This window comes from Acomys minous, assembly GCF_964271855.1.
Source record: "Acomys minous genome assembly, chromosome: 1".
NCBI lineage: Eukaryota > Metazoa > Chordata > Mammalia > Rodentia > Muridae > Acomys > Acomys minous.
In genome coordinates, this window is record NC_140483.1 from 53,840,320 (window position 1) to 53,910,839 (window position 70,520).

The following is a 70,520-nucleotide window of genomic DNA, read 5'->3' on the forward strand; positions in this document are numbered from 1 at the left end:
CCCTCTGGGTCTTGTGACTCACTCTCAAGGTTTGTTGACTGTTTGGTACCACTATGGGATACAGTTATCAAAAGGACAGCGGCTTTATGTATCAGTGTGACTTACTATGTCAAGGGTCCCAAGGGATGAGCTTAACTGAAAAAGCAGCAAGGCTCAGCATGATGAGAACACCCCCACTCAGAAAAGATCAGATAAATGAGACATCTTGGAGCAACCGTACCCTCAGCTGATCGGGCAAAGAGCTTAAGACACTGCAAAAACATGAGCTGGACCAGTAGATGCCACAGGACTCTTCCATATCTGGCCTCCTCCCCGACTGGTCCTTTAACCCTGGGGGCCTCAGCCTGCCAAGCCTGGACCAGAGGAGGAGGAGGAGGAAGAGAAGGAGGAGGTGGGGTAAGTGGGAGGGGCAGAGAGAGCAAGCAAAGCAAGGCGCCCGCCAGCCTGCCCACAGTGACCTACATCTGTTCCAGCTCGGCCTGTCCACAGACAGACAGCTCAGAGCCCCTGGCAGCCAGCAGCAGCTGGAAACAGGGAGGGAGGAGTGTGAGAAGGCTGCAGGATGGTGGGCCATGCAGGTGAGTGACCACGGTGTACCTGGATGTCCACCTGGTCTGGGAAGGGCAGGGAGAGAGGTGCTGGGCTGGGCTCCAGCTTCCCTGCATAGGGAAAGAGCAGACAGTGGCCATCAGATGAGCCCCACAGATATTCTGATGGCTGACCACAGGCTGGGGTGAATTTCTGACTGCTCTAGGGGACCCCAGTACCCCTGGAGGAGGGAATTTCAATAAGTCCTGCCTGAGTGGTTCTGCCCTGGCTCTGCTTTTCCAGGCACTGCCTGATGGAGAATATAATATGGCAACTAAGTTAAAAAAAATCTTACTAGCAGTTCAGAATAGCACCTCAAGGCCAAAGCAATTGAGAGGAATCCCATTTGTTCTTCCTTTCTGCTGAGAGGCTGGAGGTAGCATGGACCCTGGCTGGCAGAACGGCTTCTGGGGTGGCTGGTGAGAACTGTGGATCCTGGGAAAAGTTAAGGGAAACACAGCTTGGGGTCCCAAACTCAGAGCCTAGCTGAGGAAGGCTGAAATGAGTGCTCTTGTTGAGAAGAGTTAGGTTAGAACATTTCTTAATTGTGAGAATAAATCACAAGGGAAAGAATTAATCCCCTTTCTTATCCCATCTGTTTGTTTATTTATTGTTTTTTCGAGAGAGGGTCTCTCTGTGCAGCCTTGGCTGTCCTAGAATCGATTTGTAGACCAGGCTGGCCTGGAAACTCACAGAGATCCACCTGCCTCTGCCTCCCCTAGTGCTGGGATTACAGGAGTGCGCCACCACGCTCCTTTCTTCCTTTCTAATTAAGCTTAAATCCCTCTGTTCTATAGCTAGACACACCTCTCACTCATTAGTCTTTGGGCTTGTACTTGTTCTAGATTATTCCTAAAGTAGCATGATGCTGGACCCTTGAGCACTACAGGCTCCTACTTCTTTGCTTCTTTACTGGCCCTGCAGGAGGCAAAGGTAAGGGGCTGGTTTCTGGATCATACTTAATGTGTGGCAAATAGCTACACAACCTACTGGTGATAGTGGTAAGAACAGTGACTACGCTGTGTCAAACTCAACCTCCAATGTGGTTGGGTGCCAGTGTGCTTCCTTCTACCAGATGCTAACCTGAGAGGGGGAAAGAGTGGAGCTCTTAGGGGCACCTATGCCCACTTAGTAGCCAGCTGAGCCTTGCTCACTGGAGTTGTCCTCTCTCCTGTCCACCCTTGTGACTCCCTTCAGTGCAGCGGCTGTGTCTCCTGTGGTGCTTGTGACCGCCCCAGAACGCGGTTGGCACACTGTGGCATTCCAGCACACAGGGGGGCCATGACTAGGCTGTAGAGGGGGCCAGAAGTGCCAATGAATAGGCAGTTGTGCAAGAAAACGTATCAGTTGGAGGATAGAATTAGCTCTGCTGTGTGATTCTATATTGATGGCTGACTTCTTTGGGCAGCAAGTACAGCACCACCCCCCTCCCCAAGCGCCGGCCAATGAAACCACTTGGCCACGTGTCAACCTCTCAGGGGGTAGGCAGGATTGCTGAGGCATTCTTACAAGTCTCCCTTTAACTCACTCACGCCTCTCATGCAGTCTCAGAGGCAATACTATTCCTTCTTGTATGGGCAGTGACAGATGGACGCAGCGAAAGGAAATTGTGGGGGTGGGAGATGGTGGTGGAAGGGCTTGGAAGAAGCTGGGATACACCCCTGTTTACCTCATACTGTAGTTCATAAGCTCAGAGGGCAGCTGGGTGGGTTTCTAGTGATCTTATTGGCTTAGAGAGAGAAAAGCTTTAGAGTCAATAAGCCAGGGTCTCATCCCCATAGACCTTGAGATCTGAAGGATTCCACATTGGCTGATGATAGGAAGCAGAAGGCTCCAGGGCTCCAGTAGAAAATCTAAGAGATTGCTGGCGAATTTGCATTCCAAGCCAAGACATCACTGCTGTTGAGCAAGACTCCCGAATGAGTTTGGTCTTACTCTCTGAATGGTGATGAGCTTGGGTCCCATCAGGAGGCCCATCAGTAGAGTATATAGTCCCAACACCATGGTTTCCTTTCCTCAGGAATGAGGCAGGATCTACTTCTACCCTGAAATTTTCCCTGGGAAATTGGTCTAGTGCAGCCATTTTAGGGAATGGTGGGGAACTAATCATTTTCATTTTAGGGGTTAGACAAGCTCTTAGGGACATCACCTGCCCCCAACACCCACCTTAGATCCTGACTGGTGCCCCTGGCAGTATAGAAGCGGTAGACCAATATTAACATGGGCCTCTCACAAGCAATTCATCATCTGTCATTCTCAGGAGATCAATTTCCACTCAGAGGAGCAGGAAGAAACTGGGATGATGGCAGGTAAGAGAGCTAACTGCCTCTTCTCCACCCCTCGCTGTGGCTCCTCACATGGGCAGAAGGCAGGGAGGAGATCCCAGCTCTCTTTAGGAACACACCATCTCTGATTTTTCAATGGGGGCTTTAGAGTTTTGGTCAGCTTTACTGAGCCTCCACATGAACTGAACTTCTGCTTCCTGAGAAGCGGCCCTTTCCTACTGTCCCTAACCTGATTTTTCTCTAGTGACACATCCGGAGTCTTCCTGGGGCACACAATCAGAGAGGAACCACCAGATTCCCACTAGATCTTAAAGGCATCGTTTACAGACAGAGGGTGGGCGGGGCGGGCGTGCCTTGACAGCTGGAGAAACTAGGGACCTGGTTCTCTGCCTGAGCTGGTGGAATCTCCAGACATATTCCTCCTACCTTCTCCAGCAAAGCCCCCTAAGAAGTCCTCCATCCCGGGAGTGAGCATCAGGCAGCTGGTGGAGGAGATCCCTGAAGGCTGCAGCACACCAGACTTCAAGCAGAAACCCGTCACCTTGGCTCTCCCGGAGGGTGAGGCACTAGTGGATACTGCTGAGGGAGTCATGGCTCCTGTTCTCCCACTCCCCAGAAAGCACAAAGGAATAGGCTTGGCCACCTAACCACTCTGGGTACCCAGTCCCTCCTATGTCCATCAGCTATATCTATCCATTCTATGTTCAAGTGGTTTCTGTCTGCCTGGATCCCTGGGAGGGCAGGGGCCTAAGGAGACCACGGGGGAAAGGGGATGAAGAGTCCACGCTGTGCTGATGTGAGGGGACAAGGGCTGGTCAATACTAAACTGGAAAGCAGGTCCCCACGTTCTTTTCCCTCCTCTCCCTGCCTCAAAATTGTCTACAGGAACAGACTAAAACCTTCCCTTCTCAGCTGGGTGTGGTGGCGCCCACCTTTAATCCCAGCACTCGGGAGGCAGAGGCAGGCGGATTGCTGTGAGTTCATGGCCAGCCTGGTCTACAAAGCGAGTTCAGGACAGCCAAGGCTACACAGAGAAACCCTGTCTCAAAAAACCAAACACACACACACACACACACACACACACACACACACACACACACACACACAAACCAAACAAAAAACCAACCAAACAACAAAAAATCCCTCCCTTTTCCCAGGCTGTCAGTAAAATGCCTGTTCTCCAAGCACGAGGATTTAGGCTTGGGTTCCCAGTGTCCACGTGAAAAGCTGGACACTGGGCCACACACACAAGTGTGCCTGTAGTCCCCACACTGGGAAGGAGGGGTTAGCAGGATTCCAGGGGCTTGCTGGACAGCCTGTCTAGCCAGTTGATGAGGTTCAGGTCTTAAGACCTTGCCTCAAAAAATTAGATGGAGGGACTGGAAAGATGGCTCAGAGGCTAAGCACTGGCTGCTCTGCCAGGGGTCTAGGGTTTGGTTCCTGGCCCCCACATGGCAGCTCATACCATCTGTAACTCCAGCTCCAGGGGGATCCAACACCCTCTTCAGGCCGCAGAAGGCATCTCACACAAGTGGTATACAGACAAACATGAAGGCAAGACACTCATACACATAAAATAAAAGTGAAGGAAAACAATGTTTTTTTAAAAGTGGAGTGTGAACAAAGAAGACACTTGACCTCTGGGCTTGCTGTCTCTGTCTCTGCCTCTCTGTCTCTCTGTCTCTCTCTGTCTCTCTGTCTCTCTCTGTCTCTCTGTCTCTCTGTCTCTCTCTGTCTCTCTCTGTCTCTGTCTCTGTCTCTGTCTCTGTCTCTCTCTCTCTCTCTCTCTCTCTCTCTCTCTCTCTCTCTCTCTCTCCACATACACACACACACACACACACACACACACACACACACACACACACACACACACACACACCCCTACCTTTTCTCCCAGCCTTGCCCTAAAGAGCCACATGTCTGGCGGCTCACAGGCCAGCCTAGACTCACAAGCACCATCGCTAGCAAGGATCCCTGCTGTAAATTTTAGTTAAGAGCATTCTAGTATATGAAAAAAATGATAAAACCATTCTAAATCTGAAACAAGATCATGGGACACAAGGGCTGGCCCTGGGACCATCCAGACTCTTCTGCTGAGATGCTCCTGGCAGGAGGCAGCCTGGCTCTGAAAGTTGGGATGCCCACAACAGGGCAGATGATGTAAGTTTAAATCTAAATAATGTACATTGTCACTGTACCCCCAAGTTGTTTCTCCCTGCCACAGGAAAAAATGCCATCTTTCGGGCGGTGGTCTGTGGGGAGCCCAGCCCTGAAGTGCACTGGCAGAGTACCAGAGGGGACCTCAGCAACTCCAGCAAGTACCAGATCTCCTCTGCTCCTGGCAGCAAGGAGCACGTGCTGCAGGTGAGCCCTGAGACACACAGTGCATGAGGTCTCTTCCTAGTCCCTTAAATTCTTAACGGCATCCTGTTCCCAGGTGAGGGAGAGAGATTCCCACTGTTGGGTCTATACAATGTCAAGGGTGATGATGGTTCAAGACCTCCTGAGCCAGGAGAAGCCGTGGTGGGTTTGCTGATACCTCTCTAACACACAGGAGGCCACCTGGGTCATACTGGGTCATGCTGGGGCGGTCTCAGGGTCACCACCTTGCCTTTGGAAAGTTATTTACCTGCTCCTTTTCTATTTTCTCATCTATAGAATAGAATCATTACAGTACATACTTTACGAAGTTATAAAGATTAAAAGTTCATATAAACTATCTTGCCCCAGTGGGTTGCCACCCTTGGGGGGTTGAAGGACCCTTTCCCAGGGGTCGCATGTCAGATATCAGACATTTACATTACTATTTGTTAACAGTAGCAAAAGTACCGTTATGAAGTAGCAATTTTGCAGTTGGGGGGGTCACCATGACACGAGGAACTGTATTAAAGGGTCACAGTAGTAGGGAGGTTAGAAATATGTAGGTGCGAGCCACTCTAAGCAGTGGCAACAACCCACTGCCTCCGTCAGTTGTAGATAGGACAACTGTATCTATAGCACATTATGTCCACCAAATCACACGAGGTATTTAACTCGCTTTTATAAAATGGACTTAATCATCTTGTCCAAACACAGGCTCGAGGAAGTGCTAATTCACTTTTAAGGCAAGCAAGGCTAGGGCAAACTTTGTTAGGTTAGCTGTACTAACTGCATTTTTGACTGATAATATTTTCGGCTTACAGAAGGTGCACTGGAATGTATCCTAGCATCAGTCAAGTAGCATCTGCACTCTTAATTATCTGCACACACACACACACACACACACACACACACACATTTCAAGACAGGGTTTCTCTGTGTATCCTTGGCTAGACTCGCTTCGTAGACCAGGCTGACCTCAAACTCATAGAGATCCACCTGCCTCTTGCTAGAACTAAAGGCATGCGCCACCACCACCGCCTGGCAATCTTAGTAATATTTTAGACACTAACCGTGGAATGTTCACAAGTGTTAACCTTGGACCAAACATTTATTACAGAGGACGTGAGTTCATCCTGACTATTGACTACTTTTTGAGATGTTATCCCCATCTTTCAAGTGTAGAAATTTGAATTCAGAGGCCAGGGAACTTGCCCAAGGTCCCATAGCTAGTAATACATGACAGACACGGTCTTCAGTGTGGAATGTGCCTGATACCCAGAGCAAGCTCTTCCTGTGGCTCATATTGCCTCTGATGGCAAGAACCCTCTGCCCTCTGTCTGGATCAAAAATATGTTTTGACGTCTGCATTTCTTGATAAAGACCAAGCTTCCGGCGGGGGGGGGGGGTAGTGGGAGAGGGGAGGAAGAGACATGTCTGCACATCTTCGTACTTCCAACACACAGCGGTGTATAGTGCCCGGAGGAAGGTAAGTGTTAGCCCTGTTCTCCTGCCCCTGGCCTCCCCACAGATCACCAAGCTGACCGGAGAGGACTCCGATCTGTACTGCTGCACTGCGGTGAACGCCTACGGAGAAGCCACATGCTCAGTGAGACTTACCGTCATCGAAGGTGGGCTTGGTCCCATGAGCCCATTAGCACACAGGCACTGGCTTTCTCCTGAGAACACTCTCAGAGGAACCAGAGGGTGGCAGGAAGGGAGAGAACACCCAGAGGCTGCTGCCATTTCCCCATCTCCCGCAGGGGCCCTGGCTCCACCCAGTGGCACTCAGTTTGCATGCACCTAAAAGGCACACCTTTAGTCACACCGTGGCAGATGCTCCAAATGGGGCCAAGACCCAGAAGTTATCTGTTTCTAGTTCTGCATCTTCTACAAAGTCACTTTCTTTTCCACTTGGGTCTCAGTTTTCCCACTACTTTACAACAGCTATTTTGTGTAGGTCTACATCAGAGGGACAAACAGGCCACACAGAGACTAAATCCTGTTTCAGACATGCTCTGTTCGGTTTACACGGTGTTGGAGGATTCTTAAAGTTTTGGATCATAATAATTGGAAGGTTGATTACCTCTTGAGAGAGGAAACCTAGACTCTCAGGTTAGCTGACACTCATCTACTTACTAGAAAAATCCTAAAGAGTGGTCCAAGAAATAAAGGTACCAAATTACTTCTCATACTAAGCCATTCCAAGATTGGAGTCCAGGGATCAACGTACAGCTCTGGGCTGTCCTAGGAGATCACTGCTCTGCCATCCTTAGCAGGGCGACTGGCCGCTACAGATCCCAACTGAATCCACACTCAAGCAGGAAGAAAGGAAAAGGGAAGGGCCCAAGTACACCTGCTTTTTTCATCAAGGAAGCAAAAGCTTAGAACTCAAAACAAAACAAACTAAACAAAAACAAAAACAAAAAAACTGGGAGCTTTTGTTTACCTGCCATTGGCTAGAACCGTGTCACGTGATAGCTGTTCTTTGCAAGGGGAAAGTGTGTATTGAGTTCCCGTAGACCCTCCATTGGCAGCCGATGACGAAGAAGACGATTGTGAATGGCTGTGGGAATAGCCAAAAGGCAGAGTCTGGTGTACTTAGCAGTTTGGCTCTCATCCTCTGAACCTGCAACTCTCAGACGCTCTTTGGATGCTGCTGAGTTTGCTGTGGTTGTCAGTGGCTGCTTTTCCTCCTTATTCCTGACACTTCCCTGTAGACGTGTGAGTGAGTCCCCGACCCCCTCGTGAAGTGATGTTCACGGTGAAGCTTTGAGGTACCAAAGCTCATGGGAGACCCTCACCCTCCTGTATTCCTTTTGCTGGGATGTTGTTGCTCTTTGGAAAAGGTGGGAGGCAAGGGCTCAGGGGCTCGGTCCATTTCCCTGGAGGACCATCCAAGTGTCTCGCTTTTCTCCCTGCCTGTCTGCACCACCTCGCTCCTCTCTTCCTTGGATGGTCCAGTGGGTTTTCGGAAGAACCGAAAAAGGCAAAAGGAACCTCAGGAGGGTAGGTAGAGTGGTCGGAACACCCCTCTGGGGCCTTTGCATCTTGCTTCCCATCTGGTATAACCACACACACACACACACACACACACACACACACACACACACACACACACACACACTTTGTGGGTTACCAGAAAAATAAAAAATAAAAACACTGGTCATTAACCCTGGATCATCTAGCCTTTGTTTGGACCCTATGCATCCCACCTGGGATTCAAGACTTATTCTTTATCTCCTAGACCTCAGGAAGGAACTGATGGACTTTCGGAAGATGCTGAAAAAGAGGTGGGTCTGGGTACCTTCCATAAGCAAGCTGGGCTCACTCTCCACGTCTGATACAAGGAAGGAGCTGTGTTGCCACTAGTGCAAGGGAGGACTACAGAGCTCAGAACTGAGCATTCTGCATCTGGCCACTTTAAAGCTCTGTACCCTTTCCCCCTCAGTCCCATTTGCAAAATGGAAGGGCCCACTCGAGCAGTAATTAAGAAATACATTTTAAAGTAACAGAACAATTCAATTCTAACCCCCCTTCTACTCAGACACCTTACTCAGAAATCAACACCGCCAGTCGTTAGGAGCCCACAGTCTCCTGCAAGCTGAAGCCACAAGGGTAAGGCTCATCCAATCTCTGAGTCCTTTCACTTGACATAGTGGTCCGCCCCAGAGATTTCAGTCTCCGTGCCTGCCACTCAAACACACATAGCTCAGCCTCCACAGACCACTCAGATTGCCAGGGCCAGCTGATCAATACCTGGGACTCCTCCAGCTTCTGACCCTCCTGCCTTGATCCCCAGGGCCCCACCTCCAGCCCCTGATAAAAAGACAGAGTCTGAGCAGGTGTGGCAGCTGTTGATGGCTGCAGACCGTAAGGACTACGAGAAGATCTGTATGCAGTATGGCATCGTCGACTTCCGAGGCATGCTGCGCAAACTGCAGGAGATGAAGAAGGAACAGGAGGACAGAATGGCACAGGTATTTTGGCCCTGCCCCGATCCCCACCACCACCCCCTGGAGCGCAAGGTCTGGAGGGGCCGCAGAGCCAGAGCCAGCTTTGGAAAACCTAATATGATAGACAGTCTACTTCCGTCTAACTGCACCGTGAGGTCCTGCTACAGACTCCTAAGCTTACTCTGGATTGTGACAGATAGGCCTGATACTTATTGAACTCTGGACTTTAGAAAAGCTAGGACTTTGGTGTCTTGATTTCCTTATATGTAGAACAGGGATTGTAGAACAATTTAACATATAGGGTTGAGACAGTAAGTAAGAGAAGGTATTTACAGCAATTAGCTTAATGCCTAACACACAGTAAGGGTCTGATGAATGTCCCTGTAATTGCTGTCACCACGGTTATCATTGCCAGTCTTGGGGCCTTATTTCTCGGGGATTCTGGTACTCTGAGTCCAGCATCTTATAAACTACATAGGAACTTCCTCCTTGTGTCTAACTTGTCACAGGTCTATTTCTCTGGCTTTCATTATTCTGAAAGTAGCTTTTTTTTATCATTTTGAAGATGGCTTCTCCAGCCTCCCAGTGAGGGACTCAGCTTTTCTTTCAGTCATTCTTTCCTGTATCAACACAGGGCTGAGCACACAGCTTTGCCTAGTGATGCTTACCTAATGTTTACCAGCAGGAGGAGCAGACGAATCAACACCCTGAGCCCTCTTTTGGTTTCCTTCCTCACCTGATGTCTTATCTTTAAACTATGCACCCTCATTTGAGATGGCCCCACCCCCATCACACACACACACACAAATTGCTGCTCCTCAGGGACACTGTGGGCCAAGGCTGAGACCAGATTCTGGAACGATTTGGAGTGTCCCAAAGAAACTGCTTTGGGGCTCCCTTAAAGGGTTTGTCTGCTTTCTAGTATGTCACCGCCATTGCTAACTTGAGACACGTCAGGGTCACCAAGGAAGGGGTCGCCACGTTTGACCTGGAGCTGGATCTCAAGAACCTTGAGAGCAAGATTTACCTGTACAAGGTGAGGCTAGAGGTTGTGGGTCCTGGGAGGGAAATGATGGGTCCCAAGGAACCGCCTACAACACCCAGGTGGTAAGCACTCACCCGTGGGGTTCCAGCTAGAGTTAGATCACACCCTGAGCAGACAGTCTCCAGGAGCCTCTTATCTCTCCTTGAGCCAGGCCTGTCACTCTGTGTAGCATCTAATGCCAAGCAAGGTAAGAGCAGAGCTCTGAGCTCACTCCAACCATGTGAGGCCAGGAAGGGTATGTGAGATTGGGGGCTGCAAAGCAGACATCCTCTCTGTAGCCAAACTCACCCTGGCTCCGTCATCTCAGACTAGACATCTTCTCCTGTGCCTCAGTTTCCACATCTGTGAAGTGAGGGACCAGAAGAGCTATCTCATAGAAGATGGCAACACTGAAGTGACTCTGCATGCTTGTCTGTTCCTGTGACCTAGCTCCTCCCACCTGTCTCTCTTCTTCCTTGCTGCCCCGTTCCTGCTCCTTGGCCTTGGCCCTGTTCCCTCTCTATAGCTGCTCCCTGTGCCTAGCGTGCCCAGCTCTGACACCCAAGTGGTTTGCTCCCTCGTCTCACCCAAGTGCCTCTGCTGAGCTCCCAGCTCCACCCCGGTGCTTCTGAACCCCTCACCCACTTAGGCTGCTTTGTTCTTATTAGTATTATTTTCCATATAAGAATTACTTATTTATGATGCTTATTATTTCTCTTTCTCTCCCCCCCCCTTTTTTTTTTTAGCTCTTTCAGGGCAGGATTCTTTGTTCTATTTATTGTAATATCTCAAGGACCTGAAATAGTGCCTGATATACAGCAAGCATCTAATAAGCATTAGCTATTGTTAGTTCTCAGCAAGTAGCAAATCCATATATGGTTTAGAAAACTGAGTGAATGCTTAAGTAGTGACAGGAATTGGCTCTCTCCCATGGGGTTGGTCTCAAGGTGGGTCTGGGCATTCTTAGAACATACATTTCCACCTACCTCGTTCGTGACCCATGCCTCCAAGTCCAGGCTTTGCTCTCTGTCCCGATCCCACGGCCTCCACATCTATTATGGCTCTAGGATCATGTTGTCTTTGACCTTGGCCAGTGAAGAAAACTGTTGGTGGCAGTCAGAGTGAGGCTAGGATAGGAGGCTTTTTGGACCCATTGAGGCCCTGACCCATTCTTTCCCGGCTTCAGGATGGTGAGATGATCCCCTATGGCTCTGATAACCAGATCAAGCACTGTCTGAGACGGCTGGGGAAACGGTACCACTTTCAGATCCAGGACCTGCGACCCGAGGATGCTGGCCTTTACCAGGTCATGGTAGAGGACACTGTGGTCTTCTCCACGGAGCTAGAGGCCAGCAGTGAGTGTTCTTCAACACAGAAGTTTACTCTGGGGAGAGGAGAGGGCCCATGCCAGTGCTATGGAGGAGGATACACCCATTGCAAAGACAGCTAGGAAGAGCCAATACAGCCAGATATGCCTGCTGTTGGTACCCAGCTGGGCTCTACAGAGTGACTCAGGGGCAGATCCATTTGTGGCATGCCCCTGGCCACAGACCTTCTGCCGCAGCTGACTAATTTCAAACCATGGCCTTTTGCTTTGGGGTCACCCCTTTTGTAAATGTCCCCCTCTCCCACAACTCCCCAGCAAAGAATTTCCACCTGGGCTGGACAGGGCCATGTGGCACAGGCTGCTTTCATTCCTTCTTCTTGTGTTTCTTCCTCACCTGGGAGTGTCCCTCCTTGAACTCTGTCCTGTACCCATGAGGCCCTGTGCCTACCAACCATGGGCCTCTTGGAAGGGCACTGGGAGGTCTGGAGGAAGGAGCTGGAAGACAGGTCATAAAGAACAAGGCTGAACCAAAATTGGAGAACAAGAAGAAAAAGGAGCATCCAGCCGGCCTAGGGTGCTAGGATTTAGGATGGGCTTTGAAAGCCCAGTAACAACGTGACATAGGCAGAGGAATGGGCTTGGGAGTGGGCCACTCATAAGCTGTCAGGACGGAATAAGTCTTTTTTTTTTTTCCGAACCCAGGACTTAGCTCATTCTAGCCAGACACCAGCCTCTTGGTTCTTTATTTTATTTTGAGATAGACTCTCTCTAAAGCTGTCCAGGCTGATCACAAACCTAGGATGCACAAACTCGCCTTGAACTTGTGATCCTCTGGCCTCAGCCTCCCCAGTAACTGGAACTGTCAGTGGATACTGCTATACCTAGATCATTTAATTTCTTAAGCCTCAGTCTCCTCATTTGTAAAAAGAGAATTTAAGATCTGTCAGTGATCATAATATGATTATAAGCCCACGTTTTGCGTATGCATGGGGGGGTACTGATGCCTGGTGGTGGCTATAGAACTGAGGTGAAGAGTTAATCCAGCCAAAGTGAAACTGGTCTGAACTAGGTTTCTTAATTCCTAGCCCCAGTGCTCAGACTCCCTGTGTCACACTACAAGGCTGATGCCCTCACTCTTTCCTGTTTCCATGACAGCCATCCCTCCCAGAGTGGTGGTCCCATTGGCAGAGGCCCGCTGCGAGGAACAGGGTGATGCCGTCTTTGAATGTACACTCTCCAACCCTTGTCCCAGTGCTACTTGGCTTTTCCAGCACCGGCCATTGAGGCCCAGTGACAAATATGAAGTATTTGTGTCCCCTGATGGACTAACCCACCGGCTGGTTGTGAAAGGGGCCAGTTGCTCCGATATGGGCCTCTACTCACTTAACGCTGGACTCCACGCCTCCAGTGCCTGGCTGGTGGTTGAAGGTGAGTGGCCACACTTCTGAATTGCCCTGCCTTTACCAAGACAAGGTCTCAGAGTGCAGATGGGAGGTTTCTTCCACTTTTTCATTTGCTTCTGTGTCCTTCTCTCACTCGGAGAGAATGAGGAATGCTCCTTAGATATATTCTTGATTATTACTCCCTTAGACCTCTGAGGGTTCCTTTGGAGACTCAGATTCAAGATGAGCCCCCCACCCCCCAAGACTTAGGATAGGGCTTGTGACACCGTTCCATGTTTGACGTGGATGAGAAGCCCCTGGGCTGGACCAGAAGACACCCTAATCCTCCTAGGCATTGGCGTCTGGGGGTAATACAATCCCAGGAAACTGTGCACTGGGCATAGGTGAGGCAGACAGTAGGACAAGCTTGATAAGATCACGACTTTGACATATGAGCTTATATGTCAAAACCACATGACCCACATGGAAAAATGGGGTAGCCTGTGGATACAGGCTTGGGGTGGTGGTGATGGGATGTATCTACCAATGTGCTGGAACATTCTTGGTTTTTGTTTTGGTTTTGGTTTTGGTTTTGGTTTTTCCTCCAATGGGCAGCTTCTCCACTGGGGAGGGCGAGGGCTAGGCAAAGCAGCCATGTCAGACAGGTGCCTTGGCCTCATTTAACAGGGTGTTTTCTCTTGTCTCTCTATGGGCTAATGACCTCTGTGTAATTAACACCACACGGAAGGTGGGAAGGATAAAGGCCCTCAGACCACAGATACAGACGGCCGGCTGCAGACTCCAGAAGCTCTGACCTCAGAAACAGAAGACTCTGGGGGCATCAGCGGCAAGGGAGGGCAACTCAGAGAGCAGGGCTCCCCCAAGGAGATGAGGGGAACACAGCTCGCAGCAGGCCTAGACAGGGGAACCTTTAACAAGGGCGGTTATTCCCTGGTAGGGGATGAAGACCTAGCTAATTCTGCCCGGAGACCTGGGCGGGACAAAAAGGGCTTTCTGAAGGGAGAGCAAGGCAGGGTCACTCTTCCAGGGGACAGTCAGCCCCACAGAGAGGGAGACTGTGGTAGAAACCTTCCCGGAAGGCTTCATCTCCAGGGAGGGGACACAGAATCAGGTATGGGCTTTGTGGATAGACAACAACAAGGCCATGGAAGAGACCGCAGTGTGAGTAGCAGATGGGGGGCAGCAGGAGGTTGGAAGGCTGGCTCCAGTCACCCTCCGGATGGAATACTGGAAAGCAGCAGAGAAGGAAAGATGCCCAGAGGGAGCCATGGCTGTGAGCTGGACACACATGGCCAGGGACAGCTCTGTGACCCTCATCTGGGAGCTGGGGCAGGCCGCAGGGTGTCCTGGGGATCCCAGTCTGATGCTGAGGGGTTTCAGCTGAAAAAGGAGGAGATAGAGATGTGGGGTGATTATATGCATGAGATGGAAAAAAGGGGTGACCTGAGCAGGAGGAGGGGAGCAGTGGCAGAGTGGGCTAATGGAGCCCGCCTAGGGGAAGCTGCAGGACTCATGGGCACTCAGGCAGATGGGCACACTGGCCATGGAGAAGATGGGGTGCACTGGGAGACAGGAGGATATCTAGGACAGACATCTTCTGACAATCATGCCCAGAAATCATCACTAACCGGAGGCAGGAAACTTCTGGGCTGTGGGAGTCCTGAGGCCAAAGCTGAGGGCTCTTTGCAAGGGGCAGGTGGTCATGCGATTGTGGGGAGGAGCTCCAAAACTGGACCCGAAGGCCCAGAAGATCCCAGGGTCTGGAAAGACGGCCCACAAGAGCTCCAGGGAAGGGATGGGCAAGGCTCAGCTGTAGCCTTGGGCAGGGTGGAGGAAGATTCCAGAAGCTCCCAGTTTCCTCAGAGCTGGACAGCGGGGCAGAAGGGAGCAGGGGGGTCAGGAAGGACAGGTCGTGAAAACATGGGTCCTCAGGATGACACATGGTCCAATCTCAGAACAATGGGGGCCCACTTTGGGTCTGGAGTGCTGGGGTCTGGCAGGAAGGAAGGGGACATGGATGGTTCCCAAGTAGCTGGGCTGATGGTGGCTAGTCAGAGGGTAGATGCCAGAAACCACAGGCTAGTTATGTCCCCAGGCCTGGGTGTCCTGGCCTCTGAGGAAGCACCAGGAGACACAAAAGGATTAAGAGAGCCAGGGCCAGTGGGATCTGAAGAAAATTTCTGGAATGGGTCAGGGAGGCCCAGAGGAAAAGGGTCCAGACGTGGGCTGGACTCCAAGGATGGCTTAAGAGGTCCGGGATGGGTGGAGTCTAGGAATGAGGAGGGCTTGGGGTGTTCTGAAGGGATGGGTGATCGCTCAGGGGTTCTAGAAAGAACAGGATCTGGCCTTGAGATTGGTTGCAGAGCCACCCGTGGGGCACCTGTGGAGACAGAGTCCAGGAAGCAGGGTACTTTCAGGCATGACTCAGGGGTGCCTGGGGGATTGTGGTCTGGAGACAAAGGTCAGTATGGTCCTGGAGGAAAGGTGTCAGGGAGAGAGGCCAGCCTCAGAAATGGCTCAGGCGGCCTTTGTGGAGTGTCCACCGGTGAAGCTCAGCATTGGGGTGTATTTCGAGGCCAGGATCAAACAGGCCCTGGTGGAAAGCACTATGTTCATGGCTTAGGGGGTCCTGGGACAGCAGGGTCTGTGGGTAGAAGTGGTATGAAGGCCTCTGGAACAGTGGGAAAAATTGGGGAGGGGTACACGGAGACAGAAGCAGGGGACTCTGGAGGAATAAGTTCTTGGGGTCACCCTGGAGATTATGAAGACTTCAGAGACCTTGGAGCCTTTAGAGAAGGCCACTTTGACGATGCCACTGGGGTTCCATTATCCATAGGGCCAGGATCTCTGCAGAGAGGGCACAAGGAAGGCAATGGAGAAAGAATAGGGCTCCTTGGTGCCAGGACCTCTGGAGTTGGAACTGGGCATTGGGACAAAGCCAGGCACCCTGGCGCACCATCTCCTCATGCTGAGGCTGGTTCAGAAGGCCACTGGGCTCATGGGTCTGGCAATGCATTAGGTTATAAAGATGGGTCTGGGATTCCAGAGCCTTGGGGAACTGGCGACAGAACAACTTATGGAGAAGGGTCAAGGGATCTTGGGCCTGGGAGGACAGGACCAGATGGTGAGGGAGACTTTAGAGATGGTTCAGCAGGCCTCAGAGGAACGGGACCAGCAAGTGAAGTAAGTTATAAAAATGTAACCAGGGGCTCTGGGGCCATGGGGCCGGAGGGTAAGGTCGATTACAGGAATGACCGTGGGTGTTCTGAAGTTATGGGGTCAGAACGTGAGGTAGGTTATACGAATAACATCAAGGGTCGTAGAGTCAGCCAATTAGAGGGTCAAACAGGCTATAAGAGTGGTTTAGGAGCTTCTGAAAGTATTTCATTAAGGGACGAGGCAGGTTACCGAGGTGGTTTGGAACGTCCTGGAGACATTTTGTCACAGAATGAGGCAGGTTTAAGGGACGGCTCGAGGGAAACAGGAAGGACGGGATCCAAGAATGAGGCTGATTATAGAGGAACCTCAGTGGGGCCCGGGAAAATGGGGTCAGAGAGAAACACGCACTATGTGAATGGTTCAGGGCGGTTAGGAGGGCCAGGTGCACTAGCTGCACCCAAAGACCACGAATCGGTGGATCTTGGGTCATTTTACCAGGCAGTGGCAGGGGTAGGCACGAGCACCAAGGATAGTGCAGAGAGGGGCATAGAAATGTGGTTTGCAGATGAGACAGGGCCTGGGGTGGGCCCTGGGATGGCTGGAGTGCCAGATGCTGCAGGTGGCATAGCACACAGGGACAGTGCTATGGGCCCAGGGAAGCTGGGGACACCAGGAAAGCCACATACCTTTTCAGATGGGCTGGGTACTACAAACAGTCTTGGGGGCTGTGGATCCTCAGGGATCCCCGAAGCCTTGGGGGCTGATGGATCTGTAGGGGAACCAGGTATCAGAGAATGGAAAGATGCTTCTGGGTTCCCAGGGTCTCCTAGGGACAGAGGGGCTTTCAGTGGGGAGCACAGATCTGTAGATCAAGCAGGAGCTGTAGGGACATCTAGGCTTCTTGATGGTAGGGGGACAGCGGAGGATGAGAATGGGTCAGGGGTAGCCTCTCTGGAGTCAGGAAATGATTCAGACTTTGATAAAGCAGGCTTGGGGGCAACAGGCAGGCATAGAGCTTCTGGCCAGGGGGGAGTGACACCTCAGGGATACAGAGGCTCCTTGCTGAATGATAGAAGTCGGGGAACCAGTTCTGGGAGCTTGTCAGGGGCAGGACAGATGATAGACAGCAGTTCTAGGCTTGGGAGAGAGATCAAGGCAACATCAGGGCCTCATAATGGGCGAGACATGCGCCACAGTCAGGCTCCAGGCTCCAGCCAAGGCAGCTTCAGGGTTTCTAGCTCGCTGCAGGAGAATGATGTCATTTTCAGGCAAACCCATGAAGGGCAAAGCACCTCCAAGGGCAAGGGATGTGCAACTGGCCAAGAGGCTGCTGGGGAATGTCAAGGTCCTTGCTCCTTGGAGAGCAGAGGCTCCAGTTTTGGAAAGGGCAGGGCTGGTTTTACAGAGAGCTCAAGTGTCCCAGGCAGAAGGAATTCCATCATAGGTGGAGATGGTGTCATTTCAAAACCCCAGGAGCCCCAGAATGAATTAGATAGTCCACTGGGAAAAAGGAACTTCAGAAGTGTGTCAGGAGGGACCCAGGAGCCAGGTTTTCAATTAGGGACGGAACAAGCAGAAGGAAGAGGGTCCCCCCAGGAGTGGGAGTCCTGGGAGGCTGAGATTGGCAAGGTGCAAGGATTGGGAACCTCAAAGACATATGAAGGGCAGGGGGGTAAAGACTCTGGCTGGTCAGGCTGGAAGCCTGGTCCCTGTGGAAGCAGATGCCAGGCACAGTGTGGCACTGAAGTTGGATCAGCAAAGAGAGGGGCCACAGAGAGGGCCAGAGGTCCGGGGCACTGGACTGGCAGTGAGGACAGAGGGTCTATGAAAGAATCTTGGAGTAAAGATGGGCAGCAAGGCCCCCACGGGCATCTTGGCAGCTGGAGAGATACCCAAGAGGGCAGGTCAGATGTCTATGGCCAGGGACAAGATGCATCCCAGAGCCCCAGATCCAGATACAAGCCTGGCACTGGCCGCTCTTCTTCGGAGGCCCGAGGTAGGTATTCCCAGCTGGTGGCTTCCATAGGGTGGAGCCAGAGGGTAGGGTCCTTGGATACTGGGGTGCCTACGTGCCAGTTCTACCTTCAGCACAGGAACTCGTCCCTACCATTGTCTCCATTTCCCAGAATCCCTTGCAAATTCAGGGAGCAGCCTTTCCATTTCCCTCCCTGTGCAGAAGGGATCCAAGCTGTGTGAAACTCAAAGGTCGGCTTGGCATGAGATCTTAAAACCCTGTGTCCAAAATCCTGGAGTATTAGCTTACTTGAATTCCCATCTGTGGGGCTTGGGGGCCTCAGGGGACGATGCTCCACCCTCATCTTTGTACCAGCCTAGGGAAACAGGAGGCTGGGCATTGGGTCTGGCTGAGCTGTGGGCAGGACTATGAAGGCCAAGGCTGGGCTTTGGGGACTTCCTTTGTGTCTCTCTAGGCTCCATGAACCACTTCTCTAAGGGTCTGACTGATACAGAGGCGCAGCTGGGGGAAGCTGCCATACTCTCCTGCACCCTCTCCAGTGACCTGGGACCTGGCACCTGGTTCAAGGACGGAGTCGAGGTACTGACGCCTCACACCCCACACCTTCTCCTGCCTAACTAATGTGGGTGGGGTGGGGAGCATGACAAAGCAGAGACGTAGATGGAAGAGAATTTGCCAGGAGTTTTCACAATTCATTTTACTGATATTTTTACTCCGGGAGACGTTTAAATAGCTGGTGTGTCGTGTGTTTAAAATATACACATTATGAATGTACGGCACAGCCTCTGCTGTCTCATGGATTCTACTCAGCCTTCAAGGCCTTTTAAACACACATCCTGACTAGCTGGACTCAGTGGTCTCTCTGAGAAGCCATCCAAGCGGTCACATTGGGTGACACAGCACAGTGGTGTCAGTGAAATCTGACTCCTGGTCCCTCCTCTGCCTTTAGCAGTTATGTGACCTCAGAGGAGTTGCTCATCTATAAAATGGGACTTATCACAACGTTGATCTCATAGGGCTGTTCTGAGAGTTGACGAGGCACTAGGCATAATGGAGAGTTAGGACTGAACTGGTCCAGGTGGGAGTCCCTGTCTCCATGGTGATCCTTGTCTCCAGCTCACTGCCCAAGATGGGGTCATCATTGAGCAAGATGGGCTGACGCACAGACTGATCCTCAGCCACGTGGAGGGGACCCAGGCTGGGAGATACACTTTCGTAGCCGGCAGCCACCACAGTGAAGCCAGCCTGACCGTGCAGGGTGAGGCTAGCCCTTCCCTGCCCCATAATCTCTGCACCAGGTGAAAAATGCCCCTCTGTGGAAGCCCTGAATTTGTGACTCAGTCTACGGAGATTGTTTACGAAGCTAACCCATGTCTTTCCCAACCCAACATCCTATCCCCTTCTTTACCAGGAAGTTCTTGGTGAGGTCTGACCCCTGATTCTCCTGCTGCAGACCCAACCCATTCCCATTGCTAGTCCTCATGAGGTGGGGGAGGGACTTCCTTCTCTAGGTTCTTCTCATGATTCCCCAGGCCCCAGGGCTTGGTCCTCTCTGATTCCTTTGCTCGGCTCTTTCTCCAGATCCCCCCACCATCGCTCCAGATGTGACAGAGACACTGAGAGAGCCACTGGTGTTCAAGGCTGGGAAGCCAGTGACTGTGAAAATCCCTTTCCGGAGCCACCGCCCTGTTCAGGCTGCCTGGAGGAAAGATGGGGACGAGGTGGTGGGCAGCAACCACAAGGGCATCCAGGTGGCCCTGGGGGATGGCTACACACGGCTGTGCCTCCCCAGCGTGTGCAGGAAGGACAGTGGCCGGTACAGTGTGACACTGAGGAGCGAGGAAGGCTGCGTGCAGGCTGAGTTCACCCTGCAAGTTATAGGTGCTAACCCTGATTGTTCTCTAACTAGGGCTCCAGGGTTCTGGTGTCTCAGGTCCTCCGTGGTAGCCTTGGCAGGCCTGGGGATGGACTCTGCTGGCCTGGGGATGGACTCTGCTAGCCTTGGTCCTCATTTGCGTGATAATTAAGATTAAAGCCACCCCTGCTGGCACACTTCACTGTCCCCAGACTGCCTAGGAAGAAGAGATAAGCCAGGGCCAAGTACAAGCTGGAAGAGGACCCTGTTGTGCCTCTATGAGCTCTAATACAACAGATTCTGTCTGAGGAAGATGCTCAGTGGAATGGTGGCTCCCAACTTGTACCAACAAAGCCAGATTGCCTAGACCAGAGGGCTAAACAGGAGTCGATGCTGAGCACTGACTGGAGTTGGGTACAGGCTGGAGGTTCCATGGTGTCTCCTAGGGGAGGACTGTAGAAGCAGAGACCAGACACCAAGAGACATTAGGGACCTCCCCATGAGCCGGCACCTTGCCTCTGCCTCTGGCTATGTCGGGGGACCATGTGCATCTCTGGGCAGTCCATCCCTTTGCAGACTTATGCACTGATGAGGGGTTAAGTGGGACATGGTCCTCTCCCAGCGTCTCTGACTCCTTTCTCTTCCTGCTCCTCTCCATGGGTCCTCAGACAAGCCTCAGCCCCCACAGGGACCCCTGGAGGTGCAGGATTGTCACAAAGCAGGTGTCTGCCTCCGCTGGAGGCCCCCAAGGGACCATGGGGGTCAGGTCCTGCAACACTATGTAGTGGAGAGGCGACAGGCTGGAAGGAGCACTTGGCTGAAGGTGGGCGAGTCCCCAGCAGACAGTACCAGCTTCACTGATGCCAGCGTGGAGCGGGGCAGGAAGTATGCCTTCCGTGTGCGGGCCGTGACCTCGGAGGGAGCTGGGGATGCCCTGGAATCTGAGGAGGTGTTGGTGGCTCCTGAGGGTGAGAGAACAGATGTCACTTGGAAAGGGAACTCCTCTGCCCTCTCTACTATTCCCCAGAGTATAGGTTGAGGGCTGCTAGCTCTGCTTTGAGCAGTTGGGGGGACTTGAGGCTTTTCTAGAGCACAGTGGACACTCGTTACAACTTAATTTGGGGCCCCCTTCTCTCGGGACCTGCATATTAGTCACCATCTTTATCGCATGCCTGTTCTGGAGCGAGCTATTCGTAGGTGAGGTTAAGGGATCTTAGAACCGGCTGTAGACTCCATCCAAGGCTAGGGAACATTTTTTCTACCTCATCATCTCTGTCCCGGAGCCGCCAGAATAGTATCCGAGAAAAAGCTGACCCAGCACTGGACCTCTTCAGAAGACAAAAGCGTTCCTGTGCCCCTAGGTTCCCCACGCCCTCTCCCCCAGCACTAACTCCCATGAGCTGGCGCTTGCCTCAGCCTCTGCTGACTGGCACCCTCTGCCCTCAGCTCTCCCAGGACCCCCTTCTGCCCCAGCCATCCTGTCGGCCTCCAGCCAGAGCATCACTCTAACATGGGTGGCACCACGGGGCCCTGGCAGTGCCCACATCTTGGGCTACCTGGTTGAGAAGCGCAAGAAGGGGAGCAACACCTGGACACCTGTGAATGAGCAGCCAGTGGCTGGTGAGTCGGTTTGAGGACCCGCTCCTCGCTGGCCCCATTCCAAGTCGCCTTGGAAGTCCCTCCTGCCTATGGGATCCATTGGCATTGCCAGCTCAGATCAGCTTAACATAGTTGCTTTTCAGTTGAGGCGGGTTTTGTCCCCACAGGGGCCATTTAGTGATGTCAAGAGCTATTTGTGATAAGTCACAGCTGGGTGGAGAGTACACGCTCTCCACATCTTGTGTGAAGAAGTCAAGGATGCTGCTAAACATCCCACCCCAGCCAAGTCTACCAGCAGAGCTGAGTTTGAGGACCCCTGGGGTAGAGGCCTCAGACTGGGAGCCAGAGGGAAAGCTGTCCTCCCTGCCCCCTCCCTCCCATCCCCCGAGGCCAGGCTCTGGCCCTGGGCAGCCCTCTTCCTCTGCAGAGCTCAGTCTCCTCGCTGATAACACAGAGGCTCCAGTTGAGCATCTGAGAAGCCGGCCGCTTCCAGAGACAAGAAAGAACCTGGAAAAGGCTAAGGATGGGGCAGGTGTTAAGGAAGCTTCCAGGTGTCTGCACTTTGTGTGTACTGGAAGCCCAACACCAGGCTCACAACAAATTGTCAGGAGCCCTGTAATGGCCACGCCATTTAAGAGTTAAGGCCCCTTGGGGACTGTCTCCTCACATCTCTAAAGTTACCATTTAGTATTTAAGTACTACAAATCTATGAGGCAGCGTGATTCGGAGACATCCAAGTGCTATCAAGACCATCCAGCAAGGTTGTGGCAGAACCAGACAGGATGGGGATGAGAACACCTCGGAAGCCACTGGCTGATGCAATGCAGGAGGGCTGTGTTAGACTCCAGGCTCCATCTTCTTCTGTACTTGGAGGTGCTGAGCTATGTCCCCATTTTCTGGTCCCACCATGGGAGACTAATATGGGATGTGGTCTTCACAGAAAGGAGATACACTGTGGTGGATCTGCGACAGGGTTGCCAGTATGAGTTCCGGGTCACAGCTGTGGCTCCCCCGGGCCCTGGAGAGCCTGGGCCTCCATCGGATGCTGTCTTTGCTCGGGATCCCATGAGTAAGCAGGGCACCAATGGATGATGTGGGGGAGGGATGTGCATGGGATAGCTCTGAAACTGTGGAACGGAAGCTCACGGGTCAGAGGCTGTCTGAAGGGAGGTGTTCAGGAGGGATGGAAGGCGGGTTGAAAGGCTGCTAGGATGAGATGTGTCTTCAAGGGCCTAAATTGAAATCCAACAGGTCCAGGCAGTAGGGATGTGAACTTGGCTAGATCACAATCACGTCATCCACTCTGTGGCCTCAGACGTGCTAACCCAGTGGTATCACCCACCCGTCAGCGAGTAGTCTCATCCCTGGGGAACAAGTAGCATGGACAGCTAGCTCCAGTTTTCTGCCAGTTCAAGCTGTTCATCATGTGCAAGGGGGGCCAGCACTGCACCAGGAGCTAGGTGCCCCCATCCCAGCTTCTGTCTTTGGCAGGCAGGCAGCCTAGCCCAGCATTCTCCTGCCTGTAGTCTCAGCAGCCTCAGAGATGTCAAGAGGCATTCTCTGGACAACAGAAAGAGCAAAAGATCTGCCATTAAAGATATGACACCAGCCTCTCACATGTCCATGCCCCACAAGAAAGGCATGTTGTCTAACTTTGATTCAAACCCCTGATTCAAGTAGAGGCCACCGTTCTCATGAAACCCCTGCTAAAAGCTTCGAGTTTAGAAGATCTTACTCTGAGCACTTCCAATAAGCCTGCTGATGGCAAGCCATCAAGGCACGTGTAGAATCAGCTGAGTGATGGACTGTTTACACAACTCCATTAACAGTAGAATATCCTACAAGGGATAGGGGAGGTGAGCTGGCCCATATGTCTTTTCCTTGCAAATAGACCAAATCTATCCAGCTTCACTACTGATCACTGGCTCTCTCATGAGTCATGGGCATGGCATGGAGGAAACAGGATGTGCAGTATCCACAGCAGCCACAATGTTTGACTGTATCTTCTAAATCCCTTACTATTGAGCAAAATTTGTAGACTGCAAATGTCACTCTGGGAACCTTCTTGCAGAATCTCAGGCCGTGTGTAGTGGCACACACATCTGCAGCCTCAGCACCAAGAAGCTGAACAGAAGGAGACACATGTTTTAGACAGACAGACAGATGATAGATATGTAGATAGGTAGGTGGATAAGTAGGTAGGAAGAAAAATGAAAGAAAGAGAGAGGGAGGGAGGGACTGAAGGACAGAGGGAGAGAGGAAGGAAGGAAGGAGAAGGGAGGAACAGATGGAGGGAGAGAGGGAGGAAGAAGTAAAAAGAAAGAAAAGGGCTAGAGAGATGGCTCAGTGGTTAAGAGCACCGCCTGCTCTTCCAGAGGTCCTGAGTTCAATTCCCAGCAACCACATGGTGGCTCACAACCATCTAATGTAATCTGATACCCTCTTCTGCAGATAAAGCACTCATATGCCATAAATAAAATAAATAGATCTTTAAAAAAAAAAAAAAAGAAAGGAAGGAAGGAAGGAAGAGAAGAAAGAAAATCTTAGGCTGCACCTCAGAACTCCTGAATTAGGATCTGTGCTTTTAATGAAGTCCTCAGTGATTTGGGTTCAAATTCAAGGCTGAGAAGTATTCCCCTAGGCCAGTGGTTTTAAACGTCACCACATGTTTAGAAATGCCAGTGACTCCTGGTGGAAATCCTGGTGCCTTAGGACTAGTATCTCACAGACAGAATGTCTAATGTGCAGCTAGGCTTGATAGCCAGAGTGCCACACTGCGGTGCACCACTCAAACCACACCTGTCGTGCCTCTTGCTTGTTCCAAGGACCCCATGGGTAGGTAGACCTGCTGCTGTTCCCATTCAATAGACGAAGAGCAAGAAGTCCATGCTGGAGGTGTTCCCAGCCAAGAGTTCAAACTCAGCATCCAGTTGTAGAACCCCAGTCCCCAGAGATAATGGAGCTTAAATGATTATCAAGTAAAAATACCTGCTTTGAGGATTACAGGGTAGCTAGGGGTTGGCAAGTCAGTGGGTAAGTAGAGGAGGTAGCCAGGGACCCACATGCATAGCCAAGGCAAAATACCTTCTGCAGAAACCCCTAAGGGGAGAAAAAGTCCCAAATCTTTAGCAAGTAGGCTCCTTAAGGAAAGCTGGCACAGTCTTGAAATTTCCATGGTGCTTGTCCAGGACCTCCAGGGCCCGTGCGAGATCTCCGGGTTACAGACGCATCAGGCACTAGCATCACCCTGAGCTGGATGGGGCCGGACACCCAGGACGATGACGAAGCCCAGGGATATATCGTGGAACTGTGTGGCTCAGATACCCATCAGTGGAGCCCGTGCCACGTGGGCACTGTGCCAGGCACCACCTTCACAGCCAAGGGGCTCCGGCCCCAAGAAGGCTACTTTGTGCGGGTGACAGCCGTCAATGATGGAGGCCGTGGCCAGCCCACTTCCCTGGACACGTTGGTTCATGCCATGCCTGCTACTGGTGAGTGTCACCTCCTTCCCCACCTGAGTCTTAGAGACCCTTCCCGGAGAGGAGAGGCACTGCTATGGAGCCATCAGCTGCCTTCTTAACAGAGGCTGGAATTGAGCACCAAGCTAAGTGGAACCACATAGAAATGCCTTCTCATTATGGCTCCTGTCCCACATGGTAAATATTTTTGACCCCCGATTTATAGAGATGAAAACGAAGGCCCAAGATGCTTTGCCCAAGATCTCCCCATTGTTACGACACAGAACCAAGAATTAAAACTAGTGACTCCAAGGCATGGGCTCTTCTTACTTTGAGGTGGCACCTGCCCCAGTTCCCTGCTGTTGCGAGGTCAATTGTGTTGCCCTTTGGGCCTTAATTGCTGGGAGCAAACCCCTCATCTTTGGGAGCTGCACCAAAACTCTCTAGCTGTCACTGTGACAACAAGGAGACAATTACAATAGAAAGCAAAGAGCTCCTGAGTCCAGAGTCTTAGACTCTTGTCCTGCCTCTGTCCCTTACTGATGGGACCAAGAAGGTCACTCCCTGACTCAGGCTAATCGTACTTTCACCTCCAAACAAAAACGCAGCTGTCCCCGCCCTCTGTGTTCCACACTAGGCTTCACTTTCCCTGGTGGCGACTTTGTCTCTGCTTCTGGCCCTCCCGCAAGACTGTCCCCATGAGCCTTCCTCACCAGTGTGTGCGTCCAAGCTCTCTCCCTCAAGCTATTATACTGGCTCAGCCTTCTAGCTACATCCTGGGTGACCTGAGCTGTGGGCCAACTGTGGAGGGAGGTGGCAAACCATCTTGTGTGTTCTAGTCTGTCCCAAGTTCCTCGTGGACTCCAGCACAAAGGAGACACTGATGGTCAAGGTTGGGGACAGCATTCGAGTTCCGATCTCCTTTGAAGTGAGTATACCTGGAAGGGTGTGTGGCAGAGCAACCAGGAAACTAGATAATTTGGGGTATCCTTTATTCCTCATTCTTCTTTATCCAAAGTCATAGGCTTGGGCTTGTCTTGGAAATCAGACCCAGTGTGAGGTGAGTAGAAAGGAAAATGGCTCTTGAAGCCAAGCTGGCATTTGGCCTCTGGATGCCGTTTGGCGGTCCTGCACAAGTGTACGGTGGGTGCACATCCCTCTAGTGGTAGCTTCTGGTACTGCACTTTTCCTCTCCATCTTAGTCTGGGAAGGTAGCCACCAGGGTAGATAATCATTTTTTTCTTCTAGAGTATATTTTTGTGCAAATGAATGAATGATCAAAGTTTGAGTCAGGATGACCCTCAGCAAATGTCAACACCGCCAGACTCTATGTTCAGTACTCAGTGTGTTAGTAAGAACGCAAACTGCCTGATGGCATCATCGCTCACTCATTTGACTCTGGACAATATCTTAAACCTCTATGTGTTTAAATTTCACCATCTCTCATGCAGCATTGATTTGTTCCATCTCTCCCCTGTGCTTACCAAAAGGCCGAGGAAGTGTTAGTAGTAACCTGGGCCCTGTTCTCTGTGCCTTCCACATGTTGTTAATGCCTAAATCCTTGGAACATTCCCCACGGGAAATTACTACTAGCATTCCCAGAGTGCCTACGATGGTGTCCCACAGGCAGTTAGTAGCATCATCATCCTGCCGCTGGAGGGGCTCCTCAGCTGAGAACAGTCACGGTTAGATCATAGGCCTGGCACTTAAGAAACTGGTCCTTCTATGAGATCAGATACACAGCCTGGAGACATTGGGCTGTACCTCCCTACAGTTTGGCCCTTGAGACAAAGAACTGATTGCTCCTGCTGTGGGTCCACAGATCTCAAGGGGTAGGGGTGGGGCGAAATAAGGCCAGTCCCCAAAGACAGAAAAAGCAGACCATCTCCTCCGGAGGATTTCTCGGAAGTGTGGCCTCCTCGTGCTGGCCTTGGTGACTGGCTCTCCTACGCGCACTTTAAGCTATTTCTCTTAATGTTCCTGCAATGTCTCTAACATAAGGCTTGATCGTGACCCTTGTGATCGTGAGGGTCTCTCTCCTAATAAAGCGCATGCTGAAGGGCAGTTTAATGCCAGCTCCTTTCCTAAGCCTGCCCCTCTCCTCTCCTTGGCAGTCATCACATAATCTATTTCCTGCAGCCTCTCTCTATTGCAGGAATTCCCAAGTCACCCCCTAGCTTGCCCTGGGCATGAGGTGGGGGGATTTACTCCCTTCCTAATTAGTCTCTTCTCACATCCACCAAGCACCCTCATGTGAATCCAGAGCCAGCTGCACTGTCCTGTGACAGCTGTCACTCAGGGTGAAATCTAGGTGTCTGCATGGGTGTGGGGCTGAGGGCCAGTACAGTTTCACTGAGCCTTCCGGCTAAGCCTCCCTTCCTATCCCGTCATCCTTCCAGAGCTACTGGCTAGCCCCCCACTGCACCACCTCCCCGGGAACCTATTACTAGCCTGGTACTTGTTCATCTCCATGATCTCAGGCGCATCCCCTCCAGCCTAGAACGGGCTTCTCGCCCTTCTGCGTTAGGCACGGCCTACATACTTTCATTTCTACAGAATTTCCTCCATGAAGAACAATGATCATGAGGAGAGGAATCATGAAGGACTTAAGGGAAGAAAAACAAATAGCATGCTTTCCCCCCCCTTCTCCCCCCCCCTCTCTCTCGTGTGTGTGTGTGTGTGTGTGTGTGTGTGTGTGTGTGTGTGTGTGTGTGTCTCTGTGTGTGTGTGTGTGTGTGTGTGTGTGTGTGTGTGTGTGTGTGTGTGTACACGTGGGAGGGGAACAGAGAAAACATGTAAGACGAAACAGAAGGAGGACTATAGGAGTGAATCTCAGGAAGACACAGTGATATATATGCAATAAAACATCACAATTAAATATATTATTTTATATGCTAACTAAGCAATGCCTTTAACAGACACTTTTTTTTTAAAGTCCTCCTCTCAATCTGTCTTTCCTCTTGTTTCTCAGGCTACCCCCATGCCTGAGGTGACCTGGCTGAAGGATGGCTTGCCTTTGCCCAAAAGAAGTGTGACCACCGTGAAGGACGGCCTCACGCAGCTTCTAATTCCTGCAGCTAGCCTCTCAGACCATGGCCGTTACACCGTAAGGCTGAAAAACCTACAGGGGAAGGAGGCTACCTACAGCTTCTTCATTAGCGTGGCAGGTGAGGCCGGCTCAGCTGTGGCCTCTCGCCAGTTTGTAAAGCCTGCACCTGCCCTGGGCAGAGGTCATTATATACTGAGTATCTGAGGTGACCACACTGTTGGCCCTCAAAATTTAAAAAAAAAAAAAAGAGTATTCTTTGGGGGAATATTTTTCACCTTGTAGAGATAATTGTATACCCAGACTTAGCTCCCTCTGGCACATTACCTGCCTGGCAACACTGGCATTCTATAGGACACCCCCCCAGGAAACTTGGGGGCCTGGAGAAGACTGTAGCAGACTTTCTTTGACTATTCTGCAGCATGACTGATCTGTTCTTTTTCCCTGGCAGCATGCCCACAGGCACCAGGGTCCATCTACCTGCAGGAGAATGTTCCTGGGACAGTGACGGTCCAATGGGAACCCTCTCCAGACGAGGCTCGGGGCATCCCTTTACACTATACAGTGATGATGCGCTCCTCATCTCACGGGTCCTGGCGTGAGGTGGCTGACCATGTCCACACCAACCGCTTCACCCTCCTGGGGGTCCTCCCTGGCCATGAGTACCACTTCCGGGTTCTGGCCAAGAATGAGCTGGGGACCAGCCAACCATCAGACACTAGCCAGCCCTGGTGTATCCCCAGGCACAGAGGTAAGGGTTCCCCGACAAGGGAGAAACTTAGCTGTCTGTCTGTTCTTTGGGTAGTGGGATGTGTGGAATGGGGGCACTTGAGTTTAGCTAGATGTGCAGTGGTCCTCCCACCTCCAGCTCAATGCCCACCTGTACCGATGCCCACTACACCAGACTTGGGATGGGCCACCCCTCAATGGGCAGAAAGAGCCAGGCTGTGAGTATCGGGTTGTCAAGAGGGCTTTGGGTGAATTCTCAGAAAGAACAGTAAGAAATAAGTTAAACATAGTTTTTAAAAGTTAGTATTTCTCTAAAACTATATTGTATAAACCAAGTAGGTATAGATCTTTCAAGGGGTCACTAGAAAAAAATTTACAAAACTAGCTATATTATCTCACTTCTATAAAATGCAAAAAATATCTAGAACGTTCTACACCAAAATGGCAGCTACAGTGGTCCATAGGTAGTGAGACAATAGGTTTTTGTTCTTGTTTCTGTTTCTGTGTGTTCTGATTTATACACAATAAATTTTAAAGTTTTCTTTTTAACAATTTTTAAAATCCAAACAAAAATTTAGGAAAAGGATAAAAGCAGTGTCAGGTTGGGTATATGAGATATGGGGAAAGGCTCAACTAATGGGACCTCAGTAGCACCGTGGACTTTCTATGTGTAGAGCCCAGTCAGGCCCCTTTCTCTTTGTAACCATCCTTCCTTCTGGCCCGGAACTCACCACAGACAGGATCACAGTGAAAGCTCCAACATACCGGGAACCCAACCTGAGCCAGAAGCCTCGCTTCCTGGTGGGTCTGCGGGCTCACCTTCTGCCCCAGGGCTGCGAGTGCCGCATGACCTGTGCAGTGCAGGGCTCACCCCAGCCACACGTCACCTGGTTCAAGAACAACCAAAGCTTGGACAGAAACCCTGCGATGTACACTACCGACATGCTGGGTGTCTGCTCCCTCGTCATCCCCAGTGTGTCCCTTAAGGACAGTGGCGAGTACAAGGCTGTGGCCGAGAACCCACTGGGACAGGCGGTCAGCACAGCCACCCTCATTGTTACAGGTAATGATGGCAGGGGACCAAGTGGACATGGGAACAGAAAACAAGAGCCAGAGAAGCAGCCTCTGGCTGCAGGGAGCCCTCAAGGGCCCGCCTTCTCTAGGTGACTCAGCTGGTGCACCATGAGCCTTGGATTTCTGCCTGCCTCTGGGTATTCCATTATGTACTTCACCTCACCATCACCGAACATCCTGTGGTTTGATTTGTCCAACTGTAAAATGGGGCACTGGCTACTTTAGGGCCCCACACTACCCACCTAATGTGGCCTGGCACATGCCTCAGAATGAACCATAAGACTCTTGCTCATCACGTCCTTTTGTCACTGTGTCAGATAGGGATGTTTAGAAGACCACGCTGAGTCTCTCATTGGTGGGTTACTTTCAGCAAGGCAAACAATATATGGCAGTAAGAAAATATTTCAGCTCTGGGTCAACCCCTACCCAGTATTGCAGAGTCGCCACAATGGGACAGGTGGGGTAAGGGCTACAGCCCCTTCAGGATCATCTGAAATAGCCCATGTCTTACAGAATACAACTCCTAGCCCCGCTTGGCCTGGAACTCTAGTCCTGCCCCACCCTACAACCACGAGACGGATGGCAGATCTCTGAAGCTTTGCTCTTGATACCCACACTGCTGGCCTGGGGAGCCAGTCCGGAATGATGGTGGACATTCCTTCGTGAGACAGGAACAAGGGAGCTTCTGGTGAGATGTAGCCAGAAGGGCCGATGCCCTCCGAGAAGAAATAGAAGAAGGGTGGCGGATGTGGTCTTGCTCTGAATTGTGGCTCAGCATGACCTCCTGTCACTATGCGCGTCTTTGCTCTCCACATCTTGATGATGTTCCAGAGAAAGTGGTCCATTGGGTGGATGCTGAGCCCCCAGAGTGACCACAGGAACAGAAAGTCATGGAGGGCAGAGGACCTAGGTGAGGGCATCAAGGATATGTGTGTGAGGCGCTGTCTGTACTTCATTAAAACCACAAACTAAGAGAGATGAATTCTTTTCAGAGGAACTTGGGACTGGTGGGTTGGAGGAAGAATCCAAAGCCTCAGAGTGGAGGGTGGGTGGGCTCCCATCATGTCAATCCTCACAGTGAGTGGGCGCCCATCATGCCAATCCTCACAGTGAGTGGGCGCCCATCATGCCAATCCTCACAGTGATATCTGTCCTTCTTATGATCTCTTCCATCCCTGATATCCAAGAGAACCTCCGCCATCGATGAACCAGAAGCACGTCTTGTCTGCTAGCCCTGTGGCTCATATGAGACAGTGCATCAGAACTCACTGCCTCAGGGCCTAATGCCAGCCTGGTCTCAAGGAGGGGAGGAGTCACTTGCTCAGTTACTCCACCTGCTGACACCACCCTCCCCTCACCCCCTCCATGTCCAATGGCCTCACAGTCCAGGCCGTCAAAGACTCTTTCATTCCCTTGTTAAGTCATTTCCAAAGATGGTTTTCGTCTTTGTGCTGTGTTTATTTTCTCTACCAAAATGAAAGCCTATCGAGCATTCCTTTTATTAAGGTATCCTTCATTCAGAGCATTTTAGATGCAGACTTGCCCTAATTGTCAGTTCCCTATATTGGGCCGTAGCTAAGTCCCCATCTATATGCCGAGTCATGGGTTTTTCCCACCTTCAGTGTTGTTGTTGTTGTTGTTGAAGTTATTTTCTTTACTGTGTGTGTGAATGTGTGTGTGTGTGCTGCACATGTGCAGGTGCCCACTGAGGCCAGGAGAGGGCATTCTTACGGCCCATAGCAAAGTCCATGCAGCTCCTCATGATCCTATCCAACACAAGTTACTTTTAGGGACTGGAATGTTTAGGGACATTCCTTCACTCACATGGTTGACCTCATTTGCTAAAAGGCATACCACTCCATACTACCCTAGAAATCGCCCCCAGGGATACCCCACCTTCAGAAGAAGAAACCTCGATTCTGTATCTTATCCCCAGTTCTGTGGTGTCCCTCCCCAGGCAGCAAGTGTTGCATGGAGTTTCCTGAAGAGTCTGTCTCTATTCATCCCAGAGAGTGGGGACGACATCTAGCCAAAGAAATGGTTCTGTGTTTTTCCTCCTGCCCATAGCTCTTGGAATAATGACTCGTGAGACTCATTAAATGTTATACAAATACTTAGGCAATATAGCTAGGTTCTTCTCTGAGTAGCTCATAACTTAAAATAACCCACTATTGTAATCTCCATTCTGGCACGTGGCTGGTTATCTGGGCTCAGGTGCCATGTGTCCTGTCCTCCTCACACCTTGCTGGCTGAATCTTGTGTGCCTGTCTCTATCCCAGAATCCCTTATGCCTGCCGGATGTCCCTCCTGTTTCCTGCCTCAGCCATAGGCCATAGGTTTTTAGTTGACAGGCATTGCATCCATACAGCACACAGGAGATTTCTTCTATAGTCCTGCCCAACTCTAGCTTGGTGATCAAAACTTAGTTGGGGTTGCTTGCCTGAGCATGGACATTTATAGGTGACCACACCACTGATGAAGAGTGACCCACCCCACCACAATCACTGACTACTTATGTACTCCTAAGGATGAGGTTTCATGCAGCTTTGTGCTTGTGGCCCATAAGCCTCCATAGCCCTTTCTTCCTTCCTTCTGTGAGAGAATGTTTTAGTGTGTTCAACCTTGTGAGGGTCTCATGAGGAATCACAACTGTTCTGATTTCAGTATGGCCATGGCTATGCCATGCTCAGAGGACAGAATTCCACAACACAAACTACTAAACGAATTTAACAGGAGTTTGGGTAAAAGAATCTATCTAAAAATGGTTTGTATTTCCATAATCAGCAGAAATCAGCTAGAAAATATCACCATAAAAACATTACCACTTTAAGCCAGGCATGGCGGTGCACACCTTTAGCCCCAGCACTTGGGAGGCAGAAGCAGGCATATCTCTGTGAGTTGGAGGCCAACCTGGTCTACAAAGTGAGTCTAGGATGACCAATGCTACACAGAGAAACCCTGTCTCAAAAAAACAAAAAACAAAAACCACTTTGGGTAGCAACAAATACATGAAACACCTAGGAATAAATAGAATAAGAGATGAACAAAACCTACATGGGGAAAAAATAAAACATTAGTGGAAAAAAAATAAGTGGATGTTTGGGTTGGAATAAATAATGGGTTGGAAACTACTATTGTAAAGGCAGTGGGGTCACCTAGGAAGTCAAATAATCACTTTGGAATTGGTATTTCCCCACAGTAGCATTAGCAATGATAACCTCAATAGCCCGGCTTTGGCGGCTGTTGTTCTATAGTTAGGTTGTCTGCATGGCGTCTACTCTCTGCCCTGAGCTCTGCCAGCCGCCCCTTGCTTAAATCCCTTCCTGGACATACTTTCATTTGTAGGTGACCATCTCAGCTGAGATGGGGCTACCGTGCATGCCCAGGGTGTCACTAGGTAAACTGGGCTTGCATCCTTCATCAAGTTCCATTGCTTGGAATGGAGGTGAGTAGCTGGAGGACAGGTGGACAGGGGTCAGTGGCGTCTCTGATGGGTTCAGTGGGGTGGACTATTGTTACACAGTCTTGATTTAGAACGGCCTCTCATTTGGCCTCATGCTCTGCGTTTGCCATCTTCAACAGCAATACATTTCTTTCTGATGGGAAGGGACTCTGTAGTTTCACCGTGTGCTGCCTGGCAAGCTGCAGCGTGGACGTGGCACTGAGCAGTCATTCCAAGCGATGCGTGCACCGTTACTGTGGTTGCTTACACTAACATTACCACTGAGGGCAGAGAACTTTTGTGAGAGGAGTCTCTCCTTCCACCATGTGGGTCCCGGTGAGTGGAGCATTTCTGGGTGGGGACAGCTTATGCAAACAAGAGGATCAATCCATTTCTTCCCAGTTGCACCACCCCCACCTCCTGACTCTTTGTAGGCAAAGGACAGAATTCTCCTAGTGGGAGAATTCACTATTTTCTCTGGCTAAAGGGGCCACCCAAAGTCAAGAGACTTCATGGGCCAGAGAGGTAAACAGTGGAGCCCCAGAGCAGGCAGGAACACGTTCTGCTCTTGCCCTTGTTTCCCATGTTGTCTATGCTCTCTGGGCCTCAGTTTCCCTTTCTTGTTAAGTAAGAGTGGGCAGACCCTCCCTCATCCACAACTTGCCATGGATGGGTCAATGAAATGACATGGCACATGGAGAATGCCAACTCTGAGGAGAGTGGATATCTGGAGATCTCCAAGAATTGACATCAGTAGGATGGGGTATTGTATCCGGCTATATTATCTCAGGGAGGCTGTTCTAGGCCTTTCCCAACCTCTCTCAGCCAGCCCCCAGCCTCGACTGTCTTTGTTCCTGACACACTGGTCTCTTTGCTGTTTCCTGCACATAACATTCACCCTCCAGACAACCCAATGGCCCATATAGCCCCATTAGGTCAGTATACTTAATGGTACCTTCTCCATGAGGCCTCTCTTGGCTGCCTTATCTAAAATGGCAGCTTTCTTCCTGGCAGCCTCTCTGGTATAGCTTCCTCCACACATCTATCACAGTATGACACAGTTGTTTGTACCAGTTTGCACTGTAACGGTTTCCTCTGGGGAGCATGACAGAGCCACAAGGGCTGGCCTTTCATGTTTACAGTTCTATTTCCAGCCCAAAGTGATGCCTACCTAGCTGACAGTAGATAGCCAACTATTTAACAGATACTTAGTGTGGCAGCGATTAAATTATAAGCTCAGAGTCAAACCGATGCCTCAATTCGCCAGCTGTGCCATGTTAAGCAAGTGACTTAAACTCTCTGAGACTGGACTTCTTTATTGGGGAAAAGGGACACAAAGCCACTTCTTTTAAAAGAATTGTAAGAATTAAACGTGCTAAAAATGCTTCCCTGAGTCTGGCAGGAGGAGGTGGTGTGTCTGCGGTAACTGTGAGCTTAAACGCAGCAGTGTTGCAGGACCTTTCTCTTTTTTCTTAAAAACAAAACAAAACAAAACCCTTACTTGTTTTACTTTATCTGTCGGCATGTTTTGCCGGCTTGTCTGTATGGGCACTATGTACATCCCTTTTGTATCCCCTAGAACTGGGGTTACAGATGGCTGTGAGCCATTATGTGGATGCTGGAAGTTGAAGCTGGGTCCTCTGCAAGATGGCTCCTAACCACTGAGCCATCTCTCCGGCTCCCCGGGACCTTTCTTAAGGAAAAGTAATGTGCTGGTTTTCTGGGTTCAGAGTTGTGTCTTGTAGCTATGGAATGAGAAGCTATCTGAGCTTCAGGTGGTGCAGGCCCAGCTGGGGCTGGGGCTTTAGAAGCCACAGGGTTGGCCAAGCAGGTGCTGGCCAACCACCCCCTCCTCAACAAATGCCTACTGGTATTCTAGGCTAGAAAAAAGCTGCTGGACCAGCTGACCATCTCTGTAAGAGAGGATGGGGTGGGAAATGTGTGTGTGTGTGTGTGTGTGTGTGTGTGTGTGTGTGTGTGTGTGTGTGTGTGTGTGTATTTTAATGTGTGTGGGTATTTTTCCTGCACATATGTCTGTGTACCACATGAGTCCCTGGCACTTGCAAAAGCCAGAAAAGGGCATAAGATCCCCTGAAACCAAAGTTACAAAATATTGCCAGCTACCATGTGGGTGCTAGGAATCAAACCCAGGTGTTTTGGAAGAATAGCCAGTCCTCTTACTCATTGAGCCAGAGGCAGTGTAGCTCTGGGATGCACTGATGCAGGCAGGCATTAAGCTCTTGTCTGGAGTGCCTGACTTGGTCTCTGACCACCAGCCTCCAGGACTCCCAACCCCATCTCCAGCCTCTGGATAGAGGAGAGTGAGAGGCCCAGGAGATGGTCTGGGGGCTGGAACAGAGATGGGAGCTGATATTCTTTGGTTTTGTTTTGTTTTTTTCAAGACAGGGTTTCTCTTTGTAGCCTTAACTGTCCTGGACTTGCTTTGTAGACCAGGCAGGCCTCGAACTCACAAAGATCCACCTGCCTCTGCCTCTTGAGTGCTGAAATTAAAGGTGTGCACCACCACCACCAAACAAGCTGATGTTCATGTACCTCAGAGGCCCTCAGGGGCCTCTGTTCTCTGAGGATGAGTATACTTGGGTTAAAATAGGCCTTGCCCCAGCCCTCCTGTGCTGTGTTGTTACCCATGCAAATACTGGTAGCGAGACAGTTCTGACAAGCCAAAGGGGACTTTGTGGTCAGGCCTACTTCTGTCCTTGGGGATGTTTGCCCAGCCTCAAAGACTCCAGGCTTCCCAAATTGTCCCCTTAATTTATACATTGCCTCAAGAGCAGGTACCCAATACCAGCTGTGTGCCAGGTACCATTTGGTTGCCGAGGAAACCACCTTAGCCTGTGCCCTAGAGTAGCCCTAACTTGAGGGCACGCTGGCCAATGGCCAAGCAGTTTCAGGACAATTGGATCAATAGTTGCCTAGATAATCACAGGGGGCCTGTGGGGGGAAAAAACGGTGGGAGGGACATTTAACTAAGATCAAGGAATCGAGAAAGGCTTCCTGAAGGAGGTGACACCTGAGCACAGCCTTGGAGGACTTGTTGGTCAAGATGAATCTCCCGATATGTGTCCAGGTCAATCTTCCTATTGGCTGGGTAGGAGGGCTGGGTGAGCTGATATAAGCAAAAGCTAGGAGCCTTGAGCTTGCCCACTACGGTGCCAGAGGACTGCATGTTTCAGTACGAGGTCATGTCCATCTTCCTGCCCCCCCCCTCCTACTAAGGGGAATGTTAACTTTCTTTAAAGGATGTTTTGAAGGAGCAGATAGAGCCCTCCCCACAGCCCACCAGGCAGAGCACACCTTCACATGGGCAGCTCCCTGGGGAGGGTTTTGTGTCCTTTGGAACCAGCCTCAGTTTACTGAGAGGAAGGGAGGGGTAAGTAACCTTCGAAAATGGACAACAGGCCCCACTCTGCCAACCCACCCACTTTGTCCTTTTGTCCCAGTCCCTAGGCAACAGCTCTAGTCTCAGAGGACCCCACCATGTCAGTAGGTAGATCAGGGCCTCTAGTCTCCATGGAAACCCTGTCCAGAGCATTGGGACCATAGACAACGCCTTGTAAGACTGAGACCTCCAGAGAGATCTCTAGTCTATACCCGGAGTCCCCAGAGAGAAACGGAGTCCGATGTCGATGCAACACACACAGGAATTTTATTGAGTCGATGCGCATCGAGGTCTGACAAGCTCTTTCAAGCTGCTGACCCCCGAAAGCAGGCATAAGTGCTTTTTATATCTTTTTGTAAAAGCAGAATTTAGCAGGCTAGCTAGGAGGGGTAAGTACATTCCAGGGATAGTGGAATATTTTTAGATACAGCTGGACCCTCAGCATAGGTTGGCTGGCCTTGAGTCAAGCTGGACCCTCATTATTTTTATATAGCTGGATCCTCAGCACAGGCTGGCTGGCCTTGAATCAAGCTGAACCCTCAGCACAGGCCGGCTGGCCTTGAGTCAAGCTGGACCCTCAGCACAGGCCGGCTGGCCTTGAGTCAAGCTGGACCCTCAGCACAGGCCGGCCGGCGTTGAGTCAAGCTGGACCCTACCAGGGGGCCAAACAGCTACAGAACACACGTAGTGATTTGATATTGATACCTTGATTCAATATCAATATTGCTTCCTGGCCCCTCCAGCCTGAGCCCTGCATCCAGGCCTGAGGTCTGGGGGACTTTGTCAAGTTTCCAGCCCAATCTGTGCCTGTTTAGTTCTCTGAGCCAGAGGTACGTACAATGCCTTCGGCTTGCTCTGCTTCTGACAGTGCGGATGTGCTGGGCCTTGCTCCCTCCTACATTTTATGAGTCTGTCTTCCTACGTGTGCACCCTCATGCCCAGAGCTAGCATGGCTTTACCTGCTGTCCTGTAACAGGAACCTTCCCCAGGATGCCTTGTGACCTGGCATCTGGTGGCCATCAGGCCATGCTGGAATTGGTCATGAGAACCACCTAGAAGGAGCCTCTCGCCAGCCTTTATGTGCCCTGCCCTGAAAGGAGGGCAACACGAGGGCAGGAAAGTCGAAAACAGTGGTGCATGGTTCTGTTACTGAGTGGTAATAAAATAGGGCCAGGAGTCCCACAGAGCCGAGCACAGCTGTTCGGGTTTTAGGTTTGGGGCTTGTTTTGTGCATGCCCCAGGCAGCATCAGGACCTGCAGGGCATAAGAGCAGGCGGGCTGCTCCTTGTGAGGCTCACAGCAGAGGGAAGTCTTCATCTACGGGGGCAGTTCCTGGTGGTATAAGGCCACGTGACAGAGGAAGCAAAGCAGATCCTGACCAGGGCCTAGAGGGTAGCATTGAAGCAATAGGTGAGAGCACCCTCTGGTGACCGAGAAGGTACTGGGAAAAAAAACCCCGCTCTGATCGTAGCATCCAAAGTCAAGGCTTTAAGGGAAACGTCTCTTCCTGAAAGAGGGACGCTGGAACAAGAAAGAAGGCTGCTTCCCTGAGGACTGACCTACAGTCTGATGGCCCACTTTAAACATCACCCCTTAAAAACCGAGTGGCCCATTTAGTCCTCTGTGGGTACTGAGCATGGGGGTTGCAGCTAGCCTACCGCTGGGGCATCAGTTGGGATCCCTAACCCCACCAAGTCCACTTCTAGGCATTAGCTCAGGGCAGACACTGGAATAGCGTAGTCTAACTCCCTCAAAGAACAAACAAGTCCCAGAGAGGGAAAGGTCCTTGTCCGGAGTCCTCAGTGAATTGGTGGTGGAGTGCACCGCCCCTCCCCACGCTAGTTAGTTCTGGATTTGCAGATAGGCATTCCACAGGCACCTCTCGCTCAGGGCTCCCTGGATGTCATGGTTAAACCTGGTTCCATCATTGCTGGTCTCGTTGCCTTGGACACGTTAGTTAACAATGCTGAGCTCAGCTCCTCATCTGCAAAATGAAAGCCATAGGCTACTCTCTCTAGAGTTGTTTTACTCCCTCAGAACCTCAGCTCAGGTGACATAGACCGCAGAGCCCCATCAAGGGACAAGATGACAGGAGACATGGCCAGAAAGGAAACCAGGTTAACCAGGGGCTCTGGCCAGGAACTAGCATTGGGCTCCAAGAAAAGACATTCTCCTTGGCCATTGATAGTCAATGCCTTCGGTCATGGTACCCATGTTCCTTCTAAATCTCACATGCCGCACCCACCCCCAGGCATGTGCCCAGTGGAGCGGGGTGGGGGGTCAGAGTGAGGCAGTGTGGCCCCGCTTTCTCCATCACGGAGGAGCTTCCTGAGCTGGAGCTGGTGTAAGGTTGACAGACCAGGTCCCAGTATCATGAGGTCCATGCAACAGAGGGAGGTGGCAGCGAGGGCAGAGGCTGTAGGCACAGCTGGAAGGGGTCAGTGCCGGTCAGTGCCGGGAGCTTCCTAAGACACTGTTCTCCATCACAGTATGTTCCAGGTGTACCACCAGGGGGTGATACAGGCCTTGCATTTGGCCTAGAGAGGTTCTTGATGCCTAAGGAGATAGATGGGGAAAAAGATGCAGCAATAGCCCAAAGATGGGGGAGCAAAGTGGAAGTCAGACTGGAGCTGTGGGTGCCAACGGACTGTGGTTTGTTCTCTACAGGCCTCTCTGGGGGAGAACTGCATGCTGTTCCCGTGGGCCCTGTTTCTGGCCTGGAAAAGAGATGTCTCCTTTCTCGGTTCCTGCTCCTGTTTACCTTCTGTGCCTAGTTCTCTGCCTGAGCAGCCCCTCACTCTGGAGCTTGGAACTTGGTTCCTGGCATCTACCAGAAGGGATTGAATGCAGGGCAGAGGATAGACTCTAGGACAGCCTGGTGCCACTTTCTTTTCCTGCTGCCAACCCCACGCCCACATGCACTTGCTTAGTGCTCCCACGTCTCCCCTGAAATCCCTCTTTTCTGCTTCCTTCCCTCAGTGATGCCAGACACATTTCAGACTTCCTTCTCGACCCCTGCTGGACACGGGGTGTGGGAAGATGGTAGAAATTGTCCTACACACCATTTCATCATCTCTTCTGCTCAACGTCCAGAGCTTGGGGGTGTCTTTCTGAGGGCCAGGGAAGGGACCTCTTGGGGCCCAGTAAGAGTGGAGTTCCCTCAGAACCGCAGCTCAGGTGACCTGGACAAGACTGCAGAGTCTAATCAAGGGACAAAATGACAGTAGACATGGTCATAAATGAAACCAGGTCTACGGGAGTGGAGGTGGGGGGCTCTGGCTAGGAGCTGGCATTGGGCTCCCAGAATACGCATTCTCCCTGGAAGATGGAGTCGGATTTGTCCTTCTCGCCTTGCCTATCTCAGCCTGGGGAATCTGGTGGGGCTGGCCAGGAGAAAGGAGAGACACCTCAGGGTGCGGTCTTAGCTGCTGACAGCACTCTCATACTCCAAGGACACGATGTCCTGGGTGAGGTGCCTGAGATGTGGGGCACAGTCTGGGCACAGGCAGGTGAGGGAGGGGCCCAGGGGAGGGAACGGGAGCACCTATGCCACAGTTGTCCCGTGGAGCAGCTAAGCTGGGAGCTGCAGGCTCACAGCTGAGGGGGGTCTCCTCAGATGGCCAGGCCTATCATCTCCTGTCTTCTCTTGCCCTTCCCAGGGCTAAGTCCAACCATCCAGGATGTTGCCCCTGGCTGTTCTCAATGGGTTACTGCTTCCCTGTGGACATTCCCCCAACCCAGGAAACTCAGCCGCATCCCTCCACTCCCTCACCTCCTGTGCCCCATTCCAGGAACAAACAGCCAGGGCCAGTCCTCCAGTTTTCAGCTCTCATGGGCACAGTCATGGTTCACGCTGTAGGGTGTGGCTACCCATCACCAAGATGTATTACAGCACATAGAATCAACTCATGTTTAGACTGAGGAGCAGATTCTGGTCCACAGAACAATCAGGCCCCCCTCACACCAGTGCCCTGTGCCATCTCTGATGCCAGCATCAACCAACACAACCCAGTCACAGCCTCAAAATGGGAGTAAAGCTGTGGGCAAAGAGATGCAAGGCAGTGATGGACAGAGACAGGCTGCCACAGAGGAGAGGGCGGCATGTGTACACACCTCCCAGAGGTCTAGTCTAGTTTCTCCATTTACTACCATGTCACCCCTGGTGCCAGGCGAGGAAAGGCTCTAGTGTTGCTGAACTGACGCTTTTCAGATTCCTTCTGGGAACTGTGCATTTGACTTTTAATGATCAGAGATCCATTCTCCTTGCTTATCTTGACAGCAGTGCAGGCCCTGCCCAATTCACCAAGCAACCCAGGAGGTGCGAACTTTTCTGGGTCCTTCTGTACCATGGAAGTGGGTAGTGTTGGCCTTCCATCTAGGAGCTGGGGACCCCATGAGCTCCTTTGGTCCTTTTACAGGGGGCCTGTATCATGTAGCTGAGAAATGGTGGCCTCCAGGAAATGGGAGGGCTGGGTTCCATACTGCTACAGGACAGCTCATAAGGGGGAAGATGGCAGGGTCAGCGATGCCTCATCATAGCACTTAGGAGAGGTCAGGGAGGGCAGAAGATGGGTCTAGCCCAGGGAGGACAGAATCGGGGCGATCTCACCTGTTCCAGATAACACAGGTGTGGCGTGGTTGTTTCCTATTGGTTGTAACCAGTAGGCTTCCCACCTGAAGCCTGGCACCCGCAGGGAGGTATCACCAAGGAGGCTTCCTATGGCACAGCCAGGAAGGACTGCCCTTTGCCCAGAAGGAAGACAGGAGAGGGTCTAACGTAGCCTGGACTCCCAGGAAAAATGTACCAGGTGCATCCGCTCCTCTGGCCTGGGGAGGTCCCAGAGTGGGGGCTGGTATGTGTTCCCAGGTATGAGTTGCTGTTCCTCTGGCAGCAGCACCTACACTACCCCCCCCCCCTACACACACACACACACTGCCTGCGTCAGGGGAGCTGTCGGCGCTTGCACTGGGCTTCCCAAGCGATGAGACACGGCTCCCAGCCTGCCTTCCCAAGCCGCTGGCGGCTTACACCCTGTCATCTGGGGTGGCTACAGTTCCCTTTGTGTGCCCAGATCCCTTCTCTGCAGCTGGTCCGTGACCGCTCCCAACTTTCCCTGTAGGCAATGGGTCCAGGTCCTGTCCCTCTGCAGAAGGGAGGGCAGTGGTGGAATACTGGGAGGCAAAGCTGTAGGTGAAGGAATCTCTCTCTCTCTCTCTCTCTCTCTCTCTCTCTCTCTCTCTCTCTCTCTCTCTCTCTCTCTCTCTCTGTGTGTGTGTGTGTGTGTGTGTGTGTGTGTGTGGTGTGTGTGTGTGTGTGTGTGTGTGTGTGTGTGTGTGTCCTTAGGGAGCAGGTGAGAAAAAGGACAGAAAGGGACAAGAGTAAAATTAAACTGGAAAAAAATTAGACTGGAGCAGCTGGGAGGCAGGTGTTGGTGAAGGTTCTGACAAAAATGTCCACATGTAGATGGGTGTGTCCGGCCATGGCTTCTGGACAAGACATACATCTTGTCACTCCCTGGGCTCCTAGCTAGGACAGGGAGCCACACCCATCTCCCTGCGCTGCTGCTGTCCTCTCTCCTCAGGCTTTGTAAAGGAGGTACACACGTGCCCGGTGGCCCCACTCATAACTTCCCCCCTTCTGAGTCTGCCTCCTTCCAACAACTTTTAAACACCATCGTGATACATTCTTCCCACAGCAGAAGGCACAGGCCTGAAATGTACATGCTGATGAATTTTGACAAATGTACAAAAACCGAGACAAGGCATGTCCCTACCACATGTCTTCCTAGGGTGGTAACTTGTAGCCAGGGCCTGTGTGGAGAACACCTTTGTGTCCTTCCAACATCTGGCATGGGCAATTAGCATATGGAAAGGCTCTCCTCAGCTGGCTCACCTTCCTTGTACACAGGGCCCCTCACACTCTGAGAAGGGGGTCTGGGTACACAGGCTTGGTACCACTCCACTGAGCTCCTAGGGCATGAGCTGGGCCGCTCCTCTGGCCTCAGGCCTCCTATCCTCTGGGTTCCCATGGCAGACTGCTTCCTTCATCTTAGACACCCTGCTGAGTGCACAGAACCCAGGAAGGCTGAGAGCTGAGTGTTCTGCCCACACCGGATGCTGACAGCCAGGGCTGGAGTCTGAGTCCAGGCCAGGGAGTGAGGAGGCCCTGACAACGGAGTGTGAGCAGTCCTCTATTCCTGGGCTGCTAGTCAGCAGCTAATTTCAGCTGACCTCATCATTAGGGGCTGAACTCCAGTCTCACCAAGATGTGGGGCAAGGCAGGCATTTCTCCAGTCACAAGATGAGTAGGTTAAAAAGAAATTACTTTGTAGATAGATAGGTAGATAGACAGACAGATAGACAAACATAGATATGAAATTCATATAGATATGAAATTATTATATACAGTATATACTGTGTGTGTACATGTGTGTGTGTGTGTGTGTGTGTGTGTGTGTGTGTGTGTGTGTGTGTGTAGGAAGTCTGCCTGGCCATATACCACATACATCCCACCCTTCTTTGTATAAAGGTAAACAATTTTCCTGCAATGGGTTCAGGCCAGCCTGGATTCGGTAGAGGGTGCACTGTAGGGAAACCTCCAACAGTATGTCAAATGATAGACTATTCTGACCCTAAACACCATCCCCCACCCCAAAGGAAAAAGAAGTGGCTTCCATCCTTTTCTTTTTCCTTTTCAAACAATATTTATACCTAAGAAAAAGTATTAAAAAAGCGGGGCCACTCAGGTGGGACTGGCCTCTAGGAGCCCATAGTCTCCTGCCTCTGTAGCTCTAGGTGGCTTCAGTGGGACCCTCAAACTCCAAGACCTCAGAAGCCATCATAGCTAAAAGCATGGAACATGGTGGCTAGGCTCTTCCTTGAAGGGCAGTCAAAGGGGAAGAGACTGAGTCTTCAGCGAGTCTTTGGACTCACGCTCTCATTAATGCTCATGAGCAGCTGTGAGCCAGCTTTCCCACACATTTCATAGATGAGGAAGTGTGTTTGGAGGGCAGAGAGGAATGCGCCTCGCATGACATGGCTGCTGGTGACAGAAACCCAGCTCCCCCAGGAATGTGGTCTCGTGATAAGGAACCTACAAGTGGAGGGAAAGATCCTTCAGCTGTGGGTATGGAGGTGGCGTTAGGAAGCTGACATCACTGAACAGTCACTCAGCAAGCATTCCAGACATGAAGTGGGATGACAGCGTCATGGCGACACGCTAGACTACAACCAGTGACTGTTATCACCAGGAAGCCTAACTATATGCTTTCTCCTCCGTGGGCAGCACCCTGTGGGGACTTCCTGTCCTTTAGGAAGGTTGTGGGAAGGCAGATCCTATGTCACCATGGTGGGTGGCTAGATTCCTGGGTGGCATCCAAGGGCCTCACAGAAGCCACCTGGAGCTCCTGGGGGCAAAGGAGATGCTCCTGGCACCCGAATCTGAGCTTCACTTGTTCTGTTCTGTGTTGGTGCCTCTGCTTTCATCCTGGACAAGGAGAGATAAAGAACTCCCTGGGCTCTTTGGGGTCTCTAGACCTCAGGCTCTTCCAGACTCATGTGAGGCCTCCACGCCCACCAACAAAGTTGGTTCCCTCTGAAAAGCAATCTTGTGAAGCCAGGATCTTCTGGCCCACTGACGGTACCTTCTAGGGCCCTCCACTGGGCTCCCACTCTCCATGCATGTTAGGTGGAGTGATGGGGAGAGTGTTTGGCTTGTTCCTGGGCCCCTAGATCTTCTACGGACAGAGGTCCAGGGAGCCTTGCCTCTGACCTTCTTAGTCACTTCCCTGTCCAGGCAAGGGAAATGCTGAGAACACAGCTGTTGGGAAAGGGACCTATAATTGGCTTTCCTACCACTGTCTAGCCCAGAGCTGCACCCAGATGTGGCAGGTAGGACCAGAGAGCAGAAGGTGGAGAGGAAAGTAAGAACGGCTGATCTACAGGACCAGAGAGAAGTGGAAAATTTACAATAGGTGACCTCCTGCCACTATGGAGGTAAGGAAGGAGAGCCCGCAGTTATGAATGAATGAGTGAATGAATGAATGAATGAATGAATGAATGAATTTTTCACTGGGCTTCTTTTGTCCACACCAATCTCCCCAGATGGCACCTTCAGTTCCTTTGCATCTGTGCTGTACAATACCAGATGTGGCTAAAGGGTCTGGATTTCAAGCACTGTATAAGAGAAAAATGATGTAAAATATTGTGATACTTTTATATAAAGTATGCATTAAAATATTATCACTTGTTATTTTGACATATTGACGTAAATGAAAAATATTAAAAGTAATTTTACCTGGCATTTTTTTTTCTGCATGAGGTTACTGGGATTTTCAAATTGCATGTATGGTTCACATTCTTATTTCTTTTGGACTGCCTACAAGCACAATCAGAGGGCCAGAGGCCAAGAACTTGGAGTGGACTCACAGCTAGTCACAGCCAGTCAAAGCCAGTGAAGAGCTGAGCCCAGAGAGGAAGGCTGACTGTGCCAGGCCCCCAGACGCACCCAGTCTAAGGAGGGCCAGGAGTGGGAAGGAAGCAGAAGACGAAATAATCAGAAAAGAGGCCTCAGGTGTGCCTCAGCACGCCACTGATTCAACTCCATGACACACACATGGGATGCATAATCTAACTTCCGTTTTATGTCTGAGAAAACTGAGGCTCTCGAAGGTTAACCCTTCGAGACCAGCAAGTGGCAAAGCAATATGTGAATCAAGTTTATTTGAGCTCCAAAGCCTGGATTTTTCACCTTCACTTTGTCCTATGAGGTAGTTTCAGTGTCTTGGAGGTGGAAGTGAGATTTGGGATTTCTGTCTGTGAAGAGAAAGGACATGAGCCCCCTCCGCCCCCCATCAGAACAATGCTGGGCACTTACTGGAGCTGTTCTAGGTCCCTCTGTCTGTCTGGGCCTCGAGTCTCACCCTCCCACTTGCGCTGGGAAGAGCTGGATGGCTTTTCTAAGATTGCATAGGTAGGACAGGCATGTGTGGCCGGGACTCCTGAGCTGTGATACAAGTACCATGCACGTAGTGACCAGATGTACCCGAGACATCAAAGCCAGGGCACAGCAAGGCCGCTGGTTCAAAACAAAAGCCTTGGGTTGTGGGTCGTGAGGCCCTGGGCTCTGGGGAAAGATGAAGAACACCGAGACCATTTTATTGCCACTTGCTATGTAATTAATGATTTAATGACCTTTTGGAAGGCCCAAGGAACAGGAGAGCCATTTATGGACTCGAGAGCATGACCCCAATTGAGAGCTGAGTCTCCATGCCCTGCAGGTCCCGTGGGTAGAGTCATCCTCCACGGCCTTTGTCTGCTGCTGCATCCTCAGTCTTTATCTCCCCTTTCTCAGGCATGGAGACTGCCGCGAAAGACTGCAGTCAAAGCCAGGAGCTGCTCACGGCCCCCAGTGCCCAGGCCCTACGCGATGTTGCATGGGGCAGTGTGCACTACATGCCCTTATGGGGGTGGTGCCAACCATTGCTTCCATCCCTCTCTGGTCTCGACATATTATGGGCTACTTCTGAAGCCATTCCCTGTGGTCAGCACACACACACAGTCACAGGGCCCCACCTCTGAGCCTTTGATACGGACCCTTTCCCTGCAGCTGAGATGCACCCCTTCTCAGAGATCTCTGGTCAGCTACTGATTTGGATGACAGGCCCACACGCTCACTACCGGTTGGTTTCTCTGATGCATTCAGGTTCCTGAAATACTTTATGCTCCTATCTCGAAGGCTCTTTGCCTTCTTTTTCTCTCTGGGCTCTCGGGTTTTTTTTTCACCCACAAAATAGAGTCCACACTCCATATGTAGATCTTGAATGGGTAAAAAGGAAACAAAAGATGTAGTGTCTGGCAAAAGAGGTGCCCCTCCCCCCCCCCATCAACCTGGTCTGGCCAACCAGGTCCAGTCCAAACTCCACAAGCACCAAAGGCTTTCCATCTTTTCTGTCATCAGAGGGTCAAGAGGACTCAGTAGGGAGTCCACAGTGTCCGCCCTATCCTTAATTTCACCTTGGCAGTTTGTGTCAAAAATGGTACATGTTTATTGCAAACACTCAAGGAACTCCAAAAATGTGCAAGGAAAGTAACAAATCACCTCAAATCCTATATATCAGAGTAAACAATACGAATATTAACTAAAGATGGGTTCTGACATGTCTCCAAATACAGAGGCAGAATAGAGGGCAAGTAAATGATTTTATTGTTTTGCGATAATATAATACATTTTAAACAACATGAAAATATTATTTATTTGTACTCATACGTTAGAGGAGGAGAGGAAAACAGGAAATTTGAAAGCGTCCTTCAGCCTTTCATAAATGCCTTGTAACAAGAGACATTTGTTCCTATAAGATCTATGAATAAGAAATTTTATTTTTAAAAATTATATAAAACGTTTTCATCGTAGATGGGCTGGCTGATGACCTGCGATGAAAGAGGAAATGAGTGGCCCCCCTCCTCCTCCCACCTCCTGACTTTTGGTGCTCCCCTAATTTTCATCTTCTCAGAGGTCCAGCTCTCTAATATTCCCTCCGTAAAGCTGTGTGCTTAAGTGGAGGCGAAGCTCACGACCAGCCTTCCTTCCCTGGCTTCTCTAGTCAGGGCGTCCAGGATCAGATCATCCCGGGCTCACCAAATGAATCAGGAGCCTTGTGAACATCATCCATGCTCCCCCACCGAGCCCCGCCCCATCCCACCGGCTGCATTTTAAGGTGGCCTCCTCACACCGAGGCTCTGTTGACTTTAAACTGGAACACTACTGACCTGAACTAGCTTTCCTCCACTCTGTTTTGGGGGACATTGTTGTCATCTGGCATAGAATGAGGGCTAAGTCTGAGTAGAGCCTGGGGTTTTCCTCTTGTACCCATTTGACTTTCTGGCTGGGCACCTGAGAAATTCTTTATGCCTCAAAATTCAATAACTCAGATCAGCTGTGTGTCTCTGTGCTGCTCCTCCAATTTTCTCTGCTATGACCTGTGCCCCTCTCTTGGCCGACTCAGTCTTTTTGTTCATTACACCCTGAATATCTTTTTGGATCCATTTGCTTGCCTTTAGGAAATGTATTATTCTTATATTACCAGTTTTTCATCTGCTCTTGTGTTCTCTCCGGTCGCTGTTAGTCTCTGCCCCTTTCTCCATAGATAGCTGATAATGGCCTCAAGGCTTTCTGCTACGCCGCCGTTCTATTCTAGGCCTCTCATGTCATCTCTAAATCTTAGTCTTTAAAGTCAAAGAGCCCACGTTCAAACATGAGATGGTTGTGAAAAATCTGAGACTGGCTTCTGCCCAGTCCTCTTCCCGAGTGGGTTCTGCACCCCGCTCGCCCTTCATGCCGCGGTCTGTCTTTGCTCCCTCCCCTGGCTCGCCGTGTGTTTTCACAGTTGCTGCACCATCTCTTTTCATACTGCTTATGCTAACATGAGCAGCTCTGTCCACACCCTCTATTTGCTTTGATATGAGGCAGATGAATCACATCTGCCTTGTATTGTCCGCTGGATTGCCTCATGCCTGGAAATCTTGCCTCATGCCCGCGGCCTTCTCAGAAACACAGCTGCGCTTCCCCCTTGCCTAGCCTGAGTGCCTTTCCCTGGCACATGCCGGCCACAGGCACAGAAAAACTCATGTCTTAGTTTGGAGGGAGGTGAGTGGAAACTGGAGTTGTGTTGCCTCCTTCTCAAATCTTAAAGGTTTGTTGTTTTTTTTTTTTTTTAATGCAAATACAGAGGACTCTGAACAGTTCTGAGAACTTACTGAGGAAAAGTGAAATCTATTCAGAAAACGTGACGTTGTCAAATGAAAAGGATGGTGTCGAGAACATAGTAGGTGTCTACCACGTGTGCTGGGATGACTTAGCAAACATTCCCTGATGGGAAAGTATGAGGCACAGGGCTCTGCGGAACAAGCTGTGCCCAGAGAAGATGAATGGTGCAGACATCCTTGTCCCATGGCCTGGCAGCATTAGTCTAAGTTAGTGGCAGCTAAACTCTTGCAAGTCAGTAAGTCATCAGCCTTACAAGGTAGAAATTGAGAAAGCATTGCAGGGAACAAAGGGGGAAAGGGGGAAACAGCAGTTTGGGGAGTGCCAAAGGGGTCCGGGCATGTACCCAAAAGAATCGAAACCAGGAACTTGACCAGACATTTGTGTACCTAGGTTGACAGCAGCATTCTTTGCAGTAACCAGGGAATGGAAACAGTCCAAGTGTCAGTGGCAAATGAATAGACACAATGTGGTGTGTACACACTGTGGAATATTACTCAAAGAGGATGGAGGTCCTAGCATATGATATAAAATGAATGGAGTTTGATAGCATTTTATATTAAGTGAAACAAGCCATGCCAAGGGGACAGATGCTGTATGAGCCTAATCTCACAGGTTCCCAAAGCAGCCAAAACACAGTAACAACATAGAATGTTTGGGGACTGGGGAGATGGCCCAGCAGTTAAGAGTAGTAAATACTCCTGCAGAGGACTGAGGCTTGGTTCTCAGCACCCACTGGGTGGCTCACGACCACCTGTAACTCCAGTTCCAAGGGGATCAACACCCTCTTCTAACTCCCATACATACACTCAGGTGCGCGTGCACACACACACACACACACACACACACACACACACACACACACATGAATAAAAGTAATGAATGAATACAATTTAAATTTACAAAAGAGAAACCAGGATGTAGTTGCCAGGGCCTGAGGGAGGGGATCTAGGGGTTCCAGTGCGGGGTGGCCGAACAGCTCTGCAGGTGAGTCATGGAATGGCTCTCTCAGTTGCGCATGCATTAGTGGGACTCTTAGAATGATTTGGCTGGAATATTTTCCCAGGGTATGAAAATATGCAAAAAAAAAAACAAACACTCATTGGACTTGAAACTGTATATGCTCAAGCCTCAGCACAGGCCTGGGTAGACTCCTGAAATGCATCCCCTTCAGGAGTAGGTTGCTGAGGACGGAACTTAGAGCCTCGAGCTTGTTCATCAAGCACTCTAGCCCCAGCGCTTGAAAGATGCCTCCAGGGAAAAGTCCTGATAGATAATTCTTTTTATTTTATCTACCTAGCCTGGAACTTGTGGAGAGATAAAGACACCTGAAAAGTAACAAGCCACTGGGCCAGAGGCGTCTGTGCAAGTGATGAGAGACTACACCTAAGAGCCTTCTGGAAGTGTGTACCATTATCATCAGTGTGCTGGTCATCAGCTCAGCAACTTGCCCTTTCTGGTAACTGACATGGCTGTCCCAGTAGCAGCAGCAGACGAAGGGCAACAGGTAGAGAAAGGATCCTTCAAGATCACCTTCACCACTATACAGAGCTGTTCCCAGAGTCGGAGGATCCCACGGTGGGAAATGCCAGTCCTGTGTCTGACTTCTTTCATCACTATAAGATTCCCTCATACCATGGACCTCCCATGTCTGGGTCTCAACATGACTGGGAAGAGTGTGGACACTGGCTGATGGCCAGAGGGACCATGCACCATCTTGAGAGCTAGGTAGATAGTGTCCTTTGGTAAGTGGAGATGTTGCCTTTATTATTTTTATTCCTCAAGGATCAGGCTCCTCCTTTGCTATAAAGAATCTTTTTCTTTATTTCTTTTTCCTTTTTTTTTTTTTTTTTTTTTTTTTTTTTTTTTTGTTGCCCCCATGGGTCCTAAGCAGGAAGATGCTGCCAGGTTACCTAAGTGGCAAGTCTGGGAAACTAATTTCATCTTTCTACTCACATTCTCTCCACAATGGATAATTTGTGAATCCTCTATGAAAGTCAACATGGCAAATGCGCTGCCATGTGAAGATGAAGGGGGGGAGGTCATCCTCCCAAAAGATCCAGGTGGGCTGCAAACCTAAAGAACTCAGAGCATTTTTGTGGCCTGGGTACTAGTGCACATGTTTCTCTGCATGGCGTGTTGTATACTCTGCCTACAAGACACCTCAAATTTCCCCAATATCTCTGCCTTTGCCCTAGTCTTTCTGCCCAGAAAAGGCAAAACTAGAAAGTTGAGACAAGAACCAGGCCTTCTCACTCCAAGTCCCAGCATGTCCCTCTCCCCAAACTTGCTTTGAGTTTTCTGAGGAACACATTTGGTGGCTTTCAAGTCTCTACTGTGTCATCCAGAGATTTTCCCCTCCTTTCCCCGAAGCTCTTCTTTGATTGGACTAAGCAGGGAGGCTTATCGTCCAGGAAAGGGAGTTGCAGAGGGATGAGAAAAAGACTTTGAGCTGACAGAAAGAGTTAGCATTCTGTAACCTTAAAAAAACAGGGCAGGGAGGGCTATGGGAGATGATGGGACCCGCCCCCCTCCTCCACTGTCAGGTTCAGAATGAAGCCCTTTCAGGAAGGACAGAGTTTACAGGAGTCCAAAAGCTCTTCGAAAAGCAGGGAAGATAGCCTCAGTCCCTGGGGGCAACCACATCCCCCAGAAAAGCACTCTTAAAAACAGGGCAGAAAACAGAACCCCCCCCCAAAAAAATACTCTCCAATGAGTGTTCATGTGGGCAGGAGGAAGGAGGGCTGGGGCCCCATCAGCTGAGCAAGAACAGTCCTGAATTGGTTACTCACTCAGTGACTTTGAACGGTTCCAAACAAGACTGTTACAAATAATCCCTTACTTACTTTAAACAGGAAAGTTTAGGGTTTTTCCCCCATCGTCATCTTCAACAGAACTATGAACCATATGGTAACTTGCCCTTCCCTGCACATTTAAGTATATTTATGATATAAAATTTGGGCATCAGCAAACCTTCAACTTCGTATCTGGAAATTAAGACATACTAATCACGCCCAAAGGCTCCCAGCCTACTGTGGGGCACGGAGGATCTGGAGCCTTAGCCAGACTGTGCACTGGGGTCTGCACTCCAGATCCACCTCTCCAGAGGCTGCTGTACTATGGCTTTGTGGGTGAGTAATGCCATCCTACTGTCTGACCGATGACAGTATAATTAGCACAAACAGCAATTAGGGTAATTGTTCTGTTTAGACGTAACCAGACTTCACTGCTATAGGTTGGGAGAGAGTCGGTGCCTGAGTCTTGTCCATAGGGCTGCACACTGCTGCTCTTGGCTATGGCAGCATCCACCCACAAATGGCTCAAACTAGGGCACATGGTTCACAAAGAAGCCACTGCTTGGAGAAGAAGGGCTCTTAGATGCATGTCCCAGGCCAAGGGTCGATGGGGGGCTAGGCCACGTGGGGAACCTCACAAGCTTAACATCACCGTGGAAACTGTCTGTCATTTGTGCCAAGCCTCAAACACTTCAGCCAGCAGGTGGTTTCTGGGGGGCTGGAGGAGAAGTGCAGATCCCCCTGACTCCCTGCCAGCTACACTACCAACTAGGGGTTAGCAGCAGAGGCCACAGATTCTCTATCAGCCACAGGAGCAAAACCAAGGAGACTGGACAGAGAGATGGGAGGTCTAGTCTCCAGGACAGTGGAAAGGTGGAGGGTCCTGCATGGGGGGCCTTAGAGGCCAAGTAGTTGTTATAGACGAAATCCAGCTGGGAGAAGCAAGGGAAGGTGCAGGCTCCTGCAACCGTTCTGTCGTACAGCTCTGATAGCGACAATGAGGAGGACTGCCGACTGTCGTCACATACAGGATCTTCTGTGTCTAGCTGCTCAACGGTCCCATCTCATTTTAGTCTCCCCAAAGTCCCATGAGGTTGATACACTCTGTCCTTCCCCCACCCCACCCCTAGTCCACAGGCATGTGGAGGGAAGTGCTCACTGAGGAAGCCTTAGCTGGTGAGAGGAGTTAGGCCTTGACCTTGGGCCAAGTCTTTTGGTTTCGTGCACTAAGCCTTAATCATATTATTGGAGTTCTTTTGTGTTTGTAGAGGGCCTTATAAAGTCGTCTTACACATGTTAGCCTATTTGGTTTTTTCCAGATAGTAGCCCTGGGGACGGTGGTGACAATGAGCTGATGGCATGTTACAGACCACGAGTAGCTAACTTGCTCTAAGTGTGCTACCTACAGCTGTGGCACTCACCTGGGAGCTCGTTAGAAATGCAGAGCCTCAGGCCCCGCCCCATGCCTGCTGCGCCACAATCTGTGTCTTAACAAGATTCCTCGGTGATTAGATGCGCCGTAAGATCCAAGAACTTAGCGCATCTCCTCCCACCTGTGCCTTTTATAAGCAAGCAAACAGAAACTCAGACAAGGCCAACGATTTGTCCAAAGTCATATAGCAAGTTGGTAGACAAGCCAGGTCTAGAACTCTGCTTTGTATAAAGTCAAATGAAGGCCGAAGGGCTATGCTTTCTACCTCAGCATCACCGCTACCCAACATTGAGTTGGACAAGCTGGTTGGACCCCATTCTAGTCATCTCTAAAAAGATGTCAATCCAGATTTTTTTTAAAGCTTCCTGCTTTAAAACCTTGACAAGCAGGGGGGACCTGACAGGCCTTCAGAACCACATGCACCAATGGGTAACTTGATCAGACCCTATGGTGACTCTTTTCTCAGACAAGACTTCAGTCTCCCCATTGTAAAGTAACAAGTGGCCTCCTGAGAGCCTGACTGCCATCTGAGCTCTCCAATGAAAGGCTTATAGAAAGACAAAGTCCTATTATGTTTTCTTGTTGTGTTTAATTGTGGCTGAGTTGCTTTGACTGCCTGCAGACATCCCATTAAGTAGGAAAGTATGAAAATGATGGGCCGCCAGGCTGAGAGGCTGGCAGTTATTAGAGGCTGGGCCCCTCTGACTTCCTGGCAGGGAGGTGTAACTGGCTTCATAAATTCCTCCTGGTACAGTGGTGACGTCTCCGCAGCCGCTTCACTTTGCTGAGAGCCACTGGGACATCATTCTTCTCTCAGCATGGAGTGAAACCAAGCAGCGAGCAGGGGCAGGAGACGAGGGCAGGGAGGAAGTGGCTGGCTTCTTGATGCTGGGCAAGAGCTGGTCGTTGGTCACCATTGCTGAGGGATGGTGTCATTCTTGCACGTTTCATCCCTATCCGTGGGTCCCTACCCCAATCAAGATGCATGCCAAATGAGAGAGGCTAGCTAATAGCTCATGCTGTCCAGTGGCGAGTTTCAGGGTCAGCATCACTATCAGTTTCTTGTGCTCAATCTCCCATGCCCTTGTATCTTAGAACGGTAGAAAATTATTCTCTTCCCGTTCTGGAAGCCGTCCTCACAGAATCAAGGCGTTGGCCTTGTTGGCCCAATCTGCAGATCTGTCTTATAGTTCTTACACTTTCCAGTGGCTTCTGCACCCTTTCCATGTGGCAGCAGAGGTCTTATAACTGCCTCTGCCTCCACATGGTCCCCTCTATGGCTCAGATCTTCATCCACATTCTTTTAGGGAAACACTTGATCTCATGGGTCCTATGAAGAATCCTTCCCCAAACTCACCACACTCACAAGCTCCAGCTGTGAGGATATTGGTATTTGGCAGGGACACTACTCTACCCACTAAAACATCCCCCTGAAGACCATGCCCTTAGGCAGCTCTTTCCTCGTAGAGATGTCTTAAGGCGTGTGTAGCATGGAGGAAAATCCTTTGTCTGGGGATCATAGCACCTTAAGATCCAGCTCTGCCACTAAGTAGTAGTAGCTTTGTACGGGTCATAGCCCTTCTCCAAGACTCAGCTTCTCATCCTCCCACTGTGTGTGTGTGTGTGTGTGTGTGTGTGTGTGTGTGTGTGTGTGGTTGGGGGTGGGACGTGATAATGAAGCAACTCTGCTGCTCAAGGAAGTGAGGGGCAAATCCTAAGAGATACAGGACAGGAAGCCAAGACCATAAAGCACTAAACAGATGTGAACGTTACCAAAACGATGGCCAGGCACATTCACCTGACCCAGCAAGTGGTCCAGAAAGCGCTTACTCTTTGTAGGAGGCCAAATGATCACCCCCTTGGAACAATAAAAAGCAAAACTCCTTGCCCTAAAGTTCAAGCCTACCTTTCCTGTTCCCAAGCTCTCCATTATCCTCTGGATCCTACGAGCTCACTACATCCTGTCCTCACATCGCCAGCCATTCCCAGCATTCTCCTTGCCCTCACCCTGAGCCCCATAGCCATGATGCTGGGACGTGTGCCTAAACTGCGTCTCCAGAGTCAACAAGAGAGTCTTGGGTTCACATCTCTTGCCAACTTAGATCCATTTTATTGACCAGCTTCCAAGAGAGTAGGAGTGGGGATAAAGTCCTCTGTGATAAAGGTCACTTGGTCTTTCTTAGCACAGCAAAGGCTCTCGGAGCATGCCAGTCAAGGACAGGCTTGGCAGGTGGGGAACACATTGAGATGCTGCTTTGGGAAGGAGTGGGAAGTGCTTTCCTCAGCTCTCCTGCCCCTCTCCTAACTCCCTTAGCAGCTGCAAGGACAATGGAGTCCTAAGGCTGGGGATGGCTAGAAGAATAAGGTACCAATGGACCCCCTCAAATCCTCAAGGGCTATTTATCAAAATAGGCATAGACCTGCCTGTGCCCCAGCAGGACCTAGAGTTAAGGCTGTCGTGGGTATTTTCCAGCAGAGGTGTTACAACAGCACATGTGATCGGAATACAGGTTGGCTAGATAGGCATTCATCAAGCCATGTAAATATTCAGAGCATGGTAGTAGGCGCGCTGGTGATGCAAAAGCTTAGAGAGCACAGAAGCATGGCCAAGTATACCAAAGTGGGCATGGGAGTTGGCCATTTGCTCTGAGACTTAGAGAGAGAGAGAGAGAGAGAGAGAGAGAGAGAGAGAGAGAGAGAGGGAGGGAGGGAGGGCGGGCGGGCTTGCTCCAAGGTGAAGGCATCTTGAAGGTTATTGGGGGGAGGTTGAGGTGGATCTCAATGGGCAAAGCTGATTTGGTGGGCTCTGGTGCAATAGCAACTATGCCTGGCAGAGAGCCACAATGACTAGGCATGGCTCCAGCTCAGGCCCAGTGGGTGGGAGACTCTAGGTCATTTCTTGTGGCCCACAGCTTGGGTATTGTTGAACATAGGTGAAAGGGATGCTGTGGTTTGTTGTGGTGATCTCAACAAGATGGCGCCTGGCTTGCCATGGAAGGGGTAACGCAGACAGAAGGATTTGATACTCAGCAGATTCTTAGGCCAGCTTAAGGCCCTGGAGTGTCTTGGCTCCCACCAATGCCCATCCATGGCCTGGCAGGCTGCCTGCCCAGCAGCTCAGAGCAGAAGCAATGCAGGGTGCCAGCTGCCTTGGGTGTGGCTGCCGTCTGCAGGCAAGAGCAGGTGACTCATCCCACCACCCATCACCGCCAAACTGTGCAGGCCTGGGGTTGGGACTGGGCAGGTGACTGTGAGACAAAAAAAAAAAAAAAAAGAAAAAAGAAAAGAAAAGAAAAAAAAGAGCACAGGGCCTTGCTGGCCTCTCAGGCACACCCCCCAGGCTCCTGCCAGCTACAGCGTGGCCTTCCCTGGGCTGAGGCTTCACCTCCTGAATGCTAGCAACTCTCCCAGCATAAGACATTACAAGAGCATTATAAGAGCAGCACTTCCCAGCTCAGGCCTTTCCTCTCTTCCTTGCCTCTGAAGCATCAAGTTTGTCACTCTACCCCCACCCCCACCCCATCATCTACCAAACAGTGAGAAGGAGACCAGTGCCAGACACTGAGGATGACCATCACAAGCTTACCTTTCTAGGCCTCCCTACACCAAATTACCAATTCCAATAAGTCAAAGAGCTCACTAGAGGCCCCTCTACCTCCCAAGTATCCACAGGTAATGGCCGGTCACTGATGATATAAACAGAATTAATTCAAAGAGGAGAAGAGAGAGGAGGCGGGGACAGTCAGAGGGAAGCTATGAGTGGACCCTAGAAGGGGTATTGCCCTGTCACAGGGAGGGAGGGGGGAATGTTTGAGGGACCTACCATCAAGAAGCAAGGACCTGGGTAGGACGTAAGGCCCTGGGTAGTGTGGAGGACTGGCAGCTAGATAGGAGGTGGATGCTGCCGGAAAAAGAATAGAACCCTTATCAAGCCCTTATCAAGCCCATAGTGTGCTTCTTATTAAGCACTTACAGTATCCCAAGCACTGTGCAGTGTGTGTGTGTGTGTGTGTGTGTGTGTGTGTGTGTGTGTGTGTAGTATCTATTTATGACTATACAAATCCTGTGAGAAATGTTTCCTAACCTTACATTACCAGTGAAGAAAATGAGGTAATAAGGAACCTAACATTGAAGGTCACACGGCTAACAGTAGCAGAGCTGTGGTGCACACATTTTCAGTTGACTCTGGAACCCCTTTCTTGTTTGTCCAGGGTCCTTATTGAAGTGTATTCTGAAGTGAATTTGGGTATCTTGGTGAGGGGGGAGGGGAGAATGACAGAACCCTGAGGTGCACCAGGGGGGTCACAGTGCAGGAGGACTACTAGCTATAGGTATGAGGGCCTTGGGAAGTCTGCGTTAGGACAGAATAAAATCTGGGTTGGCAGAAGGGCAGGGCGCAGTACACATCTAGTGCTGATGCTGACTGCAGCTGTCAGTCAGCGCTGGGGCCGAATCCTTGCTGCTATTCATCACCTTCCCTCCCTGCTGGCAACTGCCCCACCCGCCCCACCCAGAGAGACCAGAAGGGCAGCTCTGAGGCAGTCCTGGTGGCCCAGGAGCCCTTAGTGCACACCCTGGCCTCGCCCCTTAGCTGCTTAGCCCAGCACGCCCTAGATTCACTGCCCAGCCCCTTGATGCCTGTCTCCTCCCTCTGTCAGCCCTGCCCGCCCCCTCCACCTCCACCTCCTATCCCACCCCCACCCCCAACCTCCCACTTCCACCACCAGGGAAGTGGGCGTGGCCTCTGCTGTTTCTAGGCTCTTTCCGTTCCCCATCTCCCAAATCATGGCTGGGCACTGCTATATGCCTCTGTAACTTCCAGGCCATTTTTCTTGCAGGCTGGTGAAAGGTGCATATGGTCCCACCATGAGTCAAGACAGAGTCTGGTCCATTTCTGGTCTGGTACCCTGAGAGAATTCAAAGTTCGGGGTTCTAAAAGGAGTCACCACAGGATTCCTTTGAGGCAGGGTTTATTGGAATCCTGGTGAAATGACATCCTAGGTGGTGCTTTTTTGTTGTTGTTGTTTGTTTTTTTGGTTTTTTGGGGGTTTTTTGTTTGTTTTTGTTTTTCTTGTGGTATCCTGGACAAAGCAGGTGTTAAATAAGTTCTGGGCTCCTGGAATAAATTTCCCCTGGGAACTAAGAAAGACAGGCTCCTTGTATTCACATGGATACCCAGAGATATGTGCCTGGGTGGCAGTGGGGGTTACGGGGGGGGGAGGGGCAGAGAGGGGGGAGGGGGGTGAGCGTGCTCAGTAGCAGTGGGCGGAGCTCTTAGGGGAAACTGGGTTTTAGAGGCAAAGGCTTGTGGTACACAGCTGACTCAAGAGTCCAGGAAAGGTCTGTATCCGGGCTTGTTTGTGCACAAGATGGAAGGTCACTCCAAACAAACATTTATAAAGCATGTGGACACAGAGGAAGCTGCAATGAACAGCAGTTGCTGTCCCCTCAAGCTGCCCAAGATCTTAGAGACTCACGGGTCTCCTGAAGTAGGCCAAGAGCTTCGGACAGTGAGCCACAGTGGGTCCCAGGAGAGAGGCCGCATCTGGCTTGAGAATTACTCTTCACAGATAACACAAATGAACGTGGCAATAAGGAAGGAAGTCCACATTTGTCATCACCTGGGTTAACACCTGCAAATGGCTTCTCGTTGCTCTTGGGACGTTAAAGTAGACAGAAGATACAGAATCCTGCGCTTCCCAGTACGATGGCCACCAACAATGTGTGGCCACCCGCTGCTCAAAATGCGGCAGAGTTTTACATTTCAGGTCGTTTTCAACTAACTAAAGCAGCAGCCGTCACAGACTACACCTCATGCCTACTGCCTCCCTGTCACTGACGTATGGGTCCTAAGGGTAGGCTAGATTCTGCTTGAAGCTCTTCCAGAGACAGACCCGGTGTTGCAGGTCCCAGCCTGCCGGCGTTCTCCGGCCCGGTGGCTACAATTGTCTCTCTGTATTCTCCACTGCCGCTTGTGTTTCCCACACAGCACCTAACATAATTTGCAGCAATTTTGCTAGCTCATTTAATAGTTTGCCCTTGTGCATCCCTATAGAATGCAAGGCCTGTGAGACGCAGATTGGGCGTTTCTTATTGTGTAAGTTCCAGGGGCTGGTGTGGCCTCCGGCTCACTTAAGTAGGACTCGGTACACTTAAGCGGCTGACTGAGTGTACTCCGTGCAGGGAGGAGTAGCATGCACGTGAAGGCACGGGAGCCGGCATCAGCACGGGAGCCGGCATCAGCACAGCGATGGGGAAGCAACAGAGGGCTGGAAGAGAAACAGAGGATAAGAAAGGGCACACATTTAAAATTGGGGAGAAGTACTGTGATGTCTCAGGGAGGTTGAGTCCTGAGCTGAACAGCCCTTGAGAAGCCTGCTACGTGGCTGAAAGACTTAAGCAAGAGAAGACTTGACAGCAGAGCCAGCCCTGCCACCACTGACTGTCCTAAAACATGGAGCAGATGCAGAGAGATGGGCTAAGTAAGGAGAGACCCTCCTGACAAGCAAGGGGAGTACAGAAAGCGAGAGTATCCCATCTGTCATATCCCTGGGGATTTATGCATTGGTTTGGTACACAGGTGGAAATGATCCACTCATTTGTAGGACTGAACCCAAGCAAGGAGGAGCTGCAGCCCTTTTAGAAGTAACAAGAGTCCAAGAGACCTCTGAGCCTTCCCTGGGCAATCCTCCATTGGTCGGGTTTCCTCATCATACAGTAAGCAGTTGTGCAGTAAATAATGGTTGAATAAGTGAACCCACATTCCACCAAGGCCACAAGATGTCCTCCTTGCATGAAGACTGGGAGGGAGTCTTGAGTGTTGAGTGAAGTCTGGGTTAATTCAATGCTGTAGGCAAGTGGCAAACAACTTTAGAGGCCCACCCTTACTCATTTCTCCCAGTGACTTTGAGGCGGCAATTTTGCCTATACTGTTTAATAAGTAGGTCAAAACCAATTTCTTCCAGGAAGTTTCCACCAGACCATTGCTTTCGCTTCCGAACTCAAAACTGACCCATCAGAACTCTCTCGCTGTCTACATGTGTACCCAACAGTCTCTTGAACGGGTGCTGTGGAGCCCCACTTGGGTGATAGCGCCTCCCCCTCCGCATTCTGTACCTTAGCTGGGTTCCTTTCTTTTCTGGCCCCCGTATGACTGGGGCAGGAGGGAGAGAGGTGGTGGGAATAGATGAATACTCCTTCTTCATCCAGTCCTGTAGGTAAGTAAACTAGTCTGTCCTCCCTTCTCGTAGCTCACAGTCCTTGGCTTCACCATTGGCTTAACTTCTAAATATGTTTCCTCCTGTGAAGACCAATACCTCTTAGAGTCATATAAAGAATGCACGCAGAAAAAAAGAATGTACTGTGGTGCACAGTAGTGTCTGAAGAGGGATTGTCACCACCCCCTGGGGGCCCTCACAGGCTCTCTTCGCTTTTGTTGGAAGTAGTGGGGACAAATGAAATGATGTACTGAAGATCAGATCTGAGACCCTTCTCTATAAACCTCACAATGACATGACAATGACCGTGTTAGTATTAGCATGGATGTGAAAATGCACCAGCTCTGTCCCCTTACTTCACAGATGTGGTGCAAGAGACAGAGGACATTGCAGAGACATCAAGAGACACTGTGAGGGAAGATTGTGACATAACCCAGCTTGCCTGACTTCCGCATGCTGGAAATGGATTTATGGATTTTTTTTTTAAACTGAGGCATAGCAAGAGTTTGGAGCCCAGTGCTTGATGAAGAAATGATAAGGAAGCAGCCAGGTGCTGCCACACTCTGCGTCCAACTGCTCATGGTTGGCCTCACCTCTGCCAGTTACTAACTGGGTAACCTTAAAAGAGTGCCTCAGCTTCCACATCTGAAAAGGAAAGGTGATGGTGGTGGCACCAAGCTCATAGGATCATTGTAAGGATGGCATCAGCCACATACAGAGGACCCAGAACCTGATCTGTAGGCATCATGCTTGTAGGAGCGTATTAATGCTGCTTGTTTTTATCAGTGCAATAAACATGATGTCAGTATACAAATCACACAGCGATAGCTAAACCAGTTGAACTTTACACCTGGAAAGGGTTTTAAAAGTAATCAATGTGGATATCCATGCACGTGATTTTCACTAGAATATTTCAATCCTGCTTCAGGGCCCTATGTATTATAGAAGATAGCAAAATTATCATTATTTAAAGACTCAATTAAGGTTTATTATGGCTAACATACTAGGTCTTGGATAGCCTAAATGTATGATACAATGGAGTTGCATTTTTATAAGCTGTCATGTGTACTTTATAGTAACCTTGAGCCCTTGTGGACTCAATGCATGCAGCATTTAATGCCCATTTTATAGGACTTTTATAAGAGAGACTGGGTAGTGTGAAGGAATAAGTAGGGGACCAGGGGCCACCAGACCTGGTTATAAGAGGGGCTTTGTCTCTTACTCAATGGGACAGCAGGAGCAGGCTGCCTCTCTTCCTACCATTAAAGTATGGAGCCAGGCTGGGTGATATACACAACAGTCTGGCTGGATGCAGAATCTAACAAAATAAAGTGGTAACAAAGTATCGAAGGTGTTTGGCTTTACTGTCTAATGATGGCATGGGTGGGGCCACATCTCTTAAGTTTTTTGTTTTGTTTTGTTTGGGTTTTTTGTTTGTTTGTTTTGTGTTTTTGTTTTGTTTTGTTTTGTTTTCTGAGACAGGGTTTCTCTATGTTATCTTGGCCATCCTGGACTCGCTTTGTAGAGCAAGCTGGCCTCAACCTCACAGCGACCCACCTGCCTCTGCCTCCTCAAGAATAAAACTGTTTCTAGAGGAAGCTATGATCTGCTTTCCAGTAACCTGCTGTGCGGGTGGCTCCCATGAGTGACCACTGGGGAACAGCTGAGCTGCCTGTATGCAGCACCCATTTCTCCAGAAGAGGCAACAATGAGCTTCCTGTGGTCTCAGTCAGTCTTCTTGGCCATTCCTTGATGCATAAGTAGCAACCAGTCTTGCTTCGGGATTGTCCCTTCCTCAGCCGATTAAAGGAGCTGAGGAAAGGGACTTGTGTGGACTATGAGCTACCCCTACACCTGAAGGCAGGAGCAACAGCATTCACAGTCGCTGAGACCCTAAATCTAAACCGATGAGATTTGCGTAGGAGCACACTTAAGTGGTGGACATCCAGAAGCAGAAACCTGAGTCATTAGAAGGTGCATAAAATATTTCCAGTATCGCTTGCTTCAGCGGGCAAGGCAAGGTGTGATGCCTTTTAGGAAGATTGTCATCAAAGAGCTTTTAAGAGTGCTTAGCTGCTGTTACACACCAAATTCACTGCTGTGGGCTCCTTCCGTAGCCGGAGAGGATGCCTCGTGCTTGAAACATCCCCTTGCATATTCCAACACTGTGTGCACGTAGGGAACACACACAGTCCTTGGGTAGCAAGCACTTAGCGGGGAGTTTTAGAGATGAGACAGCTTGCAGTTTTTTCAGTAAGGGTCTGAGTTATCCTAACTTTTCATCAAGTGCCCATTGGATGGCAGGCTTGGTTGTAGGGGTAGTATATGGCGTTCCAGAGGAAATCCATTGTTGACACCATTTCTGTGTTGGGTATATCCACCAGGCAGAAATGCTACTTTGCGGCTTGTTTTGTTTCTCTAAGTCTTGTCTGCCCCTCCCCTGATTTCACTCCCTTCAAGCTGAAGGTTGCCCCCATAAGACTAAACAGTCTCTTGGGCTATGCTTCTGCGGTTAGCCTGAGAGACCCCACAGGACAAGGCTGGCCTCTGCCATGACCTCAGTACTTGAGGGGCAGCTCCTTTTAGGGGGGAAGAGAGGGAGCTGAAGAAGAAAAGCCCCCTTTTCCTCGACAGAGGTCCCTTTGGTCCAGAGCTGAGCACACACTTTTCTCAGGAGTCAGCAGAGGCAGGACCAAAGGGAGTCTCCCCTGGACCTCACCATCACCGGGAGAGGAAGGACGATCCTGGGTGCATTGCACACCGGGCACTCCCCCCACCCCACCCCGCCCTACACATACATACACACACACACACACACCCCAGCGCCCTCCTGGCAGAGGCAGTGCCCTGCAGCTCGCGTCTGAGCGGCAGCCGGCGGAGTGGGTGGCGGCAGGGCAGAGGTGGTATATCCTGTCTGACAGAGGGCGGGCCCCGCCAGTGCCTGCCTAGGGACTAGCCGAGCCGGGGCGGAGGCGCCAGGAGCAGCAGCCGGGAGCCCTCACGCAGACCAGCGCTCTATGGCCATTGGGAGCCGCTGAGAGGAGAACACGCTCCCGCACCCGCTGCACCGCACCCCGCGCCTTTCGGCTCCCCTGGCCCGCGCCTCCCGCCGCCATGAACCACTCGCCGCTCAAGACTGCGCTGGCATACGAATGCTTCCAGGACCAGGACAACTCCACGCTTGCTTTGCCCTCTGACCAAAAGATGAAGACCGGCACGTCGGGCAGGCAGCGCGTGCAGGAGCAGGTGATGATGACCGTCAGACGGCAGAAGTCCAAGTCTTCGCAGTCGTCCACCCTGAGTCACTCCAACCGAGGTAAAGGCAGGGCGCAGAGCCCATAGGACGGTGCTTCCCTTGTCCCTCCCAATGCTATTGCCTCAACCTGCGGGGACTGAGCGTCAGCCTGCCCGGAGGGGGTCTGCGAAGAGTATCCACAGCCCTGCTCTCAGGTGGACCCGCCAGTCTCCGGGCTAGCCTCTGCTGGAGCTCGACGGTCCGCTGTGGGTCAGGATGGTAGCTCACCAGGGAACACGGCTAGGAGTACCTTTCGAGGCCTGAATCCAGATAGATGGCTCTGCTTTTCCAATCCTGCGTTGAGGATACCAGCCTTCTATTATCTTGAAGTGTGTGTCCTGAAGTCCAGACACAGCGGCGCTCTTGCCTATCTCGTGCTACTTCCTCCCATCCATCTTCCCCAGGCTTTGCAATCACACCTTCAGTGTCTGGCTTACACCCTGGCCGAGAAGTGGTGTGTGGAGGGGAAGAGGGTGACTGAAAAAATTGAGCTCAGGAGAGGCATTATGGGATGGGAGCCCCCACTAAGCCCTGGGATTCCCCTACATTTTACCTGGAGCCTCAAACCAAATGGGGAAGATGCAAATCATAGGGCCAGTGCTTCCATAACTAGGAGGGAGGTCTGGATGCTTGTCTTCTTTCTCTGAGAGTTAATACAGAGCCCCTGCCCCTGACTCAGATTAAACAGCAAATAGTCTCAGCTGAGCCCACTTCACCAGTTTGTCTTCCCCACCCTTCCCCGTTCCCACCTTAGGCTCTGTGAGTGACAAAGCCCCAAACTGGAGGAGGCCAAGAGGAAGGGACTGGGTCCCTGAAGGCCGAAGGAGGAAAGTGTATCTGACAAGGTGTTAAAAGTAGACATTTTAGAGTAAAAATACCATACAAAGAATTCCCAGTAAGAAATATGCCAATCTTTGTTTATCAGATGTATTGGCAAAACTTAAACGTGTTTTTTCTTTTTCTTCCTTTATTCTATTTTATTTTATTTTTGCCAAAACGGAGTGAAATGCTAATAAAATAGCACACTGTGTACCATTCCAGGTCAAGCAGGACATACCTCTTAGACGAGACCTAAGAGACAATGAGAGGCAAGGACAAGACAAAGGAAACAGACTTCTGTCAGTTACTCTAGCCAGGCCATGTGCTCTCTTTCCTCTGTTCCCTAGTGGCCCCTTGGTAGAGCCAAGGAAGAGAAAATGGCTGTCGGCCGACTCTGTCACCTCCCACACCAAAAAGCATGGCTGTTCTCTGTGCCCTTTGCCCTCGTCTGGGCTTCTGGCTCCTGTCCTCTCAGATGTGCACTCTCTTGCCTCACCTCCCCCCTTTTATTTAGTGCCTTTGTCACTGCTTACTGGCTTCATTTGAAAGCAGGTTTGGAGTGACAAAGGGCTTCATCCAGCCACAGCCCAGGGCACAACTTAAAGCCACCCACTCTTCTCTGGCTGATGCTAACTGAGCCTTATGCCTTTCCTCCCATGCTCTATCAGCCTCGGCTCCTGGCTCACAGTATCAGGAAAATCTCAAACTGGGTCCAGGGCCCACATGTCCCTTCTCCCTACCTATCAAGGAACCTATCAAGGTGTTTCCTCACACTCGTCATCGTCACCTCAGAATGCTGCTTCTAGCTTGGTCTTTGTGGGTAACCATCTGATGAGGTCTCTGCCAAGGGTCCCCTAAGAGGTTCAGCCAGGTGAGGGCTTACGGCTGACGATGATTCCTCCTAATGCACACTTGTCCAGAAACTCTCCTGGGACTGGCCCTGTAGGTGTGTCTCCTTGAACCTCAGCCTCTGGGGAGGTTCCCAAAGGGGGCCAGTTTTCCTAGCTGGAATAGGCGGTTGGGGCACTTGGAGCTGGTGCGTCTGGTTTATCTGGCTTTGTTTTCGTCAGATTTCTCTGTCGTCTTCATCTGAAACGCCCAAGCATTCTGTGGTGGCTGCGCGGCCGCTCTGCTCTCTCTTTCACCTGGTAATTTCCATGCCAGGAGTCTGTTTTCCATCCTGGCAGAGACTAGGTGGCAGCTGTGGAAGGCCTCTGCCTCCCGGACGGTTGAATTCTCACATAATCTTCTCTGAGAAGGCGTTGATTTCAATGGGGTCTTGAGCTCCTTGCCTCATGTCCAGGGCCTCTCTGTTAGAACCCACATTCTAAAGAAGGCTGGGCCCACCCAATAGGTTGCTTGAATGGCCACTGTTCCTCCTGTCCTCTCCTGTCCCGTCGCCCCCCCCCCCCCGGTGAACAGACTTTTCTGGTGATTAGAAAAGGCCTTTCTTCTTTCCTCAGACCCTTGTCCATCCATCAGGTCCCCCCTTGTCACCTTGTTCTTTTTAGGAAGGGGGATTTGAGCTGCTTAGGGCTGGAGAAAGAATCTGGTACCCTTTCTATGCGCATCTCTACCTATTCCCTCCTTATTTGCAGTAGATCAGCTCCTTCAGCTTGGTCACGAACTCCCCCAAGGGGGCCGAAGACCATGCAGAGGGAGGTTGCTGTTTTCCCACTGGAAGTGTCCAAGGGGGTGGCTCTCCTTGTTCTCGGGGTGTCAGATATTTCTCTTACTGACTGTGTGGGAAATGAGGGGCAAATGGTGCAGGCAGGTGCATGCGCGTCAAATCTGCTGAGCAAAAGATCGTTGCTAGGGATTATTGATGTTTCTAAGGGTGGGAAAGGCCCTCTGGTTGTTGACAATGACCTGTTCTAGGAGGGTGATGGGCTGGCATATAGTTACATCTTCTGGACTTGTGTATATCACTTGGGACCTCTTCTTCCTACAGCTCAGCCCATGTCTCATTTGATCCAAGCACAGCCCTGGCCACCAGGACATACAGATCACACACAAAGCTCCCTAAGCAGAGCTTCTGTCTATCGTTCCTTTCAAAGCCGGTGTTTGAACTGCATGACGTTGCCTACTTAACAGTCTGTGAATCTAAATTCCCGCCCTGGGCCAGGAGTTCTCCCTTCTCAAAAGTGGTATTTCCCACTAAAACACGGAATTTTTATTCCCCTATACTCAGAGGCTGGCCTGGAGGAGGTGCCTGCTCACCTTCCAAGATTCCCGCCTGTTTGGGCTCTTCAGCCTCATGCCAGCTCCTGTGCTGTGCTGTGGAAAGGGCAGCCTAGGGCGGCCCTGCCTTTGGTGGCTTGCGTGTTTGTATTTGTCTTGTGTCTCAGCATGAACCCCTGGCCAAGGAAGCTTCTGCTCATCCTACCCTTGAGAGCTACCCTTCCCTGGCCACGGACCCTGGGTAGACATCACGGTGGGGCTGTTTTCTCAGGCACCAAGCTGAGATGAGAGATGGTGAAGAGCATTTGTGTTTAAGCTTGTTCCAGAGGCAAAACATACTAATTAAACTTCAAATGAACTAATTCTGTTTCTTTACCATGTACCTTGGCTTGAAGTTGGGGTTTTAGCCAGCATTTCTGTTGACCTGTTACAACACATGCAAAAATGTAGAATGTCCCAGGGCGTTTTGTAGCAAATGCTGTTTGTTTTCCTGGATCCCATCCCTCTGCTAAGCTCACTGGCAGAGTTTGTAAAAATATTTTGGAGGGTACAGTTCAAGAGCTGTGGCCACACTACCAGGTAACCCATGTGGAGGGGCTGCCCTCCGAATGGTATGTACCAATATGCTGTTTAGAACGTATATGATGTTTGACCACAGCAAAATGGAAGGATGTCCGATAATCTTATTTGATATTCTTTGTAGGTGTGTGTTATATACATGTACATACATTCTTTACATGGATATACATACACCTACTCTACACCCATGAACATACACACTTACATACATACACATACTCCAATATACATAATTATACACACATATTCACACACATATATGTACATGTGCACACCCATACAACATGCACATATACATATGCATACACCTACAAACATCACACAGGGACACTTGCATGTGAACATTTAGCACATACATATATGTATACACACATATATTTTACATATGACTATATGACATATGAATACATGCACTTGCCATATACGTCTATTGTAGATACACAACATATCCTGTGATGCACATGGACAGATACACACATAGCATAGGCATGTACACACACCACACCTGGCAGTTTGTTCTGTGGCAGGAGCCCAGCTTGTTACTATTCTCTATTACGCAGTCTTGGACAAGTCACTGCCTTTCTCTGGGTCTCTGCAGCTGTCAGGAATTGGGTAAAAGCATATCAAAAGTGCTTTGTGACCTTTGGAAATAGATTTATTATTTCCCCCCACCTGTAAAGGCTTTGCCCAAACTACCTGCAGCTGTCTCTCAAAAAGACTCCTTCTTCTCGGGGCATCCTGGTTGTTACATCTCTCTAGTAAGCATCCTAGCTCGCAGACAAAATCAAAGTTATTATCAGCTAGTCTCAAACTTGGCTGCGGTTGGAATTGCCCGGGCATTTTAAAAACAAATATCTAGGGCCTGCTGTGTGCGGCTCTGACTTAGTCAGTGTAGAGGGTGGCATGGGAAGCAGTGCTCTCAGCCCCTCAGCTGATTCTGCCATGCAGCAAACTTCAGAGTTATGAACCCAGCCCCCACCCTTCCCTCATGTCGGACCAGCACAAGGATTCCCTGGCATACCACTCACTCACTGTCCCTAAAGGAATGGTCCCTAAAGTGATGGGTTTTACTCCTGACCACACCCGAGTCCCCCTCTCTCCCTTGCCTACGCTAACCAACCCATCATCCTGCCTGTGCGGGGACTGTTCCCACAGCATTCACCCATGCTCTGCCCACGAGTGGGTTCGGTTGTGGCCACACAGGTACTATCTGAAGCAGGCTCCATCAGAGCTGGCTTTAACCGTTGCCCAGCAGAGCCTGCGGGAGCCTGATGGGGCTGAGGAGGGAGTGCCTAATGAGGGCAGCGTGTTGTGTTTTGGCCTTTCTGTTGTGTTCGTATGGCCAGGAAGAGGTCAAGAACCACAGCAGAGCATGCTTGATGAGTTGTATTGAACTCTTGGCCCCTCGCTGGGATCCTGAGCATGCCAGAGATGGAGCCACTATCAGCAGAGCTTCCTGTGGCCAGGCAGAGGCTCGGGGGGAACAGTCAAGCCCAAGTCCTCCTGGACCCTTGACCATCCGTTCACACAGCCCATTCCTTCCCGCTTTCGGATATCTTTTGGGGGATAGTGTCTCAGGGGTGCCTTCCCAGGAGTTCCCTTTATTGCCTCATTTAAATTCCTCCTGCTCTGGGCCTAGCACAAATGAAGAGAGCTCTGGGGTAGGCGTGGTTAAGGACCTCCTCAAGGCTGAATGACTCTAGGCTTCTTTCTCAAGATCTTTATACTGAGGAGTAGGGGAGCTTGACTTGGATATAGAAATAAGAAGACACGTCGTCCTAATGGGAGATAGACATAGACTGCCAGGGAGGCTTTCCTCTGACAAGACCAACTCAGCAAAGTAGAGATTTGAAAGGAAGTAGAGGAGTAGCAGGTGCCCTCTACCCCTCAGGGCTGCCTGTTAACCAGGTGGGCCATGTCCTGAGGACCTCTGTGATATAGAAGCCAGTCCTGGGGCTGGAGGTGAGGTGCATCTAGTTCATGTACAAAGTCCCTTGCTTAGGGAGCTCCCAGCATATGCACATGCACACACACACACACACACACACACACACACACACACACACACACTTGTACAGACCCCATACTCCAAGAAACATACCAGCCAGCATAGATGGAGTAAGGACAGCCATTGGACCCAGGGCTGATGCTGCTGTGATGGAGGTTTGGAGTGGGAGATTATCTCTAGCTGACTTCTGTGCAGGGTATTGGAAGGAGAGAGGGGGATTGGCTCAAGGAGAGGCAGGGGAAATGCTTCCAGTGCAATGGGTGCGGCCTGTTTGAAAGCTTGAAAGCGGAAGACGATGAGTCACCCCTCCCAAATGTACCTGCCTTTCAAAGATTCTGTAGCTGAGGAAGCTTGGGTTGCCCAGATGATACAAGAGAACCAGCCAGCCTCATCTAAGGCACAGAAGAGATGAACCCAGATATAACCGTCCTCGGTGCGGTAGGTTGTCTGACCTGGTTCCACCCAGTGAAATTCTACATTGACATGAACTCAACAGGGAAGCCCATTGGTGTTCTGATGTACTGGGTTCTGTGTGCAAGGCAGGTCTGTCCCGATGGTGGGACCCACGTTGAGAGGGCTGCCAGCTTCACTGAGAAGCCACCATCATTTCGCTCACGACAAACGCACCCCTGTAGAGAGAACAGTGGGGAGGCAGATGCTTGTCAGGAATGACAATATGATTCCGAGGAGTTAACTGGGTGCTCTGATTTTCCCCCTTTCCCCCCCATGCCCAGGATAAAGACTCCTCAGGGAGGTGGGCTTGGACATCTGGAACTTCATACAGCTTTCTCAGCCTCCTCTCTTGTTCCAATGAACACTACCCTCAAAGAACTTTTGGGGGTAGAGGAGGCCCTGGTTGATAGAATCCTAAGACTCTAATCACATTTGGCATTAATGGAGGTGCTGAGCCTCTAGGTACTAGAGTACCTTTCCCGTGTGGCTGACTGGGCAAGGGAGGAAAAGTGGTCCCCAGCTGTCCAGCTCAGGCCAGTTTGTCCAAGCTACGACGACAGCAGTTTCTTGTGTGCAGGATCCTTAGGCAAGAATAACAATGATTTTTGGCTCTGTAAAGTGCCCGGAGCACCTGAAGCTAGAGCTAGTAGTACAGGAGTGAGCTGGAAGTGAAGCAGATGCCACGAAAGCCAAGAAAGGCTTCCTAGGAGTGAGCATTGAAGAAGCAGAGAGACCAGGTTGAGAAATGAGCTGTCATGGCTACATCTACCAAGGAGCTCCGTGTTCTTCATGTTCTTGCTGTTGAACTTGGTTTGGTTTTTTTGTTTTGTTTTGTTTTGTGGTTGTTTGTTGCTGTTGTTTGGGGGAGGTTGTTTGGTTTTTGTTTGTTTGTTTTTGTTTTGAGGACACGGCCTACCATCCAGACACCCTGGGCTCTGGAGAGAGGAAGTGGTTTCTGTGTGTGAGAACAGTACAGTTACAGAGAGAGCTCACCTTCTACCCTCACTCCCCGGGCTACTGCTAAGCAGGATTCTGGGTGTGTCACATCTCTAGAATCCTCCCCACCTTTGCCACCCCTGCAACTGTGTATCTGTCCTTCTGCCAGGAAAGCTGAGCTGGCTGACATAATGGCTGCCTCACTCTCACAGGGATGCAGGCAGCTCCCTAATTGAAGATGGGTCTTGAAGGATGCCTTCAGAAGTTGCCTGGAAGGAACCAACCAAGTGAGAATTACAGCTCAGAGTTGTTTTCCCCTGAGTCACTGTGAGACATAGGGACTAGCTCTAGGGAATCTAGAGTATC

At 50.7% G+C, this 70,520-nt stretch overlaps 2 protein-coding genes across 3 annotated transcripts in view; both read left to right on the plus strand.

Annotated features, from left to right (window-relative positions):
• Positions 1 to 457: 457 nt before the first annotated feature.
• On the plus strand, positions 458 to 30,795 carry IGFN1 (immunoglobulin like and fibronectin type III domain containing 1). Of its 2 annotated transcripts, XM_084774306.1 has the most exons (25): positions 458 to 578; positions 1,434 to 1,521; positions 2,849 to 2,897; positions 3,309 to 3,431; positions 5,098 to 5,237; positions 6,763 to 6,862; positions 8,196 to 8,240; positions 8,479 to 8,524; positions 9,034 to 9,211; positions 10,110 to 10,223; positions 11,398 to 11,566; positions 12,694 to 12,966; positions 13,669 to 18,096; positions 18,530 to 18,654; positions 19,192 to 19,333; positions 19,657 to 19,956; positions 20,599 to 20,898; positions 21,377 to 21,550; positions 22,470 to 22,598; positions 24,718 to 25,020; positions 25,827 to 25,915; positions 27,959 to 28,154; positions 28,485 to 28,784; positions 29,499 to 29,825; positions 30,350 to 30,795. In XM_084774306.1, the coding sequence occupies exons 3-25, from the start codon at positions 2,888 to 2,890 to the stop codon at positions 30,361 to 30,363; spliced, it is 8,025 nt and encodes a 2,674-aa protein (XP_084630432.1). In that variant the 5' UTR covers positions 458 to 578; positions 1,434 to 1,521; positions 2,849 to 2,887; the 3' UTR covers positions 30,364 to 30,795. The 2 variants fall into 2 exon arrangements, with proteins under 2 accessions (XP_084630432.1, XP_084630431.1); XM_084774305.1 differs by lacking the exon at positions 1,434 to 1,521 and having other exon boundaries at positions 474 to 578.
• Positions 30,796 to 62,706: 31,911 nt separating this feature from the next.
• The window catches only part of PKP1 (plakophilin 1), a 42,798-nt gene continuing 34,984 nt past the window's right edge, over positions 62,707 to 70,520 (plus strand). Inside the window, exon 1 of the mRNA XM_084779820.1 lies at positions 62,707 to 63,199. Within this exon, the coding sequence (XP_084635946.1) occupies positions 62,998 to 63,199 (202 nt within the window). The 5' untranslated portion in view covers positions 62,707 to 62,997. The remainder of the gene's footprint in view (positions 63,200 to 70,520) is intronic.

Bases quoted from the DNA above. Each gene is read 5' to 3' on its own strand.
- IGFN1 (XM_084774305.1), top strand. The intron at 9,212-10,109 runs GTATTTTGGCCC...TCTGCTTTCTAG, and splicing joins AGGAGGACAGAATGGCACAG to TATGTCACCGCCATTGCTAA. The intron at 25,916-27,958 runs GTGAGTATACCT...CTTGTTTCTCAG, and splicing joins GAGTTCCGATCTCCTTTGAA to GCTACCCCCATGCCTGAGGT.